General features: G+C 32.5%; 2 long non-coding RNA genes across 5 annotated transcripts; both read right to left on the reverse strand.

Annotated features, from left to right (window-relative positions):
* Positions 1–3,427: 3,427 nt before the first annotated feature.
* Positions 3,428–15,808, reverse strand: LOC134709745 (uncharacterized). 2 transcript variants are annotated; one of them, XR_010106030.1, is made up of 3 exons: positions 15,780–15,808; positions 10,371–10,601; positions 3,428–4,221 (listed from the first exon to the last, which is right to left on the reverse strand). It is a non-coding gene; the product is annotated as an uncharacterized LOC134709745 (long non-coding RNA). The 2 variants fall into 2 exon arrangements; XR_010106029.1 differs by lacking the exon at positions 3,428–4,221 and having other exon boundaries at positions 10,055–10,601.
* Positions 15,809–31,824: 16,016 nt separating this feature from the next.
* Positions 31,825–38,051, reverse strand: LOC134709753 (uncharacterized). Of its 3 annotated transcripts, XR_010106033.1 has the most exons (4): positions 37,340–38,051; positions 36,144–36,212; positions 32,572–32,650; positions 31,825–32,002 (listed from the first exon to the last, which is right to left on the reverse strand). It is a non-coding gene; the product is annotated as an uncharacterized LOC134709753 (long non-coding RNA). The 3 variants fall into 3 exon arrangements; XR_010106031.1 differs by lacking the exons at positions 36,144–36,212; positions 37,340–38,051 and adding an exon at positions 33,001–33,889; XR_010106035.1 differs by lacking the exons at positions 36,144–36,212; positions 37,340–38,051 and adding an exon at positions 32,793–32,987.
* Between the last annotated feature and the right edge of the window lie 34,038 nt (positions 38,052–72,089).

The raw sequence follows: 72,089 nt of genomic DNA on the forward strand, positions 1-72,089 counted from the left end.
ACGTCGGAAATTAGCGTCTTTAGGATTTTAGACGTTTTCATCATTCCAGTCAGCTAAGAGGTATTTTTGAAAAATTAATTCTGTTTTGTCTTTATGTTTGTGCATGTGTTGCTTTGTTTGAATGTAATATATTGTACCTTGTTTTGTGGAGAGGGCTTACATAGGCTATGCCTGTTGCCCAATCCAATTCAATTTATTTGAATAAAATATTGTTTAAACTAAAAACTAACTAGACGTTTTCAGACATTTGGAAAAATTGGCTTCCGTTTTGTAATGTATGGAAGCATTTTATTCTTTTAAGACCCAAATATGTTGTTAAAAAGGAAAGAATCTTGGCATTTTTTACTCTTCGTATATCTAATTTTTGTTTTGATCAATTATAAAAAAAATATGCCTTAACTGCTTTGAAATATGAAATATCAACTTAGACAAAATGACTACCGTTTGAAAAACGACTGTGTAGAGAAGATTTTATTGAATCAGCAATATTTGAACTCACATGAGGCAAATATTTGTACTTTTGTTAGATATTATTATTGTCTTACTATTTTTATTCATTTTCTACTATAATATGCAGTCGAGTCAAATGAAATTTGGTAAAATAACGGCTTTAACGCCACAAAGAAACGACACATTTCGTTGTTCCTGTCACGAATCAAGAAGATCAGAGAATAAGAAATAGGATCACTATACATAAGAGTTAAAACAATTTTTCATAAATGTATCGTTGGATGGGGACATCCGTTTTTTTTCACATAGCTTTCTTTTTTTAATCCTCAAATATACTAGATATTACCTAGGAGATGAACAAGAACTGTAAAAACATAATTCAAAACATATATTGAATTTGTTTTAATATTGGTTCGTGTTTTCTAACATCTTTATTTTGTTTTGCGGATGAAATTTCGAAGATTCTGTTATAAATCCTAGGGGTTGTAGGAACATCGCGCGTGCCCAACGTTTGAAAGTAGACATAGAGCTATCAATACTTCAATACACCCTTATACCCAGAAGCCATGTATAGTTTGCGCTTATTTAAAGGGAGATGGAAAGCTTGGCTTGACTTGGTAGTACATTGTCAACTCTCTAATAATTCCACATTTCATTCTTCCAACATACTGCATATCTATTCTACGACCGGTAACTTGTTAATCTCAACGACGTTGTCTGACTGCACAGCCCTAGCACTATGGGCCATCTTATTCTAAATTGGTATCTATAACATATATAAGTTTCTCACTGAAGGTATCCAAAGAAGGTTACCAGAGATTTTGCGACGATGCAAATATTAAACTTTACAATATAAATAAATATCTTTAACCAATGAATTCAAATAGCAAACGCAATGCAATTAACAAATATATACTTATTAAGCTTCATGTAAATTATTTAACAATAGAATACATTATATATGAAATTTGGAGTTTTACCAAGGGAGCTAATAATTGAATAACAACACTGTCTGCCACACAGCATTTCGGGGACTCTCCCTCTGGTAGCTTTCTTCCCTCTTTTATAGCTGACCATGCAGGGACTTTTATAATTATTGGGGGCATTATGATGACGTATAATTGTTAATTTCTTTGTCATTTAGTCTCTTGCCAATCATAAAACATATTCTTTTAAATATAGCGATGTCGTTATTACGACACAGCTATGTCGTTAAAACGACATAGTGATGTCGTTATTACGACATGATATGTCGAAATTACGACATAGCGATGTCGTTATAACGACATGTTATGTCGAAATTACGACATAGCGATGTCGTTATAACGACATCTTATGTCGAAATTACGACATGCTATGTCGTAATAACGACATAAATTTTTTTTTTGAATGGCCCTTATCGGCTTCCGTAGGGGACATTGTATCGGACATTTTAGTTTTATTTGATATCTCGTATATTAGATTTAATTTATGGGAATTTAATATCAAAATAGAGATACATTTTTGTACTTTTATCTATTATAAAGTTTTTTATGTAGCAAATGGCACTGTATGAAATAAACATCATGAAAAAAAACAGAAAACGTTGCCCTACGTTTAATAGTGTTCGAAGGGGACAAAATGTCGGACATGGCTAATCAACTCGAGTAAAAAGAATTTGTTTTAAAAATTCATGTTTATTGCATGAGGCGAAAGTGTGATCTTTGTACAAAATATTAGTATAGGAATTATTTACTTTCGACATGGGGATTGCTCTGGAATTCTCTTTTTTGGGACAATTTAAAAAAAAATACGGCAACCTTTCGTGCATGGGACACATAATTTGTATCATCTTGATCCCTTTTTCTTATATTTCCGTCTTTTCGAGAGATAAAAATCGACATTACGTCATCGCCCACTGATAAATTGCTTGTTCTAGACAAACTTTTATATCGTTTGGTAAAAAAAATCACATGTTTTTTTACGGTATTCAGAATTTCACAAAACTAAAAGTGTAACGCGGGACAAGGAAATCATGTTGCAAAATAAAGGTTTTATTGAGTTTTGATTAATGAAAATGGTCTGTTACATATACAAAATTGCAATTATCTGAAAGAAGAGTTTAAAAGCTTTAAAATGATATACAACACTTTATAATATCATTGTTTTTGTTTAAAAATTAACAAGATGAATGTGTCTTGTCCGTTATTTCACCAAAGTAACACCAGTAGCGTGCGACGTTTATGCCAGTCAACATTAACAAATACAAATTTCCCTTACAATGTATTTTTGATATAAATTATTAACGAGTTCATTTTTGATTATTGCAAGTCAGAAAAAAACATAATTTAAAAATAAAAAAGGTTGCCTTTTTATACAAACCAAAATCTCATTATGGTGATTATGTTAACAGAGACACTCGTAGAATATCATATGAAGACAAAGGACAAAAGTAACTAACTTTTCTATGCTGTGTTGCAGTTTTTTGTCTGAAAACTCTGTGTTTATGAGAATATAGTTTTTCATTTGAATGTCATTAATCGATGTTCTATTAACTTGTACAAAATATTTTGCCAACTCAATTTAACATTCTAGCAATCAACAGAAAGATCGAATTTACATCTGACATACATCACAAGACAAAAGTTCGATGTTCGTCTCAGATACAACACAATGGAGTCACGAAGTTAAATAGAACAACATTTAGTTCAAAATTTGATTCGTGAATGTTTCCTATCATATAAATTATTTGAATAAGCAAAATTAGCAAAATCAATAAAAGCTCTACCAAACGCATATATCGTATGACTGTCAATCTTTCGTTTTTCTTAAGAATGACAGAATTCGTGAAGTAATTTATTCTATTTGGATAATTCTATTTCTGACAGATGAGGCAGACAAATCAAATTTTAGTGAAGATTTCAACAATCAACAAGTTCAATGAAATAAAGTTATTTCATTTAATTTCCATATAAAAGATTGTCGTTTCTATGTTGTAATTTGAGACAAGAAATATCGGATATTTGTATAATATTGGAGCGCAGAAGTAAAGCTACATAAAAGAACTAACATATCATTTCGCCTAATACTTTGACCATAAGAGTCTATCGAAAACAAAAGTTTACAACAAAAGAGGTGATTTCAGTTTCCAATTGTGAACTTTCCATGTCCCTGTAGCAACATTCCAGCATATACCTCCGACTTGAATATATCTCCGACTTGCTACGATAATCAGAGCTTTAATTTCCTATATCATGATTTCCTTGATGATAGAATGCTGCTCACAGGAAAGCTAGTGTACCAAAAGTTCCAAGTTGTGAGGTTAAAATGATCCATTAGTAAATTTTACGGACACCATCACGAGTTGGTTGGTCGTATGGAATATCCAGTTCACAAATGGTAGAGGATACGTTCAAGATGTCGTAACTACAATTACTATGTTCCTCTCATCCCCCCCGGCCCGAATGTGACATACCGGGTTTGTACTAACATGGACAACTCGACGGGTGCCACACGTGAAGCTGGATCTGCGTGCTCTTTTAGAGCACCTGAGATCATTCCTAGTGTTTTTTTGGGTTCGTGTTGCTCAGTTATTAGTTTTCTATGTTGTGTTCGGGTACTATTGATTGTCTAGATCTGTTTGTCTTTCTTTCTTTTTAACCATGGCGTTGACAGTTTATTTTCAACTTATGAGTTTGAATGTCCTTTTGGTATATCTGTCGCCTCTCTTTCACGTTCTTTTATAAAATAAATTTACTGGTAATCTGCATTTCAATATTTTTCTCCAAAATTCTGAAAGTATTAAGTGAAACGAATCAAAATGTAGTCTAGATAAAATTAAAATTACTTATTTGTTGATAGTTTTAGAATTTTAAAAACAATGAACGTCAAACGATTTTATAAGGAAATGGTTACATGCATTGCTTTTTCAGATAAATATAGTTATCTGTTTGTAGAAGTGGCAACATGTTACAATTCAAACCGGAAAACCGAATGTGACTAAACAGAGTAACAATCATTGTAACATTTTATGTTTCTTCAAGTATATTCACAGTGTACAAGCGGACAGTGACACAAAACGGAAGTTGCTGATCTGTCCGACGGCGATCGGCTCGTTGTTTTTCAAAAAAATATAGAATATCAAAACAAAGTGTCCCATAATGGATTGTTCAGCAGCTCAAGGTAAGTGAATAACTACAATGATGTATTTTTGACCATTTAAAGCTTATTTTATGCTTTTAGCATCAACCGTCTTTTTAAAATAACTCCTGATCATGAAGAGGGGTCAAAATTTTGCGATTTTTCGAGTCATAAATCTTAACAAAACTCCGAAAATTCAAACATTTTCAAGATTTTTAATCGATACATAGTTGAATAATCATATTCCGCATACACACACAAAAGTTTGGTTCATTTTTTTTTTATTATATTGTCACAATTGAATCTTTTCTATTCAAAGTGTACTGTCCGCCTCGTTGCCACCGTATGTTTTCATACTGTCCGATTCGTTGGTCATATTCATGATCGATATCTTAAGCAAAAGTAAGATTGAAACATGCAATTTATCCACATTTAAACTTTATTCAACATTTATTATGGATTTATTCAAAATCCAGAAATTGTTAAGAGAGAATTCATACCCAGATGAAAGATTAAAAAAAAAGTAACTAGGGTTCCCAACCCCGGACCCCCGACCGCCTGGATCCGCAACTGCCTAAGCGATTACAAATACATGTATTAAGTAACGTGAATGTATTCATATTAATTTATTTAATCGATGATTTGTACATATAAGAATTGAATAATAACTCATACAGAATAAATGCAAGTTATGATAAAAAATTTAAAAAGAAAGGCTTCACCGAATACTTCATGTTAAATGTGTGTATATACGTATTCTTACCTCTACTAAGGCAATAGGAAAACAAACTCATGGACCATTAAAGTACACCGTAACTTTTCAATTGATTCTTTTTGACTTGAATTCCAAGCCATGAGATTTGTTTGATTATTGGTGAAATAAGACGCAAACTGGGTGTAAAAAACTATTGTTTTGATTTTCTGTGTCAAACGTTTATAAATATAAAAAAGAAGATTTGGTGTAATTGCCAATGAGACAACTCTAAACAAGAGAACAAATTAAATGACACAGAAATGAACAACTATAGGTCACCGTACGGCCTTCAACAATGAGCAAAGCCCATACCGCATAGTCAGCTATAAAAGGCCTAGAAATAACTTTTGTTGCATGGTTGTATTTTTCATGAAAAGTTATTACCCCTATTTATGTTTTTAAGTGATAAAAATAACAATGTTCCACATGAATGTATGAATAAATATACCATAAAAATCACCTACGTGCCCCATTTTCCTAAAACAAACTAGAGAAACGTATATTAAATTTTCATGTGCATGCATTAACAATGCTTTTTATATGTAATAATCAGTAACATTTTATAAATGTTGATATTTCCTAGGAAATCGGTCATGAATGTGGATAAATTGCATGTTTCAATCTTACTTTTGCTTAAGATATCGATCATGAATATGACCAACGAATCGGACAGTATGAAAACATACGGTGGCAACGAGGCGGACAGTACACTTTGAATAGAAAAGATTCAATTGTGACAATATAATAAAAAAAAATGAACCAAACTTTTGTGTGTGTATGCGGAATATGATTATTCAACTATGTATCGATTAAAAATCTTGAAAATGTTTGAATTTTCGGAGTTTTGTTAAGATTTATGACTCGAAAAATCGCAAAATTTTGACCCCTCTTCATGATCAGGAGTTATTTTAAAAAGACGGTTGATGCTAAAAGCATAAAATAAGCTTTAAATGGTCAAAAATACATCATTGTAGTTATTCACTTACCTTGAGCTGCTGAACAATCCATTATGGGACACTTTGTTTTGATATTCTATATTTTTTTGAAAAACAACGAGCCGATCGCCGTCGGACAGATCAGCAACTTCCGTTTTGTGTCACTGTCCGCTTGTACACTGTGATATTGGATGTACGTGCAAAAATCATGTCTGCCTTCCTTTGTTTAATGATAAACAATTAACTTGGATTCTTTTGTAGTCATTTGCTAATACCAGTTTTGTCTATTTTTGTCTGTTGTGATCAGATGTCACACTTCTACTTGTTAATATGAGGTCCGAAATACCGAAGTCATAAACTGGAAACTAATACACCATACACTAATACATTCAAGTCATGAGCCTGTGATTTGTTGCTGTGCTATGTATTTGTTTGTGTTCCTTTTGTACATAAATTAGTTAGTTTTCTCGTTTCAATTGTTTTTTATTCGTCATTTCGGGGCCTTTTAAAGCTGACTTTGCAGTATGGACTTTGCTCAATTTTTAAGCCTGTAAGGTGACCTACTTTGTATATTTAAAGTCAGTGTGTCTCTTTGGCAATCACACAACAGCTTCATTTTTTTACAAGGAATCGAAAAACTGTCCCAGAAAAAAAGATTACGAAAAACTTTCCCAGAATTTTTTTTACAAAAAGTTGTTCCGATTAGAATTCTTAAATAAAGGGTTATGACCACCCGTGCAACATCGTACATAGTACCCTCACCTATAGTTTATTGCCAGATCACTGTTCATTTCTTGCGTATGGTTTAGGTTCCATCTGCACACAAACTTAAGAAATAATTCCTTCGTGTCATGCTCTATGCTCATGTTAACATGCGTAGTCATTATATTTGTTGATATTTTACACTGAGCGTTAGCGTTAGTGTTAAAATGAACATAGAGCATGACATGAAGAAATTATTTCGATTCTAATATGACAAATACAATATATTTATAGGTCGAAGCGTACGAAAATAACGTAAGAATGTTTGGCTGTTCCCGTGTCCTCCCCGAGGAGTCTGTATATTACATTTCATATTTGATCAGTTTTAAAACTACGAGCAGGGCAAATATAGGTTGTTTGATAAAAATATATAATAAAAGTTTATGTAAGTTGCTAACGCTCAGCTCAGTGTAAAATATCGACAAATATAATGCCTACCCATGTTAAAATGAGCATAGAGCAACGCTCAGTGTAAAATATCGACAAATATAATGCCTACCCATGTTAATATGAGCATGGAGCATGACATGAAGGAATTATTTCTTAAATATTTAAAAGGATAGCGATGGAAATAACGTTAATATAAACAGTAAGTCCGTGGGCATGTGTCTAACATATTTTTGTGCTCATTAGAACACGGCTTTGTTTACAAAGCGTAATAAGAACGTCATATTAGAATTCTAAACAATGCAGATAGGTTTGTGTAATTTACGAATAAAAGTTAAAAAGTTGTTTACCGTAAATTTGTTTTTCTTGTTTGCGTTATATTCAAATCAAACCACTATTAAATTCATAGTAAGAATGCATGGGACGGAATTAAACAGATAAAAGTCATCTAATAATAAAGATTGAATAAAGAAAAACGAACTTAAGGATCTAGAGAGCCTGTGTCGTTCATTTTGGTCTATGTGCTTATTTAACAAAGGAAACTCTAATGTGGAAACTGTATGTCATGTTTGTCTCTTGTGGAGAGTTGTCTCATTGGCATTCATACCACATTTCTTTTTTTTATATCTCCATTATTGTATACGAGAACGGTATGCATGACAAAAATCTCTGCGAGGTGATCTTGTATAACTTATCATCTAATCTGCTTAGTTTTCCTCAATTTCCTTAAGTTGTTGTTCAAAACACAAATGAGGGTATAAAATTAAAAAGTCAATTGTTCATGAACAATTGAATGGTCTTTCCTTTTTTCTTTTATTAATTGCCTTCTTGGTTAAAAAATATATGGTTTCTAAGGACTTTTATGTTCATAAGTGGTTGCTTAGGACAAAAAATCATTCCTAAGGATACATATATTAAAATAAGTTATTAAAAATGTCATATGTACTATTCATAGTATTTAAAGTTAAAAAATTAAGTGATTGCTAAGGACTTATATGTCGTTGCTAGGGACAAAAATGTCATTTCCAGTATTAAAAATTTCCTATTTATATTATTAATAGCCTTCTAAGTTCAGAAATATATGGTTGCTAAGGTTATTTATGTCGTTGCTAGGGACTTGACCTCTGACCTTGACCTAATTTTGTAGATCTTATTATGCTGATCATTTTTGCGATTCAAAGTTTCTTTCTATCTCTAACCACTTTTGAGTTATAAGCAAACAATCATCATTTCGGACCCCAAAAACAGTTTTGGTGCCCTAGTTCTATAACAAATCGTCCAATAATTTTCAACCCAACATAACAAATGTAGATCTCGACAAGACCCACATTTGCTTCGTTACATTTTATCAGCCATCTTTTACGGTTATTGAGTAAATCCGATAACAAGCTAAAGTCAAAATCTAGGTCATGACCTTGACCTTTGACCTTAGGTCAATTTTCATGTTTATGTATATTGATAATCATTGGTGATAATCCTAGGTGGCTACAACTTACAGTTTCTGAGTTTTAGTGGCCAACTGACATTTGTTAATTTTCAAAGGGGCATAACCCTACCAATGAGTCGTTGAATCTTTTCAATCCAAATGTAACGAAGCACCAGGGTCTGTTCCTGATCAAATTCCACCCTTTGTTTTTTCTACCTATTATGGTTATGGAGTTAGAATGATAACAAGGTTTTTGGTGTTAGGGGAGATAACCCATATAAAGGAAATGTTACGGGGTCGTGCCCTCACCACAAGATAGCTTTTGGTCAACCGATACTAGATACCTAATATCATTTCAATATGTCGCGTACTTTTTTTTGGAAATTTCGTTAAAGTTTGGCGGAAAGAATAATAATAATAATCAGAAGAAATACAGTAAGGTCTTTCCTTATAGTAAAAGGAAAGACCTTAATAAATCCTCATTTTAGGGCAATCACTCCTACGAGGAGTTCACTAACCATATTGGCCGAATTTGACTTGCTAGTAGATCTTACATGTACATTGATGATCATTTCTGTGATTTTGAGTGCCTATTTATCTATTATTATTATGTCATATAAGGCAACACATAAAAGATAAAAAGGTTCAAAATCACCATTAAACTCAAATAAGGAGTCGTCAAGAAGATTTTAACCAAATTGTCCTGCTGATTATTTAACTATCTATTATAATTATTAAGATATAACTAACTGCAAAAACGTACAAGTAAGTCATGATCCATTAACTTAAATTTTATATAAAAATATGAAAAATGCAAAAAAAAAAGAAAAAAAAAAAGAAAAAGTGAAAACCAATTGCCTAATTCTCACTACACCACCGAACGAAAAAAAACATTACAGACAACGATCTATGACCAGACTTATTATACAAATGCGCGAATCTGAATAATTGTATGACAATTATTATAAAAATTAACTCCAATGGACAAGTTGTTGACGATAATTATAGATAATAAAAATGACAAACATGCGATTTAAAAACTGTAATCAAACTGAATATTTAGTTTGATTCCACACTGTATAAACTTAAAATTGCGTCATCTAAACGTTATACTGTAAAACGGTTAACTGTAGTTTTGTCTTTAAAGTCGAATAAAACAATTCAATATGATTTAAAAAAAACAAAAAAAAAACATATCATAGATTGAATTGGTTATGCGAATCTTTTCCAGATTTATTTTAGGTTTGGCAGCTGTTGTCATTATTCATTTGTCATTTTTACAAAACATTATCAGCTCAACTTTTAGTTATTATTAGTTTGTGACATGGACATGCCTAATGCTTTAAATGCTTTTCTGAAACGGAAATTCACAATTAGTTTTCAAATTTCCTTTCCTGACTAAAAAAATGTCGATTTAATGCTTTTCTCGATCCGTCTCTGAATACGTGCAGCGCATTAATTGTTTGAAATCAAGCTGTCTGGTAGCTACATCATGTACATTTACAACTGTCATCGTTATGACGAGTAGATATATTACCCGCTGATATAGTATAATACCCTAACATCCAGTTAGATAGTCAAACCACGTTTTTGTTATTGGAATCACTTCAGATCATTTACAGCATATGTTCCGTCTTTTCTATCTTATCTAAGAACTGTCCCTCAGTGTTATACAGTTCATCACTTGTCGTCTTCTTACTGAATATTCAACCGTGATAAATATCCTGCCGTCCGAGAAGTTATCAAGTTGAAATCGGGTGCATGTGGTCTGAAAAAAAGGAAAAGTCTATAAAAGAGGACTTCCACTACAGATTGGACCAAGAAAGTGAGTGTTCAGAGCATATCAGATGAAATAGTCCGTGACTGTCAAAAAGAAGACATATTTGACATGTTTGATACTTTCTAATATTACCGTAAAATGTTTCTTCCTAAAAAATTATATCATGAAGAAGAAAAAAGCATTCTTCCAACTACAGATAATTGACGAAAAAATCATTTTTAAAATACAACAATAAACTTATATCAATTATTTTGTCAAGAACTAAGTCTTCTTCGAAGCCGAGAGAAATATTTGCTGATTCATGATAATTTAAAAAAGTAATGAAATAATGTCTTAAGAAAACAACCAGTGTTTTATGTAACTCGGCATTTATAAAAACACCTAATGACTTGTTCGTAATGATTTCGAACACAACATATTATGATTTGCGCACCATTGGAATCTAGTCGTAGAAAGACGCATCTGACGTAACGAGCTATAAGTTCTTTATAGGTATAGAACCACTAAGAATTAACAAGAAATTAGTGCATATTTTATGCATAGATGTATCTTTGTCAATAGGTACAATTTTTGGGTAGTTTTGGTATCAAATGAAAGCTTAAGGTTTTGGGATTACAGTAGAGAAGAACCCTGGTTGAAAGTGTTTCGAATAATATAAAAGAATATAAAAGTATAATAGGAGGGCACATTTTCCCTGTAGTTTTGATGAGAAGTACCTGTTTTTGTACTTTCAAACTTTTGGGAACCAGTATACGCTTTATTAAATATTCAATTAAAGGTCTTTCACAAAGGATGTAAGCAAAGTTACATTGTAGTTGGAAATGTGTGAATACGCTAACATGTACCATAATTTCACAAATAATGTTTGGAAAAAAGTTAGATACCCCAATATTTGTAGTATGATGCACGATTACCTCACATTCATATGCATTTTTTTAATTGCGATTTTTCAGTGGTAAACGGGAGATAACTCAATTTAACTATGATCAATCTACTCATTTCAAATGATACTAGAACACACCCGCGAAATCGCGGGCATTCAGAGCGTATTTGAAAGGATCTAAAGTGTTGTAGGAAGAATTTTATAAAAGATTTAATGACTTGAGAATTTCAGGAAAGGTATCAAAAGTCATAGGTACTTGGTGACAGGAAAATGTTTTTTTTAACCCTCCTCCTTTATTTCCAAAATTCCCATTTTTTGTTTTCTATTAATTTCATTATGAACATACATTTAGTGTACATGTATAATGAACATTCCAGTCAGGAGCCTGCAGTAATTCAGTGGTTCAGTGATATTTGTTTTTCGTTCATTTTTTGTACATAAATAAGGCTGTTAGTTTTCTCATTTAAATTGTTTTACATTGTCATTTCGGGGTCTTTTATATCAGACTATGCAGTATCGGCTTTTGCTTATTGTTGAAGGCCGTAAGGTGACCTTTAAATGTTAATGTCGGTGTCATTTTGGTCTCTTGTGGAGAGCTGTCTCATTGGTATTCATACCACATCTCCTTTTGTAAAACATTTAGTGACTTGAGAATTTAAGAAAAGGTCAAAAGTCATAGGTATTTTTTTTTTGTTCTCGATTACTTTTAATGACACATGAATAATTTTAGCGCTTATCTGTGTATTATGAACATTCATTAAAGGGGGGTCGGGGCAGAGGCGGATTTAGGGAGCCCGCCCCCCCCCTTTTCTGGAAATTAATTGTTTGCTTATATAAGGAATCACTGAAGCATGACCGGAACGGGCCCCTCTTAAGCAGTCAACGGGCCCCTAGCTGCGTATGAACATTTCTGGATCCGCCACTGCGGAGGGGCCCTGATCCCAATATCCCGGGCTTGAAAACATGAAATCCCGAGGTTCTGAATTTATTATAGAAATTAAATATCTCGACATCCCGAAATTCGAAAAAAGCCGAAATGTTCAATCCTGAAATTTCGATCTTACAAACACCCGTTCCAGACGTCCCGAAAGTGTATTTTCTTTTTACAGTCAATTCTCAGTTTAATAATTGATCCACAGCGGTCATTGATATATTATTCAGACCCTCTCTATTAAATAAACCCTGTGACTGCCGTGGATAGTAAACTTGAATACGATATCAGACAGTAAATACACCTTATTCGTAGTATATGTATTTGTTTCAAAGTAAAAGTAAAAAGAAAAACGCAAACCGGAGGTCTAACTTAAATTTTGTCCAATGTCGGATAAGACAGAAAATACACTGTAGTATCAATGTATGTTTAAAGTATACAGAAAAACGCAAACCGGAAGTATAATCTGACTTAAAATTTCGCCCAATGACGGAAACATATCCGGACGTCTTTTTTCTCGTTTTTCACCCAAAATAACTCAATCTGAATAATCATATGAATGGATGACAAATACGATTATGCACTGTACCCGTAGGACACAGAGGCATGATGATTAATTTATTGTGGAAAGAAGAGAAGCGACACCCAAAATGAGGTCTTCTCGTTTAATATTATAGATTATACGTCCGGTATTTAAGTTTAGTATAATTTTGTTTAAAATGTGTCGCTTTTCTTGAGTTTAAATACTTCTCTTTCAAACACAGAAACAGTGAACGCATAATTATCAAAAAAAATCATTATCATATTAGCCTCGGACACACCTTACCGGATAGCACGAACGGACGACTAACGGATAACTTTTTTTCAATCCGTTAGACGTCCGTCCATATCCGTTGAATGTCCGTTAAGCGTACGTTTTATCCGTCGACGTCCGTTCTGTCCGGTGGAAAACTTTGAACATGGTCAACTTTGAACGGACGTCCAATTGATAAAATGTCTGTTGAACGTCCGTTAGACGTCCGTTGTGTACGGTACTCGTCCGTTTCGTTTCCGTTTTGTATCCGTTACGTGTTCGTTATACATCCGTTGGAGGTCTGGAAGATAAATTCACCAACGGAATTCTACCGGACGTTTAACGGATAAAACGGATGTTGAACGGATGAGAAACGGTCTCATATCGGAAGTATAACGGATAAAACGGATGATGAACTGATCTGAAACGGATTAATGTCAATTGAAAATTTCGCGTCAGAAATGCCAATTATTGGTATGTCAGATTTCTTAAGGTTCATGAATTCTTATTATTCATAATCGATCTTAGAGTATAGGCACTTCTTCACAATCAAACAGCTCTTATTCAGGCCAGACACTGCCCTTTGTCGGAATTTTGAAGACTGAACCAAAAGCAGTTACACAGAAACATTTTGAATATTTATGCGATTTACGTGTATTACTATTGTCGCCTTTGATTTTCCGTATATCTTGTTCATCCGTTTTATCCGGTACGCTTCCGTTATATGTCCGTTTTATACGGTACTCGTCCGTTGGATGTACGTGCGACATTCGTTCTGTCCGGTACGTTTACGTTTCTCGTACGTATATCCGTTGTGTGTCCGTTATGCATCCGTTACACGTCCGTTTTATTCAGTCAGTCACATCAACGGACTCCCAACGGATAACAATTTTTTCAACGGACAACTTTTATTTTCATCCGTTAGGCGTCCGTTCGTGCTATCCGGTAAGGTGTGACCGAGGCTTATTACAAGATAGTACTTGAACATATTCGTAAAAATTGTAAAATAATTTGAGTTTGACAACAGAGGTAAAGAATGTTAAAATGCTGGCTTTTCATATATACTCTTAAAATATATACATATATATCATGCATATTAAAAGAAAAACGAACACAAAACTGTTAACATATTTTACGGACTGCGTTAAACTTAATAAAAAATATATACATAAATTCATATCATGAATCTGCTGTTTGTTGATATGCCAACATACATGCAATATCACAATTATGTTACAACACTACGTAGCGACATATATATCACTTCAAAATTGAAAACCTGCCCAAAGTAAAATATTGTATGGTCTATGCTCATTGATGAAGGCCGTACGGTGACCTATAGTTGTTAATTTCGGTCTCTTGTAGAGAGTTGTCTCATTGGCAATCATACCAAGTCATTTGTTTTATATATACATTATAGGTCAAGGTACAGTCATCAACATGGAGCCTAGGCTCACACCGAACATTAAACTATAAAAGGCCCCAAAAATTACTAGTATAAAACCATTCCAACGGGAAAACCAACGGTCTAATCTGTATTAAAATTGAGAAACGAGAAACACTTTAATATGAACCACATAAACAGAAGAAAAAGAGTGGTAAGGCAAAACCCCTAATTTATTTATGAATAATTCACCAAACAAAGTTGTACATTAATCTGTATGAAAGATTTATGTGTGTCTAATTTTCTTTTCTTTTTATTGATATACAATCCTCTTTTTAAAATGCAATATGTACTACTTTGTGATTAAAAAAGTCGTAAAAGTCAAATACAGCACAAGAGATACAAAAGAAACGGGCTGGTCTACAGGTATTTTCTGCACTCTATCACCTAGGACCTTGACGTGACTACTTGTTGATAAAACTAGACGGTAACGGTAATTACCAGCCCATTCTTTTGTAACCTTTGTTCTATATCTACTACTTATCATTTTAAAGTATGTTGTTCTACGTCCTACATTTATTTAGTAAACGTCCAGTCGGTCACCCGGAAATAGTGTTTTGGGTGAATCTATGAGCCATTCATATACTGTATAATTTAATCAAGTGCTTCTGATAATCATCGTCCAGCAATTCATGAGATCGACTTCAATTGCCGAGTTAAATAATTAGATTTTTAGTACGAATTTTTACCTAAGCAATGAAAATTCATATAGAAGTCAGACTTAAACGATTATCTTCACAAAGAAGTACACTATCTTCTTTGATATTTGAAAAGAAAATACCAAAAATATGTAACGATCTTTATTTATAACTGTACTTAAAACGGGTTCTAGATCATTACCGCAGACTTTTGATATTAGTCCAGAGGGTGGTGTTGGGGGTGGGGTGTGTGGTGATGGTGGTGGTGGTATTGAGGTTACTGACTTTCCTTGCAGGTATAACTGTTTGGACAGCACTTGCCAAATCATACCCTATTCTAATCAGAGAACATTGAAAAACATACCCTGTTCTAGACACATTCCGAAAATGTATACCCTGTTCTAAACACACTTAGAAAATGTATACCTAGTTCTAGACAGAGACCTATATGTTCTAAACTAGTTCAGAAATACATACCCTGTCACCAAATAATTCATTGATGTAAGCATAAAACATACTTGCGTCAATTTCCCGTATCCAAACATTTGTTTTTATCTCGAATTAAAAAAAAACAAACTAATTTCTGACCTTGTTTCCACCAGTATCAGCAGGACATGAAAAAGTGACCCTGTTCTAACCAGCATGACAAGAAAAAAGAGACCCTGTTTTACTGTTCTAACTAGCAGGGCATGAAAGGTGATTCTGTTTTGCGGCACATCGTACCACTAAAAATATAGGAAGTACCCCCCTCCCCCTCCCCCGGAATCTTAGTGCATATGTTTTCAAATTCGGCACTGAAATGTTTTAAGATACCAAAGTGCTTCCTTACACTGTGAATATTAAACAGAAAAATTAAACAGCAATGTCGACGGTTGGATTTTACAACTAGGGTAGAAAAGTGATCGAGTAAAACAAGTTAACTGTTAGTTTTTTTTTAAAATAATTATGAACGTACTTAACGCTGTAGCTTGTCCTATGTTATAAACCAATAGATACCCGATGATATTATATGGTAATGCCCTCTTGAGTTTAACGTGATATATAGACTTAACGTTACAGGTATTTCTAAATCAAAGTACTGAAGTACTGAACATCAGAAAAAAAAATCACATCTTTCAACGTGAAAGTGAGTTTAATGTACTTGTGCGGAAGATAAATAAATGAAAGGCAATTCAATATAACCGTAATAACTACAATATATATATATAATATATATGTATTGTGTACAAGTTGTAATGTTGTACAAATTATTGTCTGTACAGATTTTTTGTACAAGTTATCAGTGTTTTATGAGCTTCTTAACACAAATAGTTGATGCAAGCATTCAGTCTTTTGTTTCGCATATTTCAGTCATATTTTCACAACTACATGATACAGACTAATACTAGGCATTGATACAAAAACATAACAAGACCACAAAAAACTTTTTATGGATATTACTATGGTATAAGGAGAAAAATAAAATTAGATTTAATACCATTAAGATAACCCCAATTCCATTTTGAGGATAAGGATAATAGCACAAAAAGTTAGGTTGAAGTATATAAATTTGAACATCCAACAGGTACATTTAAGAAGACAAACCTGTATCACTTGATGCAAGAAGGTATGTGTCAAAAAACTTATAACGTATACAAAAACCCTGAACAAATTTTAGTTTATACAAACTTACATTTTGTACACACCATACATATATTGTAGTAATACAAATCAATATATATACTCTAGTTCATATCATAATAATATTTGTATATTACACATGGATATATAATTACCATCCATTTGTATATCATTCTATTCTATAAGTTATGGTGGACAATCTTCTATAATAATTAGATTTTTCTTATTGGTTGGATGTGAGTAGGCATTCATATTTTTCCGCAAAACGAGAGAGCCAGGACCAAAAATATAGATTAATTAAAAACCCAAATCAAATTTGCATAATGGAAATTTAGGCGAAAGCATTACATCGGAATGCCTTGAAGGGTCATCCGCCGTAAAAAATGGCAGTGGGTATCTCGAAAAAAATAATCGTGAAAGAATTGGTGACGGTGGTCAAGTAATGTGATTGGATAATGTAAGAGCTAGGATTCAATTGTGAATTAAATCTTATTGAGAAGCAACATGTAAAGACAGTTTTTATTCTAGCTTGGAGGATATTAAAATAGTTTAATTCTATGAGCAGTAAACAGTCTCCGGGACAAGTTTGCAATTCCGCTGAGTGCAAAAGTTGTCACCTTAATTTTTGGAGTTAAGTCAAAATAAAGTTGATAACTTGGTTGGTATTGGTTCCCTGATATTTGCCTAATTTTTTGGGGCTCTAGCACCACTGTTGAAAAAGTTATGCCCCTTTTTCAACAATTCCCCCAGAGGAAAAGTATTTTTCCTGCATAATTATTTCCTTTGAGGAAATTCTATTTCCTTAGAGGAAATTCTTTTTCCTTAGAGGAAATTCTTTTTCCTTAGAGGAAATTCTTTTTCCTTAGAGGAAATTCTTTTTCCTTAGAGGAAATTCTTTTTCCTTACAGGAAATTCATTTTCCTTTGAGGAAATTTGCAGCTTGAAATTTTCCTTTGAGGAAATACTTTTTCCTGTGAGGAAATTTGCAGCTTCAAATATTTTCTTTGAGGAAATACTTTTTCCTGTGAGGAAATTTGTAGCTTCAAATTTTCCTTGGAGGAAATTTTTGACAAACACTTTTCCTTGGAGGAAAATTCAAGACAACAAATTTCCTCTAAAGAAATCCTTGTTCTTCAAATTTCCTCTAGGGAAATTTCTGAACATCAAATTTCCCTTAAGGAAATGTTTTTCCCCTATTTTTCCTCTATCATGTCTATGGAAATTTCATAACAATACAAATAGTATTAGTATATATTTTATCCTAGACTGAATTATTGATACAAAAGATAATTAAAACTTTAATACAAATTTTCATGGTGAGTATTAAACATACAAAAACAAAAGGCTGACTGTTTAGCATGTTTAAGACAATATATTAATAAGCAAAACGCTATGAATATCATACCATTTGTGATGTTAATAATATTGTGCTAATATTTGCATATTAAATAGAATAAACACTTTTCATGTCAAATTAACTTGTCTTCTGTTTCAGCTGCTGTGTATTCGACCCCTACATAACAGTTCAGTGCATAAATAATTCCATCCACAAGACATCTTCCTTCAATTGGTTGAATAAATTTTGGCAACATGTTCTTCAAACATCTTCTTTGTATATTTGATATGATGGAGCCATGTACAACATGATGAACATGAATGGATAAAGCAGGTGTTTATTTCGACAACAAACATGACAAAGATACTATTTTTAGCTCACCTGGCCTAAAAGGCCATGTGAGCTTTTCTCATCACTTGGCGTACGTCGTCGTCGTCTGTCGTCGTTAACAATTTTTCAAACATCTTCTCCTCTGAAACTACTGAATGGATTTGAATGCAACTTAGCATGATTGTTCCTTAGATTATCCTGCACAAAGTGTGTGCTTCGAATTTTGATCCGTCAAAAAACATGGCCGCCGTTACTAAAAAAAGAACATAGGGGTCAAATGCAGTTTTTGGGTTATATCTCAAAAACGAAAGCATTTACAGCAAATCTGACATGGAGGTAAAAATGTTCATTAGGTCAAGATCTATCAGCCCTGAAATTTTCAGATGAATCAAACAAACCATTGGTGGGTTGCTGCCACATACTTCACAGAGGAACAAGTGATCAGTATGCTTTAATTTCTTATTGACAACATATTTGTTGAATTTGGAGGTAGACTTTTTCAACAAATTGTCGGCATTCCTACGGGAACGAACTGTGCGCCTCTCCTTGCCGACCTCTTCTTATTTTCATATGAATCGGAGTTCCTTCAGACACTTGTTAAAAACAAGAAGATCAAAGAAGCCAGGTTATTTAATTTCACTTTCAGATATATTGATGATGTTCTTTCCATTAACAATCCGAACTTTTCTGATTGGATTCCATTAATATACCCACCAGAACTAGAAATTAAAGAGACCACAGACACGGCTTCCTCAGCCTCATTTTTAGACTTATACCTCGAATTTGACATACACAGTCATCTCAGTACCAGAATCTATGACAAACGAGACGATTTTAATTTTGAAATTATCAATTTCCCCCACCATTGGACTTAACAATGTTGAGATGGAGCCTGTTAATACACAAGAAATTCTTATCCAGATCTATAGTTAATATTTACAAAGTGTACTTCAAAGAAAGAGTTTAAAATTCCATGCATGTGGGTTTTTTTAATTACTCAGGTTTATATATAAGATATTTTATAGTCTGAGTTATATAGCATTCAGCGGCAGGATGATGCATCATATTTAGTTTTGTGACCCATCAAAATTGAAATTGATCATGAAGGTAGAGAAGTTATTGTTTCTAGTAATGTGACATGTTCTATTTGCATGTAACTCAGATATTTATCAAAGACAGATACTAAGTACAGATTTAAGCTTTCATCTTTATTATTTTGTTAATCAAGTTAATCTTAAATATAAACTTATTCAAGTTATTGAAATATATATATATATATATATCATAAGTACGTCTGAGTCAGTGACAACCCTACAACAGATGTATCCATCGGATCGCCATCAATGATGGTGATACATGGCTGTGTACATAATGTATATACAACTCGTCTAAACATCAACCCAACAATGTTAGATCTGTAAATTTGCTTTCGCAAATTTTTGGTTCTTCCCTCGCCGGGATTCGAACCCATGCTACTGTGATATCGTGACACCAAATCGCCTGCACTGCAGCCGTCCCGCTAGACCACACGACCACCTGGGCTCTCAAAAAAAGAGCTTTCGGTGGCCATATGTTACCTTTCCACGTCAGTTTTAATCTAGCGGCGTACTACAGTACATGATATATAAGGCATGAAGATGTTATTGTTACAGATCAGCTAAATTATCTATAGTAAAGGATCCTACAAATTAATGTAAGATACAGTCACAGAAAATAATTATATTCATAAGTACGTCTGAGTCAGTGACAACCCTACAACAGATGTATCCATCGGATCGCCATCAATGATGGTGATACATGGCTGTGTACATAATGTATATACAACTCGTCTAAACATCAACCCAACAATGTTAGATCTGTAAATTTGCTTTCGCAAATTTTTGGTTCTTCCCTCGCCGGGATTCGAACCCATGCTACTGTGATATCGTGACACCAAATCGCCTGCACTGCAGCCGTCCCGCTAGACCACACGACCACCTGGGCTCTCAAAAAAAGAGCTTTCGGTGGCCATATGTTACCTTTCCACGTCAGTTTTAATCTAGCGGCGTACTACAGTACATGATATATAAGGCATGAAGATGTTATTGTTACAGATCAGCTAAATTATCTATAGTAAAGGATCCTACAAATTAATGTAAGATACAGTCACAGAAAATAATTATATTCATAAGTACGTCTGAGTCAGTGACAACCCTACAACAGATGTATCCATCGGATCGCCATCAATGATGGTGATACATGGCTGTGTACATAATGTATATACAACTCGTCTAAACATCAACCCAACAATGTTAGATCTGTAAATTTGCTTTCGCAAATTTTTGGTTCTTCCCTCGCCGGGATTCGAACCCATGCTACTGTGATATCGTGACACCAAATCGCCTGCACTGCAGCCGTCCCGCTAGACCACACGACCACCTGGGCTCTCAAAAAAAGAGCTTTCGGTGGCCATATGTTACCTTTCCACGTCAGTTTTAATCTAGCGGCGTACTACAGTACATGATATATAAGGCATGAAGATGTTATTGTTACAGATCAGCTAAATTATCTATAGTAAAGGATCCTACAAATTAATGAAATATACAGTCACAGAAAATAATTATATTCATAAGTACGTCTGAGTCAGTGACAACCCTACAACAGATGTATCCATCGGATCGCCATCAATGATGGTGATACATGGCTGTGTACATAATGTATATACAACTCGTCTAAACATCAACCCAACAATGTTAGATCTGTAAATTTGCTTTCGCAAATTTTTGGTTCTTCCCTCGCCGGGATTCGAACCCATGCTACTGTGATATCGTGACACCAAATCGCCTGCACTGCAGCCGTCCCGCTAGACCACACGACCACCTGGGCTCTCAAAAAAAGAGCTTTCGGTGGCCATATGTTACCTTTCCACGTCAGTTTTAATCTAGCGGCGTACTACAGTACATGATATATAAGGCATGAAGATGTTATTGTTACAGATCAGCTAAATTATCTATAGTAAAGGATCCTACAAATTAATGTAAGATACAGTCACAGAAAATAATTATATTCATAAGTACGTCTGAGTCAGTGACAACCCTACAACAGATGTATCCATCGGATCGCCATCAATGATGGTGATACATGGCTGTGTACATAATGTATATACAACTCGTCTAAACATCAACCCAACAATGTTAGATCTGTAAATTTGCTTTCGCAAATTTTTGGTTCTTCCCTCGCCGGGATTCGAACCCATGCTACTGTGATATCGTGACACCAAATCGCCTGCACTGCAGCCGTCCCGCTAGACCACACGACCACCTGGGCTCTCAAAAAAAGAGCTTTCGGTGGCCATATGTTACCTTTCCACGTCAGTTTTAATCTAGCGGCGTACTACAGTACATGATATATAAGGCATGAAGATGTTATTGTTACAGATCAGCTAAATTATCTATAGTAAAGGATCCTACATTAATTTGTAGGATCCTTTACTATAGATAATTTAGCTGATCTGTAACAATAACATCTTCATGCCTTATATATCATGTACTGTAGTACGCCGCTAGATTAAAACTGACGTGGAAAGGTAACATATGGCCACCGAAAGCTCTTTTTTTGAGAGCCCAGGTGGTCGTGTGGTCTAGCGGGACGGCTGCAGTGCATGCGATTTGGTGTCACGATATCACAGTAGCATGGGTTCGAATCCCGGCGAGGGAAGAACCAAAAATTTGCGAAAGCAAATTTACAGATCTAACATTGTTGGGTTGATGTTTAGACGAGTTGTATATATATATATCTATATCTCTGTTAATTTAAGTTTATTTATATAGCAGTCAGAGAAAGGTCTGCATTTTGAAGAACAGGTTAAGATGAGGGAGCAACCATTTGATTTTATTTGTTTATTTATTTTAATTTAATTTTCTTTTTTGGGGAGGGGGAGGGTATGAAAAATTTATCCTGCATTTTTTTTAGTTGTAATCTGTTTCCTGCATTTTTTTAATATTTTTTGCTCTATTCATTCCAGACATTATCAAGGTATGTCTGAATCGACTGTGACAGAAACATCCAGGATGAACTGGTTAGGAGTATAATAGTTTTGCCATGTTTGTACTAAAAAGTAATTTTACAAACTTGAAGAAAATATGTGAATGCATATCTTTCTGTTTTGGCAAATTCTGGTCTGCTAATTCTTTGTAGCTCAGTGGTTCCCTAGTAAGATGTTGTATTGTGTTTCGCATTTTTGGATATAGATTTTCTTTTTGCGTATGGTTTAATACAGTTTGGGTTTATTTCAGTTTATTTTGATTCTGTAGCTCCAGTTCCTATTGGTAATTGGCGAGCTCTTGACAAAAATTGCATTTGTGAGAATGTTATGAAAAGGAATCATTTATATTACATCTAAATACTTCAAAAGTTTTTTCTATAAACAAATCACCAAGACGTTACATTAAAAGGACAAACTTTTTACTCCTCATCGTGTAATTTTACGGTAGTTTTCTTGTTTTCTTTTCCTTTATTAAACATGTCCTTCAATGGAATTGATTTGTGGCCCAATTTGTATTAAGCGTTTGTACTTGATTATCACTTTTGTTTACGGCCGTAGTTGTCTTGTTCATTTTCAAATTTTAAAAGGTTCAAAATGAAATCATACATGTTTCCTCCCTACATGTTTCTTGGGGGAAACGTCTTTGAAAACTGTGAACTTGAGAACAAGTATAACTAAGTGACAGATGATTTTTAAAAAAAATAGCGATTCTTATATACAATGAATGGTTGTATATGCCTAAGCAATTACATAGATTATCAAAACCAAAATGTATAGTAAACAAATGCCGTAGCAGTTGTAGTTATTTTCGGTAATCATCGAGCCCTTACAGAAACGTTGTTGGTGAGAAAGTAATTGCATGAAATCATTTCAGTTAAATCTGATCACTTCAAAATATTTTTAAGTAAACTAATCACAAAAAACGTTAAATTAAAATGACAACATGTTTTCTCCTTTTAAAAGAGTAGTTTTATGATAGCTATCTTGTTTTCTTTTGCTTTATTAAATATGTCCTTCAACGGAATTGATCTGTGGCCCAATTTGTATTCAGTGTTTGTATTTGATTATCACTTGTTTACGGCCGTAGTTGTTTTGTTCATTTTCAAATTTTAAAAGGTTCAAAATGAAATCTTTTTTTTCTTCTTCTTCTTCGGAAGTCCACCCTATTTACAGGGTCACCGCATTAAAAATATCCTAGTTTTAGATAATTTTTAAAAAATGCGTAGTTATTTATAAAATATTAAAAGATTGATAGGTTTAAATAAGTAACTTAGTTTTAGTAAAACAAAAATGATCAGGATAAAAGGTAAAAACTTGTATTCACACTGTACAGATAATACTACCATAATGATTAAAACACTGATTAATTCAAAATAAAAAAACAAGAATGTGTCCATAGTACACGGATGCCCCACTCGCACTATCATTTTACATGTTCGCTGGACCACGAAATTGGGGTCAATACTTTAATTTGGCATTCAAATTAGAAAGATCATATCATAGTTAACATGTGTACTAAGTTTCAAATTGATTAGACTTCAACTTCATCAAAAACTACCTCGACCAAAAACTTTAACCTGAGCTTCACACTATCTTTTTGTTTGTTCAGTGGACCATAAAATTGGGGTCAATACCTTAATTTGACATTAAAACTAGAAAGATCATATCATAGGGAACATGTGTACTAAGTTTCAAATTGATTGGACTTCAACTTCATCAAAAACTACCTCGACCAAAAACTTTAACCTGAAGCGAGATGAACGGACGAACGAACGAAAGAACGGAAGAACGAACGGAGGCACAGACCAGAAAACATAATGCCCCTTTACTGTCGTAGGTGGGGCATAAAAATGGATTAAACTGAAAATTAATAATTAATTACGGTTTTCGTTTCGTTTTTTACACGAAAACCGTCTAAAATGCTAGAATTGTGAAGATTTTAGTAATTTAGCATGATTATATGGTGCTAGTACCCGATATATGTGCATTTTTATGTTAAAAACAGCCCATATTTATGTAGCAGAGGCATTCTCCTGTCCAAAAAATATCTAAAAGTTTACATTTTAACAACTTTGTAAAACTGCTATTTTTTGGGGCCAAAAAGGGGTCTTACTGGACCTACTCCTTTGACGTTTCAGCCATTTTAGCCTGTATTTTACACTGCAATGTTAAAAGCCTCTCGCTTCGATTTTTAAAATAGCTCAGGAACCTGTATTTTTGCAACAGCAGTTTCGTTCAAATGGTGTATATTGTTGTGTATATTCATTTTCTGCCCCGGCAACCTATCTATCACTTAAATTAAAATTAAAACAGACGATTTAAAAAAAAATCCCTATCATTTTAATGTAATTTCCGTGACCCGTATCCGATTTCTTTAGTATAATATTCAAATAAGCAAAGTGGCGTTGATTTCTGGATATGCAATAGTATGATTTAATTATAATAATGAGATTGGTCAAAACATTGCGTAACCAAAATTGGGGCATTTTTTTTGTGTATTGATTCATTGTTTATCTGACGTCCAGCGACAACTATGTCATTGAATGCTTATTCAAAATATTCTTAACAGGTTAAATGTTTCTGAAACCCTCTCCCTCCCCTTTTATCTATTATTTGAGGCAGTTTGGGGGACTAGTTTGAATGTTCTCTATTCAGTACATGGGACCTGGTGTCTTAGAACGAACGATTATAATAGAAAAGGGATCAATTTATATTGCACATTTTCAAATCAGAAAGAATGGATAGTGTGTTTCTAGGGACTTAGGAACATGCAAGGATAAAAAATGCTGGCATGCTTCTTTATCAATTTCGATTGGCACATGTATACAAGGTTTAATGAAACATCCTTAAGTTCATCCTTGCATTTTTCGTTTTATATTTTTTTCAATATATTATATTTTGATTGCATACTTTTTATAAAAAAAAACAAAGAGCCATGCGCGAGATCTAGAAGAGAAAACACGCGTGCACAATCAGTACAATACTGTTGATAAAGTTGCAGTAGGAACTGATATTTCTCTTTATCTTGTCTAGATTGTGGTGCACATTCGCCTGTACATTGTATTTTTATATATGTTGTTGTTTGCAATTTGATGATAGTATCTAGAAAAATGTAAATAGCTGAGTGACAAGTATAGAATTACTTTTATTTCCATGATGAACCAAACTGAACATATATATACATAAAACTTTAATATTAAACCAGCATAAATTAATGCTCGTGGTTTTATAGTATTGTTCAACTAGGAAAGTTTTCGCTAAAATGGGTTATCGAAAATACAGCTGAATGGATTAATCCTGCGCTAAAATGGGCTCTAATGTCTGCGCTAAAATAATGTCCCATAGTAGCTTTTCGCTAAAATTATCTGCGCCCATCTGTTTTCTTGTTCATAGTTGAGATTAAATTTCTTTTATGAAATTGGCAAATTTGATTAAATTAATTTTATTGTGGTTAATTTTGAATTTGCTTTCAACTGTTGATTCTTTTAACATTTAAAATAATACAGGCGATGAAACAAACGATTCAACTAATAATTTTTTTTTATTTGGAAATTATCAAAAGCGGATAAAAGAATAAGCCTTTGGCACCATTTGCGTGTATGATGGTCTTGTGAAACAATGAAAGTCCGTCGGAAGGGGGCGATAAATATCTGAACCGTGTTAAGAAAGAGCAATATCTCATGCACATAAAAGTCAACCTTTTAGCTTTCGAAAAGAGCAGACTAAGGCTACAAGGATGCACTCGAACCCTCAAAGTAGAAACGGATTAACACAAGGTGTAATAACTTGTTTTCCTATCCACTATAAATAAATATGTTTAAACTAAAAGAAAAAGCAGCAGAAAACATCTTTGCTCCAATGGGATAATAATTTAAATGAATATTATTTTTCCGTTTTAATTTAACTGTACTTAACAAAAATATGTATCGATTTTGCATTTCGGTTCTATACGTAGCACGTCAAGTAACCCGCTCATATAAATTATGCTGTATGATTGAGCTGCACGAAATAAAAAAAAGTACGACGTTATTTACACAATGCATGAAAAATAACGTAAAAAAAACGTTACCAAAACTAACACCAACACCGTACGCGACGTCTGTATATGTTTTTTTTTAGATTTTAATGAAACATCTAATGAGGAACCTCGTTTTGATGTTAACTCTTTATCATCACTGACATAAATACATTTTAACACATATTTTTATCTTTTTAACAAGTGGACTTTTTTAAACTTATTAATTTTAAGTTTATTCCATTTTTATGCCCCACCTACGATAGTAAAGGGGCATTATGTTTTCTGGTCTGTGTCTCCGGCGTTCGTTCGTTCGTCCGTTCGTTCGTTCGTTCGTCCGTTCATCCCGCATCAGGTTAAAGTTTTTGGTCGAGGTAGTTTTTGATGAAGTTGAAGTCCAATCAATTTAAAACTTAGTACACATGTTCCCTATGATATGATCTTTCTAATTTTAATGTCAAATTAAGGTATTGACCCCAATTTCATGGTCCACTGAACAAAGAAAAAGATAGTGTGAAGCTCAGGTTAAAGTTTTTGGTCGAGGTAGTTTTTGATGAAGTTGAAGTCCAATCAATTTAAAACTTAGTACACATGTTCCCTATGATATGATCTTTCTAATTTTAATGTCAAATTAAGGTATTGACCCCAATTTCATGGTCCACCGAACAAAGAAAAAGATAGCGTGAAGCTCAGGTTAAAGTTTTTGGTCGAGGTAGTTTTTGATGAAGTTGAAGTCCAATCAATTTGAAACTTAGTACACATGTTAACTATGATATGATCTTTCTAGTTTGAATGCCAAATCAAGGTATTGGCTCCAATTTCATGGTCCACTGAAAAAAGAAAAAGATAGTGTGAAGCTCAGGTTAAAGTTTTTGGTCGAGGTAGTTTTTGATGAAGTTGAAGTCCAATCAATTTGAAACCGTTAGTACACATGTTAACTATGATATGTGATCTTTCTAGTTTGAATGCCAAATTAAAGTATTGACCCAAATTTCATGGTCCAGCGAATATGTAAAATGATAGTGCGAGTGGGGCATCCGTGTACTATGGACACATTCTTGTTTTTTTTTATTTTGAATTAATCAGTGTTTTAATCATTATGGTAGTATTATCTGTAGTGTGAATACAAGTTTTTACCTTTTATCCTGATCTTTTTGTTTTACTAAAACTAAGTTACTTTTCAATTTTTTAATATTTTATAAATAACTACGCATTTTTTAAAAATTATCTAAAACTAGGATATTTTTAATGCGGTGACCCTGTAAATAGGGTGGACTTCCGAAGAAGAAGAAGAGAAAAAAGATTTCATTTTGAACCTTTTAAAATTTGAAAATGAACAAAACAACTACGTACGGCCGTAAACAAAAGTGATAATCAAATACAAACACTGAATACAAATTGGGCCACAGATCAATTCCGTTGAAGGACATATTTAATAAAGCAAAAGAAAACAAGATAGCTATCATAAAACTACTCTTTTAAAAGGAGAAAACATGTTGTCATTTTAATTTAACGTTTTTTGTGATTAGTTTACTTAAAAATATTTTGAAGTGATCAGATTTAACTGAAATGATTTCATGCAATTACTTTCTCACCAACAACGTTTCTGTAAGGGCTCGATGATTACCGAAAAGAACTACAACTGCTACGGCATTTGTTTACTATAAATTTTGGTTTTGATAATCTATGTAATTGCTAAGGCATATACAACCATTCATTGTATATAAGAATCGCTATTTTTTTTAAAAATCATCTGTCACTTAGTTATACTTGTTCTCAAGTTCACAGTTTTCAAAGACGTTTCCCACAAGAAACATGTAGGGAGGAAACATGTATGATTTCATTTTGAACCTTTTAAAATTTGAAAATGAACAAGACAACTACGGCCGTAAACAAAAGTGATAATCAAGTACAAACGCTTAATACAAATTGGGCCACAAATCAATTCCATTGAAGGACATGTTTAATAAAGGAAAAGAAAACAAGAAAACTACCGTAAAATTACACGATGAGGAGTAAAAAGTTTGTCCTTTTAATGTAACGTCTTGGTGATTTGTTTATAGAAAAAACTTTTGAAGTATTTAGATGTAATATAAATGATTCCTATTCATAACATTCTCACAAATGCAATTTTTGTCAAGAGCTCGCCAATTACCAATAGGAACTGGAGCTACAGAATCAAAATAAACTGAAATAAACCCAAACTGTATTAAACCATACGCAAAGAGAAAATCTATATCAAATAATGCGAAACACAGTACAACATCTTACTGGGAAACCACTGAGCTACAAAGAATTAGCAGACCAGAATTTGCCAAAACAGAAAGATATGCATTCACATATTTTCTTCAAGTTTGTAAAATTACTTTTTATACAAACATGGCAAATTTTCCCAAAGAACTATTATACTCCTAACCAGTTCATCCTGGATGTTTCTGTCACAGTCGATTCAGACATACCTTGTTAATGTCTGGAATGAATAGAGCAAAAAATATAAAAAATGCAGGAAACAGATTACAACTAAAAAAAATGCAGGATAAATTTTTCATACCCTCCCCCTCCCCAAAAAAGAAAATTAAATTAAAATAAATAAACAAATAAAATCAAATGGTTGCTCCCTCATCTTAACCTGTTCTTCAAAATGCAGACCTTTCTCTGACTGCTATATAATTAATAAATTTAAATTAACAGAGATATATAGATATATATATATATATATTTCAATAACTTGAATAAGTTTATATTTAAGATTAACTTGATTAACAAAATAATAAAGATGAAAGCTTAAATCTGTACTTAGTATCTGTCTTTGATAAATATCTGAGTTACATGCTAATAGAACATGTCACATTACTAGAATCAATAACTTCTCTACCTTCATGATAAATTTCAATTTTGATGGGTCACAAAACTAAATATGATGCATCATCCTGCCGCTGAATGCTATATAACTCAGACTATAAAATATCTTATATATAAGCCTGAGTAATTAAAAAAAACCACATGCATGGAATTTTAAACTCTTTCTTTGAAGTACACTTTGTAAATATTAACTATAGATCTGGATAAGAATTTCTTGTGTATTAACAGGCTCCATCTCAACATTGTTAAGTCCAATGGATCTCATTAGATTCCTCTTTACAAGTGATCTCTAAAATTAGTCTCACATGTAATTGTAACACCTTCTGCCTTATGAACTCAATTATTACTATACAATGATTGGTAATATTGCTCTTAATTGTTACCCCTTGTCATCCCAGGACATATTGGAAAGTCATGATCTGAATCATGGCTTTTGTGATTCTACTCCTGTTTTAACGATTTACATTTATCATCGCTCTTTGACTTTTAATTCCACAAAACAATACACACAGTACCCACTTTATTGTAATGTTATTCAATAACAAATATTAGAAAGTTTTCAAAAAGCTGCTCTAATTGGTGTTTTCAATTGTTAATTGAATGATATGAATAGTTAAGATTATTATTTAATAAATAAATTTGGTGTTTTTACTGTCTTCTGATTGGTTAAAATTATTAGTTTTATTTTCAATGTTGTCAATTTTAATGGCGACACGCCCACTTTTTTTTTTCATACGCCAACATGTGTGTACGCTTGTTATTGTTAATATAAATAATATAAAAAGTTCTTTGAGCCTTGTTTTTGATAGAAATTTATTTATAATGAATGGCAATGATTTATTTTGATTTTATTGAACCATAAAACTAATTTTTGACTCTTCACATTTTACATAATCCGCTTCACGGATTATTCAATGTGAAGAGTCAAAAATTAGTTTTATGGTTCAATAAAATCAAAATAAATAATAGCCATTCATTAATAGTTTTGTCTTTCTAGGTGAATGTGATGGCTCTATGTCTTTGTATAAGAGAGTCCGTGAAAATGATGAGGGCCAATGGAGTTGATGATGGTCATATCATTAATATAAACAGGTGAAATCTTTAGGTTAAGTGTAGTTTTAAATCAAATATTAGGTTGATATAAGAATTATTTCATAAACAAATAGATACTTTAATGTTTCTTTATCATATATTATATTGTTATTAACTGGCTGTTTCTGTATTGGCTTCCGCTCGAGACCTGTAGGGTCAAGGGGCAATACAGCTGACCGAGAATTTATACCAGTGCAAATACAGAAACAGCCAGTTCTTAAACACTTTTATTAAATAATCCAACTTTTTCAATACAGACTTGTTCTGAATGCTGTATTACATACATCAAATGTGAATATAAGGCCAATATTTCCAATACGGACTGGCAATGATGTGAATATAAGGCCATTATTTCCAATATGGGCTTGCAATAATGTGATTATAGGGTCAATATTTCCAATACGGACTGGCAATGATGTGATTATAGGGCCAATATTTCCAATATTGGCAATAAATACTTTTTCAGTATTGGACCGGGCTGAAAAGCAATATAGATCACATGATTTATATGACCAGGAAGACGTCACCAGTTTGACACATGCTGTTTTGGTAGTTTTAGGGCTGTTTTAGGTGTAATACCACCATTGATTTTTCCCTATTAGTCTTTGTTTAATTGGCACTTTTAAAAAAATTGTACAGTATTTACCTTTATTTCAACTAAAGAAATACTTTGCATGTATAAAGTGTAATCCTTTCCAGTGATACAGTGAAAATTTCACACTACATTTCATTGCATATAAGGAAGTACCCAACACCGGAAGTAAACAACCCAATTTTTACACTATTATTTACTGGTTACCTGCTTTGGTAACTATGTAACCTTAACGTTCCAAAATATTTTATAAGACCATCAAATAAAAAAAGAATGATGCTTTCAGACTTCCAATATACATATTTACGACTCAGAAAAATTTAAGTGCATTGAAATGCAGGGTTAATTTTCTACAACTGTCAAATTCAAGGGAATATTTTTTTAGGCCTACTTTCGTATGCAACCGGATGCGACGTACCATGATTTGGTGGTATTACACCTAAAGAACACCTAAATGTCAAATAAACTTAATGTAATTTTTTTCCCTCCAATTGCAAGTTATTTCAAGCATAACTGTCAAGTTTTGTCTCAGTCAGAGCTATAGTTTCAGAGAAAATCACTATAATGTAAGGCCATATCCTACGGCAATTTCAGTCAAATTTCTTCACACTTATTTCAGTGTATCATTATAAAATGCAGTGTTGACTAATATCTGATCATAAACTCATGATCTATGCATTCAAACAATTAAATAGAATACAAAAGACAACTTTAAGATGATAAACAATTTTATTGCACCTTTTAGAGTTCATTTGAAGGTCTGTTTTAGTCTGTTTTGGTCCATTTTTCCTCCATCCTTCCTTTATCATCAAAACTTGATATCTTTTGTCTAAAAAATAAAATAAATGTGATTATTTTCCCACAAAAATGAAATAAATGTAATGTTAAATCAATAATTAAAGTGTTTTAGCTGATAGAACTGTCTCTATAAATGTTAACAGTCTACACGGAAGTTTCAATAAGGCCTTATGTGTAACTTGAGTTTTTGGTCTGTTCCCCTAGCTAGTGTGACAAATAACGGTTCCCTTTCAGTCAATCATTTATTGTTACTGGTATCAAAGTCTTTTTATTTACTCATAACAGTATATTTTTAATAGATTTACACAAAAAAGTCCTCTTTCTTGTATTTTATATTAGAAAATGGGGAGAAAGAGTAATAGAAAAATACCTCAAAATGTTTTTAAAAAGGGTTATGTCCCTTGGAATGCTGGTACAAAAAATATATTGGTAAGAATTATAAAGTTTAAGTATGTGAAACTGGATTCTGATGTGTATAAATCCAGGGCAAATAAGTGTTTAGATGATTTATTGTCTGTGCAAAATGAAGACGGCACGATGGCAAATTGTAAACTTTTGCGGCCAAAACAACAAAAAAACATGACAATAGTTGATACTTACTCTAATGCTGAAGTGTCATCTGCTGACCACTTCACATATAAAAAATTTCAACAAAATGCTCTTCAGAACATGGTGTACACTGAAATAAAAAATTCACATGTTGTATAAACAAAACTGTAAGGGTAATTTAAAATTTAACACAATAATCTAAATACAGCTTTGTCTGTCCACCCATTTTACTTAGAAAACACCCGTAAACCCCCATTTCAAGGCAATTTTACCTCAAACGTGCTTTCAGTGTCTAAATCCATTCCGAAAAGTCCATGTTTACAATGTATGAACTGGTTTATTAATAACTTTTAAAAATGAAAGTACAATAAGGTCAATAGAGCACATGTAGTTTCCCTAAATAGGTGTAATACCACCATTGATTTTTCCCTATTAGTCTTTGTTAAATTGGAACTTTTAAAAAAATTGTACAGTATTTACCTTTATTTCAACTAAAGAAATACTTTGCATGTACATGTATAAAGTTTAATCCTTTCCAGTGATACAGTGAAAATTTCACACTACATTTCATTGCATATAAGATAGTACCCAACACCGGAAGTAAACAACCCAATTTTTACACTATTATTTACTGGTTACCTGCTTTGGTAACTATGTAACCTTAACGTTCCAAAATATTTTATAAGACCATCAAATAAAAAAAGAATGATGCTTTCAGACTTCCAATATACATATTTAAGACTCAGAAAAATTTAAGTGCATTGAAATGCAGGGTTAATTTTCTACAACTGTCAAATTCAAGGGAATATTTTTTTAGGCCTACTTTCATATGCAACCGGATGGGACGTACCATGATTTGGTGGTATTACACCTAAAATCATATAATTTAATAAACAGTAATAATATGGGATTGCTAGATGATATGATGCACATGCATTTATTCTCTTTGCATTCATTATTGAAAGAAGCCAAATTTTTATTGAATATTTAATGTTCAGTGGCAAATATAGTCGTGTGTTTATCCGTCTACTGTTTGAAACAGCAGGAATATACAAGATTAAGTTATACAAGCTGAAGATGCATACAGATAATTTTCTGAAAAATAAGCTAATGAAAATATGAAACTTTAATTGTTTTGGTCTAACTGGAACGATGCATTGGTGCTTTAAGTAGACGCTGTTTGATTGTCATTCATGAAAATGAGTTTACTTTATCATTCCTACAGTCAGGGGTACTACTTGTACAAGTGTATTTTATTTACTTGAAGAAGTAAAAAAAATATACACATATAAGTAAATTTGTAGGATACTTATACAAGTGAATTTTATTTACTTGTATAGGTAAAAAAAATTGGCTTAGTTACATTGTACATGTTGTATGTCCCTTAGGCATTCAGAATTTTTTTACTTGTATAAGTAAAAAATCATCCTTTCTTCTTTTCTTGAATTCTTTGCTCTAATAGAATTTTAAATTGTGTACCCTTTGCAGATGTCTTTACTAATCATTTAAGTGTAATTTCATGGACACTGAGAGACCCATTTGTCTGTTATCTTCTTAACACTGCTCATTTACAAGCCCCAAAGGAGCAATTTTTGATTGCCTTGCGCTAATATACAAGATCTTTGCTCAATCAGTTTCATTGATGAATTAATGAGATGAAACATTGAAGTTTAATGAAAATTTGAGCAAACCTGGGAAAAATCATTAAAGGCATGATTTTACATCTCAAAAATTGGGGATTTTTGTGGGATTGTAGGAAAAATTTACTTATGCAAGTAATTTTTTCAAAAAATTAAGGGGAGATTATTCAAACATTATTTATTTACTTATATGTGTATATTTTTTTTCACTTCTTCAAGTAAATAAAATACACTTGTACAAGTAGTACCCCTGACTGTCCTATATTTAAAGTTTATCTGGACATCGTTGTGGCAAAGCACACTTTTATTCAGCTACTAAACATGCAGTGACTGCATTAACTGAAGGCATTAGATGGGAACTTAGAGAAATAAACAGTCATTTCAAAATAACAGTAAGTTTAGCAGTATTAACAAAACTTTGGTCTTATAAAAATGTTCACTATAAAGTTATTAAGAAAAATATCTTCTACAGGTCACAGTGGTTTCCAAAATGACTGACTTTTTTAGCTCACCTGGCCCAAAGGGCCAAGTGAGCTTTTCCTATCACTTAGCTTCTGTTGTCCTGTGTCGTACGGCGTCATCGTCATCGTTGTCCGGTGTCGTTAACTTTTACAAAAATCTCCTCCTCTGAAACTACTGGGCCAAATTTAAACAAACTTGACCACAATCATCATTGGGGTATTTAGTTTAAAAATTGTGTCCGGTGACCCGCCAAAATAACCAAGATGGCCGCCATGGCTAAAAATGTATATTTTGGCTTATAACTCTGAAACCAAAGCATTTAGAGCAAATCTGTTTGTGGGGTAAATTTGTTTATAAGGTCAAGATCTATCTGCCCTGAAATTTTTAGATGAATCAGACAATGTGTTTTTGGGTTGCTGCCCCTGAATTGGTAATTTAAAGGAAATTTTGTTCGTTTTCGGTTGTTATCTTGAAAATTATTATAGATAGAGATAAACTGTAAACAGCAATTATGTTCAGCAAAGTAAGATCTACAAAGAAGTCTGCGTAATCAAAATGGTCAGTTGACCCCTTAAGCAGGTAGTCATTTTTTACCAAATTTTCATAAAATCTTCTCCTATGAAACTACTGGACCAAATTTAACGAAACTTAGCCAAAATCATTATTAGGGTATCTAGTTTAAAAATTGTGTGCTGTGACCTGGCCAACCAACCAAGATGGCCGTAATGGCTAAAAATAGAACATAGGGGTAAAATGTAGGTTTTGGCTTATAACTCTGAAACCAAAGCATTTAAAGCAAATCTTACAAAGGGATTAACTTGTGTATATAAAGTAAATATCTATCTGCCCTGAAATATTCAGATGAATTGGATAACTGGTTGTTGGGTTGCTGACCCCCAATTGGTAATTTTTAAAGAAATTTAGCCATTTTTGGTTATTATCTTGAATACTATTATAGATAGAGATAAATTGTAAACAGCAATAATGTTCAGCAAATTAAGATCTTCTAATAAGTCAACATTACAAAAAATGGTCAGTTGACCCCTTAAGGAGTTATTGCCCTTTATAGTAATTTTTTAACAATTTTCATTAATTTGGTAAATTTTGGTAAGTTTTTACAAAGTGTTTTCCTCTGTAACTAAAGGGCCAAGTTCATTACAGATAGAGAAAATTGTAAGTTGGAAGAATGATCAGTAAAGTATGATCTACAAACACATCACCATCACCAAAACACAATTTTGTCATGAATCCATCTGTTTCCTTTGTTAAATATATGCACATAGACCAAGGTGAGCGACACAGGCTCTAAAGAGCCTCTAGTTTTTCTTAATTTCTCCATAATCCATCAGAGAATATGAATGTAGGTTGTTACATTTTACACAATAGTGTTCTTTGATAGTACTCCATTTTGTTTACAGCAATTTTGTAGAATTTTTTTCTATTTCTTTTTCCAGAAAAACACACATTTGAGTTCATTTCACATTAATAATCCAATAAGCACATTGTGTAGAAAAGTATTACCAATTAAGTTTCCTCTTCAGTATAGACCTGCAGGATCTGTTGATGATCATAAAAACCAAGATATCTGACCTATAAATACACAAAAAAAATTTTTTTTATTATATTATTCAGTTATTTTATTGTTGTTTTTAATTTTGTTTATGTCACAAGTATAATGTTACTTATATGACAAATAAAAGATTATTATTCTATTATAAATGGAGAAAAAATAAATAAGCTTATTTTATCACGTTTTGAGGAACATTTTGAGAAACTTTCATTTGATATTCTTACTTGTCATGCTTATGAGTTCTCTTATTTCAGTGCTTTGTGTCCAAGATTTAATATTCGTTGTTTAGTGCCTTGTAGTGATATTTAAAGTTGAGCCACTTGCAATAGTTGTTATAGAATGTTCATATGTTGTGTTTTAATATTTGAACCACTATCCTATATTATGGTCAGGTTGAGTGCTCACAGACATGAGGCCTAAATTAATATATTGTTTGTTTCCCTAATCCCTACTCTGACAAGCCAGGTGTGGGTGGGTAGGTAGGTAAATTATTCTATTTTTCCCAAAAGCCTGAATATTATCAGATGATCGGGCATTTAGCCCGAAAATCAGAAATGAATAAAATAATATTTGGCTTAGTTTTGACAATAAAATTTTATGAGTAGGGCCATTTTTGCAGGGTCGGTCGGGATTGGGGAAACAAACAATATTTTATATGAGGCCTGATTTTTTTTATTAATTGTTATTGACTTTGAACATGTTGAACTTAATTGGATTGTTTAAATCTTTACATGTTGAGATCTTTAATGGCTGACCTATAAAGGAAGTGTTTTCTCATTATTGAAGGCAGGCCCATGATTGGCCTTTAATTTCTTGCATCCGCTACATTGAACTCTGGTGGATAAGTCATTCATTTACCATACCACATTTTCTTATTTTTATATGAGTCATCCTTCAAAGGCAATTACTTTTATTACTGTAATTCAGAAATTATCTAAACTTTTTAGTAATGCGAATAATGTGACTGGGTGAGTCAGAGTATCGCAAAAAGAAGAAATCATATTTTGATAACAGAAACATATATATATAATTATATATATCATGTAACTATATAGATCTTTATGCAGATTTTTTCTGTAATCACAAAAAGTTGTCCATTCCCTGAAAAGTCTGAATTTACAGTATATATATATAGAAGTGGTCTTACCATTTAGGCCTTGTTGTATTTTGTTTATCTTGTTTTGCCGCTCATTTCTACTGTAACTGTTTATATTTTTCATTATTTTTCTATATTTCTTGTCCTATAAAACATAAAAAGGGTAAAAACTATTATTAAATATCAGTTTGTGTTTTTCTTTATATGCAGTTATATTTAAAAAGAATGGAATATTTGTGCTATTTCATTTCACAAACTTTTTGCCAGTCATGACTTTCACCCTGGTCAATAGTTTAAAAAACAAACTTTCCCATACTTTTTCTTTGTGTTCGTACTTATTTTTCATTGGACGACAAAGACATGATTCAACTATTCTTCTATGATTTGTTTCACTTGACTACGTTAAACTCTGAAATATTGTTTACAGTATAATCTGTATGTGTCTCACTCGTCAAAATTTCAAATTAATATATAAATAACCAATAAAAATGCTACGCATGGCTCAGCTTGATACAAACGTACAGGATGAACCCAGAACAGTTGGGGCAAGTATGGACACAACAATCAAGCTCGATACAACTCTGAATTTTAAATTTGGATTGTGATTCAATAGTTGACGCAGCATAGGATTCTGACACAGAATGAATGTGGTCCAAGTACTTAAAAATTTTAAATTGACAATTAACCTCTAAAATGGTCAAATATTCAAAATCTCAATACGTGGTTAGATGCAGCATATCAACATGATCAAAGAACCCCAATAATTCTTGATGAAATCAAATAAAGTTAAATTTTAGACCCTTTAGAACTCAATGTGGACCAATTTGATAACAGGCCAAAATATCAAAAATCTTAATGAATGGTTAGATTCAGCATATCGAAGAGCCCCATATATTCAATTTTTGTTTAAATCAAACAAAGTAAAATTTTGGACCCTGATTTGGGCCAACTTGAAATTTGGGCCAATAAAAAATCTAAGTAAATATTCAGATTCAGCATATTAAAGAACACCAAGAATTTAAATATTGTTAAAATCAAAATAAGTTTAATTTTGAACCCTTTGGACCTTCAGGTAGAACAATTTAAACAGGACATAAAAACTAGAAATCTAAATACACAGTTAGATTTGGCATATCAAAGAACTCCAATAATTAAATTTTCTATAAAATCAAACAAAGTTTAATATTGGCCCCTTTTGGCCGTTAATTCATATTATTCTTAAACTCTGAACAAAAACTCTGGTCACAAACCTTGTGTTTGAATTTCATAGATTTCTATTAACTTGTACTAAAGTAATTAAGCAAAAACTAAATGTCCTTGGACAACGACGACTACATGATAAAATTGAGAATGGAAATAGGGAATGTGTCAAAGAGACAACAACCCGACCATAGATTTGAGGGTTTGACCCCTTTTCTGTTACGGAGCAATGCATTTGAATGGGAGATATACTATAGTTGGAACCCCTCTTTACTCTTGGTTGGTACCCCTCTTTACTCTTGGTTGGGACCCCCCTTTTAAAATGGCTGGATCTGCCCCTGAGAAGCATTATAGAAAAATCTATATGCTTTGACTCAAAATAAGGATAAATTTTATTTTTAAAGGGCAGGCACGGATCCAGAGGGGGGTTCCAGGGATTGGAACCCCCCCTTTTTTTTTTAAATATTATTAATGCATTTGAATGGGGACATGTAATTGCCCCCCCCCCCTTTTCCCCTTTTGTCCTGGGTTAAAATCCCACCCCACCACTTTTTTAAATGACTGAAGGGTCTATAATTAAGTTTGACAACATCAGACATACTACTTTATCAAAAAAAATTGCCACATTTCATCCAATTAAATTTCATCCCTTACTTTCTATTTCATCCATAATATTTAAAGAAATAAATTTGGGAGGAGTATGATTTTAATTTGCAAGTTATACACTATCCAAACTAGAGACCTATTATAGAGTAGATATACTTGACTAATTTAAATCAAACTTGGGGTGACTGGGAACAAAGATTTAAGGGAATAGATGACAGTTTACCTACAATGACATAGTTTCATAGCAATAGAATACATTAAAGACTACATGGTCATTCTTATGTTTAAACTTTGGGTGTTCATTTTTTAATGTTTAAAGCTAACAATTTCAACTTCATACATGTATCAAGATTTGATCCTACATTATTTATAAAATATTGAAGAAAATAGCTTTTTAAACTTGGATCCTTCCCCAAAAATGAAAAGTTCTGGATCCGCCCGTCAACCTTTCACTCAGGTCATTGGTGAAGAGTTGTCACACAAAATAAATGATACCAAATGTTCATATGAATATGTTTTAGCTAGTGTAGGTGTATAAGTCAGTAAGGAGGCAACCATGGTGAAACATGTGATTAATCTTGCTATGTAAACTTGTGCAATAAATAAAAATTACCAATCTATTAAAAAATCCGTGAGCCCAATCTCATCCAGTGAAATAGATTATTGTCTGTTTTCGAAGTTATATGGAAGTAAGTTAGTAGTCCAGATAATTATGACACATTGCAAGGCATTTTTTCTAAGGAGAAGTGTAGAATGGGGGAATGGAACCAAAAAATTGATCGGATCCGATATGTTCTTCCCAGCATGGTAACGGAGCACCTATTAATTTGTAGGTAATTAATTTATTATTAGTGTCGGTGGTCTCGTGTCCGTCAATTATGCAGTATACGGCTCCATTTGTTAAAAAGTCATGGTCACTGAGGAGAGTGGACTCAACAACTGCATGATAGATACTTATATGTATATAATGTTTGTTCTTTTGTTGTTATTTTTGTATGATGTATTGTGTTCATTTATATATGCCTTCAACCCCATTGGGGTATAAATGTGCATTTATTCAATAAACTAAAAAAAGTAAATCAGAGTGAATATTCCATGCACATTAAAGTAAAATTAGCAGAGAAGAGACAATTATCAACTTGTGTATTATTCATTATCTCGCAGTTATTTACGGTAAATCAGCTATATGTATATAATATATATCCCAAAACAGGTGTTCGGTTCTAGTACTATATAATGGCTATATAGTATATGACTTTTAAATAACAATTATATCTGTATTCTGTGGCGGGTCGAAGGGAATGGAATCCGGGGTTGGACTCCCCTAGCTTTTTGTGAGCAATCAATGATTTGATGATAATCTCGGGAATCCTCTCAAGTTCCTATATACAAGGTGATAGGACGTTCCGTTGGAATGGGTTACCTTTTCACGCTTAATTAATGAAGGTTCATGTGGACCCTATGATTAAATGGCCGTATTTTCACCTCAATATTTACTCTGAGTACAGGCAAACCTGTGCATCTGGAAAAGTTTTAAGGCATAGCGTGATAAGGTAACCTATTCCAACGGAACGTTTTATCACCTTGTATATAGGAACCTTAAAAATATGTGAATAGGTCGGGAAAAACTCTCTTTTGACACTTCAGTAGGTATTGCACTGTTGCATTACACACCAATCAAAACGCAAACAATATGGGAAAAGATAACATTGTATAAACCTACACAATATATGAATAAGGTGTACACTTTTGAAATCTAAATTATATGAAAAGGTTGGGGTAACAGAAACCCAGCGGCAACGACACCCCTCATTTAATGGAGACATGTAGTTGGAACCCCCTTTATCATGGCTGGATCCGCCCATGATTTTACATGTAAATCAAGCCTCGAGTATTTGTGGGAGCGTCTATAAAACACCACATAGGTCGCCTTGGTGCACTAAGCTCATGAAACTGCACTAAGCCCATGATGGGATGGTGCGGTGAAAGTAAAAAACATACCATCGGACGTAGTTTTTCATGAAGATAATATATCTGATTTTTTTAGTCATTAAAAATTGTAGTGAAGTCGTAATTTGATTGTTTCTGTCATCAAAGGTTTTGTCCGACGGCACGTGCCAGGTAATAAAATCACTGAACCATGAAGAAATAAAAAAAACCCAAAACATAACAATTACATGGCTTATACACAGGGGCGTAGCTAGAAGAAAACGATGTGCAAGCAACTACCGCCGAGCGGAGCGGTGCGAAAAATTTTTGGGACCATTTAATGCAGAAAAATGTTTTTTTTTTCGTTTTTCGGTCATATGACGGTTTATAGAGGAGCTACATGTAGATAGGACTTATAAACAATTTATGAACGTAAAACTAATAATACTTGAATCTTCTGAAAAGAGTAAATCATCATGATTAATTTAATACATAAACAACACATTTTGAAATTACAGAATTTACTCAACATTGACCAAATATAAAAAAGAAGATGTGGTATGATTGCCAATGAGACAACCATCCACAAAAGACCAAAATGACACAAACATTTACAACTATATGCCACCGTACGGCCTTCAACAATGAGCAAAGCCAATACCGCATAGTCAGCTATAAAAGGCCCCGATAAAACAAAGTAAAACAATTCAAACGAGAAAACTAACGGCCTTACTTGAACGGAAAACAAATATGTAACACATACACAAACGACAACCACTGAAGTACAGGCTCCTGACTTGGGGCAGCCACAAACATAAATACTGTGGCGGGGTTAAACATGTTAGCGGGATCCCAACCCTCCCCCTAACATGGGACAGTGGTAGAACAGTACAACATAAGAACGAACTATAAAAATCAGTTACTTTTTATACGACCGCAAAATTTGAAAAAAATTTCGTCGTATATTGCTATCACGTTGGCGTCGTCGTCTGCGTCGTCGTCGTCGTCGTCGTCCGAATACTTTTAGTTTTCGCACTCTAACTTTAGTAAAAGTAAAATTTTAACACAAGGTTTATGACCATAAAAGGAAGGTTGGTATTGATTTTGGGAGTTTTGGTCCCGACAGTTTCGGAAAAAGGGGCCCAAAGGGTCCAAAATTAAACTTTGTTTGATTTCATCAAAATTGAATAATTGGGGTTCTTTGATATGCCGAATCTAACTGTGTATGTAGATTCTTAACTTTTGGTCCCGTTTTCAAATTGGTCTACATTAAGGTCCAAAGGGTCCAAAATTAAACTTAGTTTGATTTTGACAAAAAATGAATTGGTTGGGTTCTTTGATATGCTGAATCTAAAAAGGTACTTAGATTCTTGATTATTGGCCCAGTTTACAAGTTGGTCCAAATCGGGTTCCAAAATTAAACTTTGTTTGATTTCATCAAAAATTGAATAAATGGGGTTCTTTGATATGCCAAATCTAACTGTGTATGTAGATTCTTCATTTTTGGTCCTGTTTTCAAATTGGTCTACATTAAAGTCCAAAGGGTCCAAAATTTGATTTTAACAAAAGTTGAAATCTTGGGGTTTTTTGATATGCTGAATCCAAACATGTACTTAGATTTTTGATTATGGGCCCAGTTTTTAAGTTGGTCCAAATCAGGATCTAAAATTATTATATTAAGTATTGTGCAATAGCAAGTCTTTTCAATAATCTTTGTCCATAATCAACTTAAATCTTTGTTATATACAATATACAATGTAAACGAGTCTAAATTGAAAATTCACTTTTTACTACCAACTGATAAATTAGAATAATCTTTACCATTCAGTGATAACAAGCAGTTTTTTTACATCTTAATATTTTATGATGTATTTAAATGAGTAGTTATTGTTGCAAACTCCATTAGAAATTTTAATTGAGATTAGTTTTGGAATAAGGGAAAGGGGGATGTGATTAAAAAAAATTGGGTTCAATTTTTCTCATTTGAAATTTCATAAATAAAAAAAAAAATCCTTCAAACATTTTTTTGAGAGGATTAATATTCAACAGCATAGTGAATTGCTCTAAGAGAAAACAAAAATTTTAAGTTTATTAGAACACATTCATTCTGTGTCAGAAACCTATGCTGTGTCAACTATTTAATCACAATCCAAATTTAGAGCTGAATCCAGCTTGAATGTTGTGTCCATACTTGCCCCAACCGTTCAGGGTTAAACATCTGCGGTCGTATAAAGCTACGCCCTGCGGAGCATCTGGTTTTTTCTTCTAAAACAAACCAGGTTAAGATTACATCTTCTGTAAAATTGTGTTATTTAATTAAAAAAAACCTGCTCTATGGGTCTAAGCAGAAACGATCTTCTCCAAGACTTTAAACTACAGACTTAATACACTGATAGATCTGCATGGTAGCACTCGTGAGGTGTTATATACCAGCGTACGTGTTCTCCGTCGAGCGACTTCCCTATTGAAATTGTCAAAATACATGCCATTTGTATGTCTCAGACAATGTTGAGAATTATTCGTTGGTTATATTTCCTACAACACGAGGAAGTAGATACGACACAAAGAAGCTATTTTCTGATAATACCAGACACTCTCGAATTCCAAAATAAATTAGCCGGAGGAATACTGAAAAATAGGTTTACCGTTCAGTCACAGAATTGCTTTCGACATTTAGATGTGGTGTTGCTACACATAGGATTTAAACAGGGAGATATGAAAATATTGATTACAGAGTGTGCCATATAGACGTTTTTATTGAAGATGAAGCGCATAGTTTTATGAAGATGTCCTCTTTATAGCGATTTTAAAAACCATTTATGTTATGTTGCTGAAACTTTTAATAATAATTTTAATGATTTAGATGATAACCAAAAGTTAAGTTTTTATTCTCAGAAGAATGCTTGTTTGTATGGAAAGGTTTCATTCGCCACTAGCTCTTTTTTAACGATGCACAATTGATGCATATAAAATTATTTGTTTTAATATTAAAGTTATGACAGTGCACATACCAAATAGAAAAATGTCCAATTACTAATTAGCATTTAATTGTTATGTTCTCCCATATAGAATTAAACTAAATTAGTACTATATAATGATCATGTCTCTAAAACATTTCCGTTCTGTACATAACATATTGTTGTCATTCCATCTCTGGAAAGTGGTGGATAGTTGTCTCATTGGGAATCATACCATAACTATCTATTTATATGAAATATAAATTGTATATATAATAATTACCTCTTGCAGAATTTCAAGCGGTCTTTCATATTTGTTGAAAATGAGTTGCATTGAACCCCAAGGACACCAAATTTTAACTCTTATAAATGAAATAAGTCTGAAGTGTGTTATAATGTGTGTCTATTCGTGCAAATATTGAAACGGTAAATGGGGAAGAATAAAAAGAAAGAAGTAGACTTCAATATACTCCGCTTTGAGTAAATGCCAATTTTTATTGTTTTTACTATTATTTCCGCGAATCTTTTATTTCGAAAAGCGCAAACACTTCTTCCAAATATCTTTTTTTTTCAAAAGCATCGAAGAAAAGATCAACAGACCCTTTTATCATTTCTAATTAGGAACAAAGAAAATAATTTACTAGTTAAAAGATAATCCTTCAGAATTGATTGGCTCAATTAAAAAGGTAATCAGACATTACACAAGTAGAGCGCGTGTCACGTTAAAAATGTTCTTTTTATATCATCAAGATTCAAGATTCAAGATTTTATTCATAACCTCAGACACATACTTGTGTACAAGAGGACAATATATACAAACATAATAAGATAATACATAGCGAGACAGGACAAACGAAACACAAATACATAGTATATTTTTAAAAGACAATTGGTATAATCAGAGACATATAATAAAATTATATGTCTCTGGTATAATTAGATAGTATTTTATGATTTTCTTCACAAAAATTGATAAATTCCTTTGAACTTGTACGTTACAAATAGACAACAAGCCAGTGAACTTGTTCTTGCTTGGATTCATTACATAGTTATTTGGTATAAACTTTGATCTAAGAGCAGAAACATCAGCATTTTACAGGTAAACAATATATGAAACTCATCCCATATTCCCTCATTACATAATGTACTTATTCTATTTTCCCTCGCGATCCCCGCCCACCTACCCGTCTCAATAGGTAACTTCAAATTCGAGCATCAAAGTTTAGATATGTAATATCCGTCCTTGGGTAATAATCGCAATAGATACGGTTCCAAACCAAACTCGAGTTTGAAAAAAGAATAGAATTCACCCCTAGATGCATTATGTATCTGCGAGAACCAATGCTGATAGTACTGATATGTTAATCGCTGTTTAACCATACTTTTTAACCAATCAATATTTTCAACTAATTGATCATTCCATATAAAAGTAAGACCTGTATCATCAAATATAGATTTCACATATTGAATCCATTTTAATTTGGTAGGATTATTTTCATGTAGCTTAATCATAAGTCTTAGAAGAATATTTGACAGTTTGCTCTCTGTTTTAATAGTTCTGCACCAAAATGATGCCATCATTTGGGACACTTACTAAAGACTAAAGATAAACGAGAGAAAATCAATTCACGCAATTACACACAGAAAGGTAATTATATTTCAATTATTTGATTTAGAGTAACATCTTAAAACCGTTTGTACCATATTTGTCTATAATATTAACGTAGCAAAATCAGGAATATTTAATCTGACACAATATTAAAATATTTTTTCAGGCCGCGTCCCCCGCAGCCAATTTGAAAATACCAGCAGATTGGGTAGGAGTAACACGAACCTGCAAGGCCCTTAAAGATAAGGTTACTTTCTTTGTATTCTTTAATGCAACTATCTTTTTTTGTTTTAAAGATCTCTACAATTTTTCAAGTTGAATTTCCTTTCTTCGTAAATAACAAGTGGATTGATCACTTGGACACACACGTGGTACTATTTTCTGTTTTTTAAGGATACTGTTTCGGATTTTCGCTCCTTCTCCGACTTACACTCATATGCGGCTTAGCTTAGCGAAAGGTAGTGCGACGTAATCAGTCAAACAAACTTTATTAGATTAACTCTCTAAGGAACGATCGTTTCCATTGGTCAATTCAAACCTTCCATTGGTCAATTCAAACCTTCGACCTCACACCTTCGAAAATAGTACACACATACTATAACTTTGAATGGACTGATTAATATTCACGTATCTGGTCAAGGTCGTTTAAAGCTTCCATCGACGTATTCTCATACATGATCCCAATCACAATTCTAGCTTTTATAAATGTGCATGTGACATTCATTGGTTTTATAGTTTTCTGCAATTAGCAGCAAATAGTTTAAACTTTAAAATCTTAACAGTTTTCACATCTAAATAATCAATTTAAATGTCTCCTCCAAACTCAATTCACATATTTTTTTCATTTACTCACCCCCACCCCCCTCCCGGCCCCAAGTTGCTTATCCTGCATTTTCTTTTACTCAATTGACTCGATGAATTAACGTTGTACTTGAAAATGAAACCGTACTTTACTACAAACACTTTTCATATTCTTTTCTAAGTGTTATGTATTCGACATAGGATAGTGATTTTTTTTCTGATTCCGTTTACTTGAAGAAAAAAAAAATCCCGAAATTGTAAGTAAATTCATAACATGTAACCAACCATGCTTTGTTAAGAAAAAACGGAGATGGCCAATCATGGCACAGGGGATAATTAAATGCAGTTTATAAACTATAAATGTTCATCCATTTAAAATCGAAAACAGTACATTTATATTTAAAAAAAGAAGATGTGGCATGATTGCCAATGAGACATCTCTCCACAAGAAACCAAAATGACACAGAAATTAACAACTATAGGTCACCGTACGGCTTTCAATAATGAGCAAAACATTTCAATTTATTACAACAACCTGCCTTCACTGAATTCATTCAGGTGCACCAATGATACGATTAAAGTTATTTTGTTTCTATCTTTGGGGGACAATTTCCTCCGTTTATCGTACGCTTATAGCTACATTTTTGTACTGTGTGTATGTTTTATAGCATGAAAATAATAAAAGAGGAATGTCAGTGCAACCCTTGATTAATTATTGTAAAGAATCAGTATTATGATATACTTATTATAAGTGACTACGACTTTGTTAGGATTATAACCTGTCGTCAGTATGCAAGAAATTAAAAGTGGTTCATATATTCATCCGTATAAAATCGGCACATGTATTTTATGTTATCCTTATATATCTCATCATGCCGGGTACAAGATAATTGAGGTCCTACATGCAAATAACTTAGAATATTACTTAAAACAAAATATCAGTATAATATCCACCCCACTATTTGATGTTAACAAAACATTTATTTATTTATTTTGACTAAAGGTTCGTAAACTATACAAATCATTGTTTTTACGTTCGTAGTAACATAGTAAGTTCCATTGTCGGTCACCTATGTCAATTCACGTGCACACGACTACATTGTTGTTGTATTTAAATCTTTTGGCCAATGAAAAGAGACGTAACAAGTTGTGTGTTTGTGATACGCCAGAATGTTATCAATGAACTATCAAACGCTAAAGTCGACTGCATTTCAGTATAGTTACTTGCATTAGTATATTTGAATAATTATGTCCCTTGACTAGAAAAAAGCGGATTTTGTAAATGTAAGTAATTCTTATATATAATTATTGGTTGAAATAATTGTATTTTATGTAATATTCAGAGAATCTTCGACTTCTTATTCTTCCAATAGAGATGGACTATTTTTGAGTGTGTATTATGACTCTTGCTCGCTCGTAAAAGCAAGAGTCTTATTTTACACTGACAGTCAGAATTTGGGTAAATCACATTTACTGAATTACAATTAGTGGCGTTGTCCGTACCATTTACTAGCCTCTAGATACACAGGAACCGGAACCTAAACAAGTCAGCAAATAACTGAAGATCTGAGCATAGTGGAGTGATCCAGCGCTCAGTCACAGACTATGTAAGACTATGTAAGATATATTTGGAGAATCCTTACAGTTTTAGAGGCAAAAATATAGATTAACTGTTATGTTTTTTAAGTCTTCCTACTTGTAGTATTGTATAATTTTGGACCATACAATACATGTCAAATGTACATGTATTGCCAAAATTATTAAGTTGACTTGTGTAACCATATCCATGTAAAATTTTAGGTATTTGAATTAGACATTTGTTCAGGCATACATGAGTACTTGAGCAAATACAATCAGTTAACTGTCACTACAAGCACCCATGAGATCTGAAATTGAGCAAATATGATCACTTACATTTATGAGTAAAATTTGAGCTAGATCTACTCAATTGAGTTAGATATATCAATTTTGAGACTAATCTAAATGGTTATTTGAGCACACATGTGGCTATTTACACTAGTAATGAGAGCGATATTGGGATTCTGCATGAGTAAACTTAGCAAATCTTTATAGAGACAAACCTATGAGCGCTATACCCTGCATATGAGTGCAAGAGATATTTTAAAAGTTTTCTGGAACCCCAGATTAAAAGTTGAACTGCAACATTGCAAAGGGTTAGTGTATTATTTTATTTGATCAAAATGTTAAAATTGAGAATGGAAATGGGGAATGTGTCAAAAAGACAACAACCTGACCAAAGAAAAAAAAACAACAGCAGAAGGCCACCAACAGGTCTTCAAAGTAGCGAGAAATTCCCGCAACCGGAGGCGTCCTTCAGCTGGCCCCTAATCAAATGTATACTAGTTCAGTGATAATGAACGCCATACTAATTTCCAAATTGTACTCAAGAAACCAAATTAAAATAATGCGAGACTTACAAAGACCAGAGGCTCCTGACTTGGGACAGGCGCAAAAATGCGGCGGGGTTATGTTTGTGAGATCTCAACCCTCCCCCTTTACCTCTTGCCAATGTAGAAAAGTAAACGCATAACAATAGGCACAGTAAAATTCAGTTCAAGAGAAGTCCGAGTCTGATGTCAGAAGATGTAACCATAGAAAATAAACAAAATGACAATAATACATAAATAACAACAGACTACTAGCAGTTAACTGACATGACAGCTCCAGTCCAGACTTCAATAAAACTGACTGAAAGATTATGATTTCATCGTATGAATATCAAGCACAATCCTTCCTGTTAGGGGTTTAGTATCATACCAATGATACCATCATAACATATATGAGAAGAACATAAGTTACCATCATAACATATATGAGAAGAACATATATTAAGTTACAAAAAATGTAAGTCAATGTCATAACCAGTGTCATGCCAACAACTGTTTTTTTGAATAAATGTGTTTAGTTCCAATCCAACCTGATAAGTGAATCAATATGAACGCCAAAATATGCAATCTTTAATGACCTGATGACAGTATCGTTACTATATCCCTTCTTAATAAGTCTATTCAAAGGTTTTGTTAGTTTCTGAGGTGAATACTGACACCTTTGTGCTATCTATAGATATTTTCATGTATAAATTGATAATTATTTTAACCAATTTATACATTTTTTTAAATTTGTTTTTGACAATTTTTTGTTCATTTAAAAATATAGGGACAACAGAGTTGGTGTATGTGGGTTCGATTCCCACCCTAGGCATTCATTTATATTGGCTGGTGCAAAGCCGGCAGTTTAGCTTTAATAGTGGCCCCACACTGGCTCTGTTGTTCATATGTCACTTAAAAAAATCAGGTGGCCTTCTTCAGGTCTTGCCATCTCTATTTTTCTTTTTGTAAATCATACACAACAAAACTATTGAATAATTGTGAAAATTATACCACAGATAACTATGGTAAAACTTTAATTGTTGTTGGCATAATTAAACTTGGAAGCGATGGCTGCCATCCAAGATCCAAAAAGTTTTTATATTGATGAATTATATATCAGATTTGGATTCTTTTGGTCACAAAACATTTTGAATGGTACACTGTAGGTGGTGGCCAAATCTTTATTCTTAAAGGCTTAAAGCTTTCGGGTCTGAAAATTGCCCAAAATCATCATATTTTGACAAAATTTGGAACATAAAATGTACTTTTATGAAAAGAACTGATTTATTGAGCGTTAATACTTAAGAAATATACCCATTTGAGAAACCAAATTGTGAACTTTTTGGAGCTTTATGTTAAAGTTTATATTTTAGGCCATTTTGGACAGGAAGTGAAACTTGTCCTTTGAATCAGTGGTTTCACACTAATAACCATACTAAATACTAAGTATCTGTTAGAAGATAGCTCTTTCACAGTACATTGTTAAACTTAAAGATAAATTTATACCAACAATGACCAATATTAATGATGGAATGAGATTATACATGTATATATTAGTAGTATATATACTGTCAGTGGCGGATTCAGAGGGGGGGGGGGGGGGGGGGGGCGTACAATGTACATGTATAGCTGCAGATTCTTATTTTTTTTTTTTAAATATAATGGATAAATGATCGACTGTGTTGCAGTAAAACCAAGATAACTCAGTGAAGCTATTTCTGAACATTAAAAAAGTTTTTGTTGACTGCAACACAAATCTAGAATAAGGGATAGTAATATTGCTGTGTTAACATCCACTGCATTAGTGATTGATCCAAAAGCTAAATGTTCCAGAAAGTAGAAGACCTGGCCATGGATACTATATGAACAAACATTGTTAATAAATGTCATTTGTAGAGCAGGATCTGCTTACCCATCCAGAGCACCTGAGATCACCCCAAGTTTTTGGTGGGTTTCTTGTTGCTCAGTCTTTAGTTTTCTATGTTGTTTTTTGTGTACTTTTATTTGTCTGCATGTCTTTTTTAGTGTTATCATGGAATTGTAAGTTTCGGTTTATGAAATTGCTTTTCATCTAGTATCTTTAATTTATCTCCAATATTACAATTTGTCTGTTTTGGTATGATTGTCTTAAACCTCTTTATCATAGTTCAGTGAGCATTGGTGAGTGACTATATATCTACTCGAAGAATTGTTTGCTATGTTGATTTTCTATTATAAGTTATATGCTAACTATTTTTGTATGTGTGCAACTATATGGTCATAATGCCAATCTAACAGTTCTCATTTGACAACATAATCATTGATAATTCACAAAGTTAAGTATCCTAGTTCAAGTCAGTATCTCTGATATAATATACACATATATATATATATATACAACTCGTCTTAACATCAACCCAACAATGTTAGACCTGTAAATTTGCTTTCGCAAATTTTTGGTTCTTCCCTCGCCAGGATTCGAACCCATGCTATCGTGACACCAAATCGCCTGCACTGCAGCCGTCCCGCTAGACCACACGACCACCTGGGCTCTCAAATAAGAGCTTTCGCTGGCCATGTGTTACCTTTCCACGTCAGTTTTAATCTAGCGGCGTACTACAGTACATGATATATAAGGCATGAAGATGTTATTGTTACAGATCAGCTAAATCAGCTATAGTAAAGGATCCTACAAATTAATGTAAGATACAGTCACAGAGAATAATTATATTCATAAGTACGTCTGAGTCAGTGACAACCCTGAAACAGATGTATCCATCGGATCGCCATCAATGATGGTGATACATGGCTGTGTACATAATGTATATACAACTCGTCTAAACATCAACCCAACAATGTTAGATCTGTAAATTTGCTTTTGTAAATTTTTGGTTCTTCCCTCGCCGGGATTCGAACCCATGCTACTGTGATATCGTGACACCAAATCGATTATATTGTACTATATTGTAAGGTGAACATATCTGTCCAGCAAGTATAATATAAACACCTGTCATTTATCAATAATTCAACACAACTTGAGGTCCTCTGATGTTCAGTACTTCAGTACTTTGATTTGATATGGGACAAGCTCTGACGTCCCACAGACCCAGCTTGTCTGGCTAAACAGCCGTCGGACGTCAGAGTTATCTTGGACTACAGAATATCAATAGGCAATGATATATGTTTTATCTTCCTGTAGAGAGCAAACATTTCTTTTTGTGCTTGTTCAAAAATCCTTTTTCTAGCAGTACAAAAATTACCGTTATAATTAAAAATTATTCCTAAATAATTGTAAGAATCTACAACTTCTATAGCATTACCATATATATGAAAATCAAAGTTGTCTTGTACCTTTTTTTTTACTAAACACAATAATTTTTGTTTTATCTATATTTACTTGGAGTTTCCATATGTTACAATATTGTTCAAAAACATCGAGTGCATGTTGTAGTTCTTCCTTACTATCAGAGATAATAACAGTGTCATCTGCGTACAAAATTACAAAGATTTTAACTAATACTTGTAACAACTCTTCACAGTTCTGAATCTTTAAAATCATTTTCCACAAAAAAGTTTTCTAAATCATTCAAAAACACTGAAAACAAAAACGGTGATAAATTTTCACCCTGCCTAACACCAACACCACAGTTGAAGAAAGTTGAACTTTGGTTACCATGTCGAACACATGTCTTTATATTTTGATACATATTATAAATAACTGTAAAAAAATTCCCAGTAATGTGAGATTTTTGCCATAACCCTGTTCTCCAAATAGTGTCAAAATTAATGCTCTCTTAAAATCCACAAATGTGCAAAATAATTTTTTGCCCATTGAAAAAAATATAGTTAAAATTGAATGCAGCACAAAAATATTATCGGTAGTTGAAAATCCTTTTCTAAATCCAGCCTGAGATTCTGATATAAGTTCAACTTCATCTGAGAAACTATTAAATCTCTCATTTATTATTGATGAAAAAGTCTTTCCTAAACAAGAGTTTAATGTTACACCTCTATAATTTGCAGGGTCTGCTTTTGAACCTTTATTCTTAAAAATAGGAATCATAATACCAAGAGACCATAACTCTGGAACTATTCTTGTATCTAATACTAAATTAAAAAGTTTAACATACATTGGCATAAAATCATATACAGTACATTTTATATATTCATTAATTATTTTGTCACATCCACTAGCTTTATCATTTTTAAAGTTTTTTACACTTTTTAAAATCTCATCTTCGGTTACAGTACCATTTAATAAGTTATGCAATTCATCTGCTAAATTATGTACATCAGAATTAACTTCTGGTTCCTCAGTATTTGAGTCACATCTATTCATATCTTTGAAATAGTCATAGAGAGCTTCAATCGAAATTTCAGGGTCTACGCCTTTTTTATTTTATTTGACCCAATACTATTTAAAATATTCCAAAACTTTTTACTATCTGATTTTTTGGTCTGGCGTTATTTATTTCCAATAATTCTTTGGTACAGTTCATTTGCTTTAGAAATTTCAATTTTATAGCTTTTGCTTGCATTTTTCATATGTTTTCGGTTATCAGCTTTTTTTATAAAACTGTACCTTTTCCGCGCTTTGTGAAAAATTTGTCTACTATCAAAACATTGCTTGTTAAACCAAGGTTTATTGTCGCTTTTTGGTTTGCGATTTTTAAACGGCTTGTATTTACCAAAAGTTTTTGTAGCAACTGATTGAAAAAAAGTTAATAATTCTCTCTACAACTTTGTTCATCTCATTTTGATGAATCCCTTGTTGTACCTCTAAATTATCTAATTCTAACAGTAGTTGTTCTAACTGACAATCATGATCACTTTTAACATTATCTAAAAATTCTGAACACTTTTCCTTTCTCCACTTGACATATTTTTCACTACAAAATTGTGAGAGTTCGTCATTACTAGTATGAATGAAAAATTTGAAGATGCAAAAAAGGATGTGTCAGATGTCAAAGGTGCATGCGCAGGAATTCGAGAAGATGCTGATGTCGCGAACGATGCTATATTTCGCTTACAAAAAGATCTCGATGAACTATATACAAGACACATTGACTTACAGACGAGATCAATGCGAGAAAATTTAATTTTTACCGGAATACCTATGCATGATAAGTTTGAAGAGTCTGAGACCACTGAAAAAATTATTGAGAAATTTATGACTGAACAACTAAAATTAGGTCGAATAGCTGAATACGATCGCGCCCACCGTTTTGGTAAAGAATATGTCGAACGGTACCCCGATGGATCAGTGAAACTCATGACTAAGCCAATAGTTTGCAGATTCCGAAATTTTAAAGAAAGAGAATTTGTAAGAAAAGCAGCTGGGGAATTGAGGGACACTCACTTCGGTATCAGTGAGCAATTTCCTAAAGAAGTTAACGATAAGCGCAAAGAACTTTGGCCACACTTTCAAGAAGCCCGTAGACAACGGAAAAAGGCATTTTTCAAACGGGACCGCCTATTCATCGAAGGAGTTGAATATTGCCCACCCAAGAAAGATGAAGAGAAGAGAGATGATGATGTACCTCGACGACAGTACAACAAACAAGGTGCCCGACCAAAAAAGTTAAACGACCCCGGACGACGACAAAGGCGCATTTCACCGCATTAGGATAACCGTGGAGGAATAGAACACGAAACTGTTATATCAGACGAATTATTTGACACTTGTGACTTTCAATCAAATTGTAATAGTTTTTCTGTAGATAAACCCTCTAGCAATTGTATTAAACTATTATCCTTAAATGTTTGTGGTATAAAAAATCGATTACTATACCCTGAATTTAAATCACTGCTGAACACCTATGATATTGTCTGTTTTACAGAAACTAAATTAGATGATTGTGATGTTATAAACTGTGACGAATTTATTTTTAGTTTTAAAAATAGACATAAAATTACAAGCCATAGGTCTGGTGGTATTGCTCTAGGCTACCGGAAGTGCTTGGATAAATGTATTAAAACTTTTGATACCGAATGCAAATTTGTGTATTGGTTTTCTGTTGACAAAAAAGTTTTTGATCTTGATGAAAATATTGTATTTGGCATTGTTTACATACCACCTGTTAATTATAGTATAACTAATCGCCGTATTTGAATATAAAAAATAAGACAACGCGTGACCGAACGACGCATGGATTAAACGAGTGCGCAGCACGAGTTTAATCCATAGCGGCGTTCGGTCACAAGTTGTCTTATTTTTTATATTCAAATACGGCGATTAGTTATATTTTTTATTACATTGTCAAATTGCTTTTATTTATGAAATTAATTTAGAAAATGTAAGGAACTATATGGTTTTCCTACGCATGTTTTGTTTCGACGTTATCGACGTCTTGACAACGCCTATTGTTGTATGACGTCAGAGAGTGAAATAACCACGTTTATTTCACATGTGAAATTATCGAATTTATCTAACTGGGAAATCAATGTAATTCATTGCAACCAATGTAATAATACAAATTACACATCAGAAGAAGCGTTTAACGAGATTGATGTTGAATTTCAAAGATTTTCTCAAAATAGTAAATATATTGTACTACTTGGTGACTTTAATAGTCGCACTGCTAATTTGTCCGATTTTTATAATGAAAGTTCTGACGATGAGTTTATCGTTCAACATTTTACTGATCAATTTGATTATACTGATGTACATATACTAGATAATTTGAATATACCTAGAGAAAGAAACTCTCCAGATAATGTAGTTAATAGCTTTGGTAGAAAATTGTTAGACTTTTGTAAATCTAACAAAGTATTTATACTTAATGGAAGAGTAGGTCAAGATGTTAATGCAAAACCTACAAGTAGAAACAATAGTGTTATTGATTATATTATATGTACCTCACATTTTTTACAATTTGTAAGAAATTTTGAAATTGGTGAGTTTTCCAAACTTTTTTCTGATGTGCACTCACCCTTATCATTACATATAGATTGTCAATCATTGATTAAAAGTAATGAAATTGAAAACCTTCCTGTACAGCAAAATATGATTGGAAAATGGAAAATGGAAAAAATAAATGAATATAGAAAAAATATTGATACAAATAAAGTTGATTGTGTTATAAGCAAGTTGAATACTTATAATGATAAAGAAAATATGTCAAAAAATGATATGAATAATTTGGTACATGAAGTTTCTGATATATTGATTGATTCTGCAAAACTTACTTTTGGTACAAATGTGTATGCTAAAACTATGTTGCGTAATTCTAAGAAACAAAACAATAAACAATGGTATGATAAAGATTGTAACAAAGCAAAGAAAGAATTAAGAAAATCACAACGACTGTATAAAAAGTATGGGTCAAATATTTTTAAAGAAAGATTACGACAGAGTGAGATATATTATAAGAAAGTGATGGATGGAAATATTAAGAAATTAAATGAAGATATTAGTGAGAACATGAAAAAATTAAAAAATACAAATCCAAAAGAATTTTGGAAATTATTTAATAAGGGACGTCAAAGGGAAAAAAGTAATATATCTATTGGAACATTATTTGATTTTTTTAAAGATTTGAATAAGAACAAGTTTGAAGATGAATTTATTATTGAAAACGATGTGAGCTCACCTTGTGACGATGACACACTTAATTGTGTAATTTCACGAGAAGAAATTTTAAAAGCTGTTAAAAAGTCGAAGAATAATAAATCGCCTGGAGCAGATCAAATCATTAATGAATACATTGCTTCATCTCTAGACAGTATGATTGATATTTACACACAATTGTTTAATCTTATTTTTGATACGGGTATATTGCCGGAAGCCTGGCTTATTGGTAATGTGATACCAATATTTAAGAACAAGGGGTGTAAATTAGATCCAAAAAATTATAGACCGATAACTTTATTGTCGTGTTTGGGGAAAATATTTACATCTATTCTTAACGACAGGTTGGGAGTTTTCGTTGATGAACTGAATATATTAAATGAAAACCAAGCCGGCTTCCGACATGGGTACTCTACAACAGATCATATTTTTTCTTTATATGCACTTTTTGAACTTCTCAGTGTTAAAAAGAAAAAGCTCTTTTGCGCTTTTGTAGATTTTGAAAAGGCGTTTGATTTTGTACACCGAAATTCTTTATTATATAAACTCCTTATGAATAATGTAAAAGGAAAGTTTCTTAGAGTTGTTAAAAATATGTATGATGATGTTAAGTCACGTATTGTACATAATAATAATTTATCTGACATGTTTGCTAGTGAAATTGGTGTTAGGCAAGGGGAAAATCTTTCTCCTTTGTTATTTTCTCTATATTTGAACGATTTACAGCAATATTTAGAAAATGTTAACATAACTGGTGTACAATCTTTAACTTTAGATATGGAAAATGAACTTAATATATACCTAAAACTGTTTGTATTATTATATGCTGATGATACTATTTTACTTGCTGAATCAAGTTCAGATTTACAGTTACTTTTAAATAATTTTTCACAATATTGTAATAATTGGAAATTAAGAATCAATGTTAGTAAAACCAAAGTGATGGTTTTTACAAGAGGAAGAATACCCAATAATTTTAAATTTTGTATTGAAAAAGAAGAAATAGAGATAGTTAAACATTATAAATACCTTGGTGTTATTTTTTCTAGAAATGCATCTTTTTTCGAAACTAGAAAATATTTACGAGACCAAGCAACTAAGGCTATGTATAGTGTTATCAAGAAGAGCAGATTGAATCACTTATCGATTAAATGCCAACTAGAAATGTTTGATAAAGCTGTTGTACCAATTATTCTATACGGGGCTGAAATTTGGGGATACGAAAATTTTGTGTACTTGAGCGAGTTCATTTGAAATTCTGTAAGCACATTTTAAAACTTAAAAACTCGACTCCAAATTTTATGATTTATGGAGAACTTGGGAGATACCCCATTTCTTTATATGCAAAATTACGAATGATAAATTTTTGGTGTCGCCTTCTTGATAATACAAATGAAGATAAATTGTCCTGTATATTATATAAATTACTATACATCAATTATAACAATTATGGTATTGGAAATAAATGGATTTTATGTATTAAGAAAATTTTTGATGAATGTGGCATGTCAAATATATGGCATTGCCAAGATTATTTTAACAAAAAATGGATAAAGTTAAGTATTGAGCAAAAGCTAAAAGACTAATTTCAACAAGAGTGGTGTGCAGATTTACACCAATCTTCAAAAGGTTTATGTTATAGAATTTTCAAGACTGAATTTAAATTTGAAAAGTATTTGTCGACCTTGTCTTTTAATTTTTTATATACTTTGTGTAAATTTAGATGCGGAAATCATCGTTTGCCAGTGGAGACAGGAAGGTGGCAAACTATTCCGAGATCCGAAAGGTCTTGTAATCTCTGTAGCTCTAAAGATATTGGCGATGAATTTCACTACATTATGTCATGCAATTGTTTTAACATAGAAAGAGAAAAATATTTACCACACTATTGTAATAAAAATGCAAACATTATTAAATTTAAAAATGTATTCTCATCTGAAAATGTTGTAGAACTAGAAAAATTGTGTAGATTTATACGATATATATCATTGAAAGTCTGTCCTCCTGGTTAGAGGAACTGTAATATTATTATAATGTTATTATTTTCACACATGCGAAACAAAGATATGTATTATATTTGAACTGTTATTATCTCTGTAGCTATGTACTAGTTTATGAGAATAAAATCATTCAGTATATAAAAATCACTGGAGCTTGAATAACTACATGTAATTGACAATTAACATCCGAGACCAATGGATCAAATTCCATAATATCGAACTCTTTAACAACTGTAAATAAATTAGATGACAATAATAAATAGTCAATAACACTTGTATCATTACAAGTTTTTTTTACCAATACCTTTATCTTTACCTACTCTTGAGTTTGCTATATTCATGTTATTTCTTTTACATACATTTAAAAGTTTGTGTCCATAATTATTTGGTGCACAATTACAACTTGTAACTCTGTGTAATGGAATACTGTTTCTAGGTAAATTTTCGTAGTCAAACATATACGAAAGTATATCCTCGTCTGAGTTAAATTCAAAAATATCAACCGGATTCTCGTCCGGTATAATATAGTCTGGTAAACTACCAGTTTTGGCATTAAAATCACCAAAAATAATACAATTTAGACTGTCTATGTTTTTTATATTAAGCATCTCATTTTCTACCTCATCGAATGATTCACTTGTTGAATATTTCAAATTCGTTGGTGGAATATAAACACAACCTAGTAGACTATCAGTTTTCTGGTTTATAATAAGTTTTGAAATCTTAACCCACTGTACTAATTCACAATCTGTATTTATAAAGTTTAAATAACCTTTTAACTTATTTCTATACCAAACTACAATCCCCCTAATTTTCTTTTACATTTTTTTTCTAATTTTAGAATGATACATATAGTCATCAGGTATATTTAATATATCAATGTCAGACAGTTTTGTTTCTGTAAACAAACAAATATCATAATTTTTTATCATCTCTATAAATTCAGGACACAACAGTTTTTGTTTTATACCACATACGTTAAGAAAACAAATTTTTATTTCAGAAAAAATAGGATCCGCATTGTTATTTCGATTTTCACTTGTGCTGATATCTCTTTCTGTTCCTCTTGCACACATCCCTATGCACCAGGAAAAGGAGGAGGTGGTCTTTGCTCCATTGGTCGCTGGTTTTGGAACGGTGGTCTAGGTGGCATTTGTGGTGGTGGATGCGGGAAGAATCTCTTGTTGTCGATAAACAGTTTATCATCACGTAAATGTGCAACGTGTCCTTTTTCTTCTTCTTCTTTCAGTACAGAGTCGGACTCTTCTTGAGTGTATAAATGACTCTTGCTCGTGAAATCGTGAGGCCTTCCCTCCTCACTTAATAAAAAACTATTTGCAGGAAAATTATTTACAAATAAACCTATGTACATCTGGGGTCAAAGGAGTTCTAGATGTGTGAAGCTCCTGTCAAGGCCTCTGGCAGGATGGTAAGGCTGGCCTTGAACTCTTCTAGTGTAGCTGCTGTTGTGGCCTTTTCTGGTAGAGTGTTCCATTCCCTGGTTGATCTTGGGAAGAAGGAGTACCTGTATTGATCTTTTAGAGTGCGCTGTTGGTGTATGCGCTGGCCTCCTCTGGTCCTTGAATCTCCGGGTTTGTAGTAATTTGAGGGGTCAATATCCACCAATCTATTGTGGATCTTGTACGCCATGGTGAGTCGGTCTTTGCAGCGGCGATCTTTTAGAGGCTCCCATTTTAGTCTCTCCATTAAGGAGCTGACACAACCTGGGGATACGTCTTGGTATTCATTGTACACGAACCTAGCTGCCCTTCTCTGTACTTGTTATAAGTCTTTTTCAATGTTATGTTGGTAAGGGTCCCATACAGTGGCGGCGTATTCCAGGGTTGGTCTGACCATGGTGATGTAGGCGTTAGCTTTGACTTCTGGTTTATACCGTCCTAGGTTCCTTCTCAGAAAGCCTAGTGTCCTTGATGCTTTGCCTACCGTCTGGTTGATATGTGTCTTCCACTGTAGGTCATGGTTTATGGTGACTCCCAGGTATTTCCCATGCTCGACTGCATCTAGTATGTGGCCATGTAGTTGGTAGTTTCTTATTAGTGGGTTTCTTTTGTTGGTGATCCGTATCACGATGCACTTGTCAGGATGGAAATTCATCTGCCATCGTGATTCCCACTCTTGTAGTTTGTTACGGTCGTCTTGGAGTGTCTCGCTATCCTTTACATTCTTTATTTTTCTATAAACTAGGCAATCGTCTGCAAATAACCTTGCCTCAAAAAATGTTGATTGTGGCAGGTCATTAATGTAAGCCAGAAATAGAAGGGGTCCGATGACTGTTCCCTGAGATGACGTCTAGGGGGCCAGACGTATGCCCTTCAAGCAATACAGATTGTGTTCTCTTGTTTAGGAAGTCTTGTATCCATTTGAGTGTTACTCCGTTATACTAGTAGTCCATTTTTTGGAGGAGTCTCTTGTGTGGCACTTTGTCAAAGGCTTTGGAGATATCAAGCAGGATGATGTCTGTCTGTTCTCCTTGGTCTAAATTCTTGTCAATTTCGTCTAGTGTTATCAGGAGGTGTGTTTCACAAGATCTGTTAGATCTGAAGCCGTGTTGATGGTCACAAAGGATCTGGTGGCGGTCAAAGAGATCCATAATAGAGCTGTGAACAATATGTTCCAATAGTTTGCAGCAGATTGATGTTAATGAGACTGGCCAATAGTTAGAAGCTTTGTGTTTTTCTCCTTTTTTTAAGACTGGGACAATGTTGGCAGCTCGCCAGTCGTCAGGAATAATTCCAGTGTCCAAAGATTTCTGGTAAAGTATGGTCAGATATGATGATATGTGTTCAGCTGCTTCTTAGAGTATATAGGCTGGAATTTCATCAGGCCCAGTGGCTTTGAATGGTCTTAGTCTACGGAGTAACTTGTACACTCCCGCCTGGCTGACTCTGATGTTGTCCATAGTTGGGAATGGACTTGTTCCTATATGTGGCATGTAATGTATGTCTTCCGTAGTTTGGTGTAGACAGATTGAAACTGCTGGTTTAAGATTGAAGCTTTAGTTGATGTATCGCTGTGGAGAAGTCCATCTTTGTCTTTGAGTGTAACAATGCCTTTGGATTCTTGTTTCCTGCTCTTAATGTAGGACCAAAATCGTTTCGGTTGCTCCTTGTGGTCTGTGCTTATGATGTCTTCCATGTATTTTCCATGGGCAATCCTAGATTCTTTCTGTAGCTTTGTCTTGAGAAATTTGTAGCGTTTCCAATCTTTAGTGTTTTTAGTTCTTTTAGCTTTGGTGTATGCACGTTGTTTGCTGTTGGTAATTTTACGTAGCTGTGTGTTCATCCAAGGGTGACTGTATCTCTCCTTGGTCTGATTAGTTGGTACGTATGTGGTCATTGCTTTCATGATGATGCTCTTGAATTTATTCCACATTGCGTTGATATCACTGAAATTGGTGGTTTGAAATTCAGAGAAGTTATCAGTAAGGCTTTTGTTAATTCCCTCCATATTGGCTTTTTGTCTTGCATCCTTCATGATCGGCACCAATTCGCGTCTTCTCTGAATAACTTCCGCTGGGAATTATGCATGGACACGAAACTGAGTGTCCCTTTCTTTAAATTTTTCTCTTACAGCCGCCATCACCATTTCGCGGTCCTTTCTTTTTTCAAATTTGGCAACGATTCCCCTCGGACCTCTTTTTCGGCGCGGTTTTAGTCTATGTACCACATGAAACGGAATACTGTTTTCGATTCCAAGTTCATTTGTTAAAAATGTTTGAAGTTTTTCTTCCGTATTTTCAGGTTGTTTGGTATCAGAAACATCGGGAATCCCGCGAAATATCAAATTGTCCCACATCGATCGAGTTTGTATATCAACTATCCTGTCCCTAATTAATTCGTAATTTTCATTTTGAAGTTTATCATTTCCTCTTTTTATAAAATCTACATTCTGTTCAATGACCGATTATCGTATTGGTGATTCCTGTATAGATGTATTGTGTTTGTTAATTTGTTGTCGCATATCTGTTACGTTTCTGTCTAAATGTTCAAACCGTTGTTCCATAGCATTCATTTTCACAACAATCTCATCGAGTATGTCTAGTTTCTGAAGTTTTTGTGAACAGTCTATCATAAAATTTTCAAATTTACTATACATCGAGAATTCAGTTGGTTGAGATTGTGGCGAGCTAAAGCTGAGATGAGTTTGAAGAGGTTGGTTCGCTATAAGAAAATCTGCAGGAGTTGTTGGGGGAGCCATAGGATAAGATTGATACGGGGTTCCGATTGAAGTATGACCGTATGTGTTTAAATGGTTTAAACTACTCGGGTTACCATATAATATGTTGTGAGATATACTTATTAAAGTGATCTGCTACTGGTGTATATGGGGTATATGGTGTATTGCGGTTAACACTTTGTACTTTGTTAACATTGGCGTCCATTTTTGTTGTTTTTGATTGTGACGGTGTCTTACTTGAACTTCGTTTCCTTTTTTTCTCATTCGGTACTTTTTTCTGTACTTTTCCTTTTCCCTTTTTTGATCAAGGACATAATGTTCGACATGATATATCACAAAAATCCAATATACACAAAAACTTAAGAACAAACTATTTACTTAATGGATGTGAAGTCAGCAAGTTTTATGTTTATTCCTTTGAAGAAGCCAAGGATAAGTTGAGTGAATGTGAACAACAGTTTGATAGTATCTTTATTCACACTTTCACCAAGGATCTCAGGAATCTAGACCCAGAATCATGCGTCAAATTATGCAAATTTTTAGTTGATAACATTAAAGACAAACATGCAAACACCAAAATTGTTATTTCACTACCTTTTTTAACAGTCAAAGATATATCACTAAATGAAAAGATAAAAACCTACATTATCCTTATTCAATATTCCTTTATGAATGTTCATTTAGTGTCAATATGTGAGAATCAAGGTTTTTGTATTCGGGGGACCCAATCAGGAAATTTTTCTCACAAGATGGAATCCATTTGTCAAATGAAGGTTTAAAATATTTTGCTGCCAATATTAAATCATCTGTTGGCAAGTGTCTAAAATTAGACCTCAGGCAGGTAACAAAAAAGGTTGATTCAGGTTCTAGAAATGGTTATAGACCAACACATAGAGATACATATAGAGACAACCGACATCAATATCAGAACAATGCCAGACACAATGAAAGAGCTGATACATTCCAAACTGGTACTCCTGGCCCTTATGGCTATCACCCCGGTTATGTGTACCCCTATTTTCAACCCCCATATTAGTCTTAAATATAGAGATATGTATCATATATACATGTACATGTATGCAGATAAACGCATGTTTCATTTTTATGTAACTATATAAAATATTTGAACTGTCATTTTACACAAACATTTGTACAAGTATTTTACATATAATCTGGCACTCCAAGTGTCCAGCACATACAAATGACATACATTTTGTAGTTTGTCTTTAAAGAAAGAAAATTCAAGAGTGTTTCAGAGATTTTTATATTTGTCTGTTTTATAGTAAATTACAATTTTACAATATGTAGTTTAAATCAGGTCTTACAATTATTTTGCATGTATGCACATGTACACATTATTATTAGTTTAATGATAAACTTTTACCATGTATGTATATTACCATCATTACAAAATCTAAAATAAACATTCTGTAACTGAAACATACTGTACAACACGTACAGGCAGCATTCCAACAAGGAAAATAATTGATATCTTGACAAAGTGATATCCCAATTTTGTATTATCTTTTTTAATTTAGCACATTATAATAAAATAGATCTTTAAATTAAAGACCCACATTTTTATATGTAAAATAGTTTTAAAATGTTCAGTTACAGAAACAAATTTGAGTTATCTCCCATTGTATGCATGTAATACAATTTTGTTAGTGTACATGTTGCAAGTTAACATAATATTACCTTTTGTACTTTTTATTTCTATAAATATGAACAGGGTAGGGTTAACCTTAAAATTTAGCCTTTATATTGATCACATTATGTCATATAAAAGAAGTTTACACTTAGCTTGTTGGAATATCAACGGTTTTAAACACAAGGGATACAACAAATACAGTGATCCTAGGTTCATCAAAGAATTGAGCAATAAAGATATAATTTGTTTACAGGAAACACACTGCTCCTTTGAGGATTCACTATCTTTACCAGGATTTAAATCTGTTAATTTGATACGACCGAAATCAAAACGCACAAACAAAAGATCAGGAGGGTTATCTATTTTAGTTAAAAATGAAATTAAATCAGGGGTAAAATTTCTTCAGCATTCAAATAATGACTACATATATTCAAGAAAACATAAATAAAGTGGTTGAACAGGTGAACGCTATTATTCTAGAATCAGCAGAAAAGGTATTGGGATCTCATTACAAGGGGGGAAACAAACACTTCAATAAAAAGGTACACAAGCCATGGTTTAACAAGGAATGCTGGAAAACAAGAAAATGTTTCCGTATCGCAAAAAGAAGGTATAAATCCATTAAGACGGAAAATAATCGAAAACAAATGAAAAACTCAGAGAGAGATTATAAGAGACAACTAGATAGATCCATAAAAAAACATAAAAAAGAAATCAGACAGAAGATGAACACATTAAAAAACAGCAACGCAAAGGAATTTTGGAAGATCTTGAATACAAACAGGGGGGTAAAAACAGCTAATATTTCTGTTGATGTTCTTTACGAATTTTTTAAAAGTCTTAATTCTTCAACTTCTGAAGATGAAAACATACCTATTTCAGAAGAATTGCAAGAATTGAATGAAATTATTAACAGTTGTATTACTGAGGTAGAAATTTTTACATGTATAAAAAAATTAAAAAATGGAAAAGCATGTGGTGATGATTTAATTATAAATGAATATATAAAGTCTACATGTAATATTTTTATGCCTGTTTATGTTAAGCTTTTTAATGTTATATTTAGTTCGGGAAATTTACCAGAATCCTGGCTTATTGGAAATATTATACCTTTTTACAAGAATAAAGGAGATCAGTGTGATCCACAAAATTATAGACCCATCACTATTTTAAGCTGCTTGGGTAAACTTTTTACTTCAGTACTCAATCTTAGAGTAAGCTCTTTTTTAGAAAATTTCTTATTGCTTAAGGAAAACCAGTTTGGATTTAGGAAAAAATATTCTACTACCGATAGCATTTTTGTACTTCATCTATTATTTGAACTGTTAAAACAGAAAAAGAAAAAACTTTATTGTGCCTTTATTGATTTTGCAAAGGCCTTTGATACTGTTTGGCATGCAGGACTTTGGTCAAAATTACTTAAATACTCTGTGAATGGTAAAATGTTTAATACTATCACAAATATGTACAGTAACATAAAATCTAGAATTTTTTATAGTAATGAATATTCTGAATTTTTCCCATGTAATGTTGGTGTTAGGCAAGGGGAAAATTTATCTCCTATACTTTTTTCTTTATATGTAAATGATCTAGAAGATTTTCTAATAGAAAAGAACATAGATGGTTTGAAATCTCTATCAGATGAATTAGAAACTGAACTAGATTGTTATCTTAAACTTTTTATTATATTATATGCAGACGATACAGTCTTGTTATCAGAGTCTCAGGTTGACTTACAAAAGCAACTGGATACTTTATCTGAATACTGTAAATTGTGGAAACTGAAAGTGAATGTACAAAAAAGTAAAATTGTAATTTTTTCTAAAGGTAGACTACCTAATAATGTTAAGTTTAATTATGAAGATATTGTACTAGAAATTGTTAATGAGTTTACTTATCTAGGTGTCTTATTCAGTAGAACAGGAAGTTTTTTAAAGGCTAAAAAAGCACAAGCAAATAAAGCAATGTGTGCTATGTACGACGTTATCAAAAAAGGCAGATTGCACAATCTTTCTATTGAATGTCAAATTGAATTATTTGATAAGATTGTTAAACCTATTTTGATTTATGGGAGTGAAGTCTGGGGTTTTGGTAATAATTCTGTTATAGAAAGGGTTCATATGAAATTCTGCAAACTTTTGCTTAAGGTTAAAAATTCTACACCTAATTTCATGATATACGGAGAATTGGGCAGATATCCTTTGGAGATTGATATAAAACTCCGTATAATTAACTACTGGACTAAATTGTTGTCTGGAAAACAAGAAAAACTTCCTGCAATACTATACAAGTACTCATTGTATAAATATAAAAATGATATTACATGGTTGAAACATGTTAAATCCATTCTTGATGAATCTGGTTTATCATTTGTGTGGGATACCCAATATTTTGTAAACGATACATGGCTTTATACTATTGTTAAACAAAATCTTGTTGATCAATTTAAACAGAAATGGCACACTAACGTGCAAGAATCGCCAAAAGCTATAAACTACCGTATGTATAAAGAAAACTGTCAATTTGAATATTATTTTAAACATTTAGATGATAGAAATATTATTACATTATGTAGATTGAGAACAGGAAGTCATAGATTTCCTATTGAGACTGGTAGATGGCAAAACGTTGCAAGAGAAAATAGAAAATGCTTACTTTGTAATTCTGGTGACATCGGAGATGAATTTCATTATATTTTTATGTGTTCTGTATTCAATGATGATCGTAAACAGTTTTTGAGAAAAAAATATAGAAATCAACCAAATGCATTGAAATTTAATGAACTGATGAATAGTAAAAATCTTTCTGATCTTAATAACTTGTGCAAATATATAAGAATTGTAAATATTCATTTAGGCTCTCCGGGGTAATTCATGTACTTGATATCATTTAGTTTAATATGTATATCGTAATATATGATATGTACCTCCTCTTGCTTTCGTATAATTTTTGTATGTCTGTACATATACACTATGTAATTATTGTGTGTATCTCTATACCATTGTAATTTGGTTTGTTGAGAAATAAAGATATATATATATGGTTAAAGTTGAGTAGCTCTCTTTTTAATCTCCCAGAAGATATATATTTATGTTTTATTTACGACCCCCCTGAAAATTCATCTTACACCCATTCTTTAAATGAGGATATATTTGATCTTATAGAAAAAGACATTGCAATGTACTCAACATTGGGAAAAATTGTTTTAGCAGGAGACTTAAATGCCAGAACTGGGTCTGGGGAACTTGACTTTATAGATAATGATTCCCAAGATAATCTTATCCCTTTATATGATAATTATAACCCTGATTATGATATATCAGTCCGTCATAGTAAAGACGTGCATTTATCTACCCGAGGGAAATTATTAAACGATATATGTGTGCAGACAGGGCTTAGAATTCTTAATGGAAGAACCAGAGGGGATTTCATTGGGCAATTAACTTGCCATAATCCTCGGGGGAGCAGTGTAGTTGACTACTTTATAGTATCAGAGGAACTATTAGATAAAGTTTCTTTTTTTTAAAGTTCATGACTTTTTAGCTGATCTTTCTGATCACAGTCAGGTGTCTATTATGTTAAATATAGATATGAAAGTTCCTGTCCTAGATATTCAGAGTGAACACTCTCAGATAACCCCCCTAAATATATTTGGAATGATGAGTCTGTATTAAAATTTCAAACAGCTCTGACCTCTAATGTTATGCAAGAAAAAATATAAAAATTTATGTCTGACGACTCTGATTCTCAAAATATGACTTTAAAACTAAATGATATTATCTGTGAGGCAGCTGATAAATCTTTAAAACAAATTTTACCAAAAACCTCTAACTCTGTAAAGTCAAATACTAAAACTATAAAGAAACAACCAAAGTGGTTTGATTTTTCTTTAATTAAAATGCGTAAACAATTAAGGAAAAGTTATTTAAAAAATATAATAATGACCCCATAGTGAGAGGGAACTTCTTCAGTTTTTTAAAACTTTATAGAAAAACTAGGAAAAATAAATATAAACAGTTCCGTAAAGATCTTGTTGTACAACTAGACAACATGAGAGATAACAATCCATCCCAATATTGGGCCTTACTACAGTCTCTCAGTAATGAATCCTCTACGAAAGGAGATACATCTAATATTTCAAACTCTGATTGGTAACACTATTTTAAAAAGCTTAATTCAAATTCCTTACCTGTAAATAAAGAACTAATTGATTCACTTAATAAACTAGAAAAGCATAACATTTTCACAGAATTGGATTATAAAATTACAGAAAAAGAGATAAATGAAGCAGTTAAATCACTAAAAAACAATAAATCAAGCAGCTTTGACTCAATAATAAATGAGATGCTCAAGTGCAGCCAATCATTTCTGCTTAAATGTTTTGTAAAGATAATTAATAAAGTATTAACTTCAGGAAAATTTCCTGATATATGGGCTAAAGGATTTATAGTCCCATTACATAAAAGTGGATCTAAAGATGATCCCTCAAATTTTAGGGGCATCACGATAGGTAGTGTTGTAGAAAAAACTCCTTTTAAAGATACTTAATAACAGATTAGAAAAGTTTATAACTAAAAGAAATATAGTTGGTCCAGATCAGATAGGATTTTGTAAAGGAAAAAGAACTAGTGACCACATGTTTGTACTTACTTAAAACCTTAATTGATAAATACACTAAGCAGGGACATAAACGCCTCTCTACCTGTTTTGTTGATTTTAAAAAGGCCTTTGACAAGGTTTGGCATTTAGCATTATTTTTTAAATTGAGAAAGCTCGGATTGAGCGATTTATTTTATAATGTAATTAAAGATATGTATAAAAACACATCTCTATGTGTAAAAACTAATAGTAACACACTAACTGAAAATTTCCCATCAGATATTGGTGTTCGTCATAGGGATAATCTGAGCCCTACATTGTTTAAACTTTTCATAAATGATTTACCTGAAATATTTGATTCTGGCTGTTGCCCAGTTTTACTAAACAACAGAAGCCTTAACTGTTTAATGTATGCAGATGACCTCATTATGATTTCTGAAACTTCATCTGGATTACAAAATTGTTTAGTTAATTTAATGGATTATTGTAGTAAATGGGGACTAGAAATTAACATGAAAAAAACAAAAGTATTAATTTTTAATAACACAGGAAGAATTTCAAAGGAAAAATTCACATTTATAAATGGTCAGCTTATTAATAATGAGAACAAATATAATTATCTTGGCATGATATTCACTGTATCTGGCAGATTTACAGATGCTAAGTTTAATCTTTATAATAAAGCATTAAAAGCCTTTTTTAAATTAAAAAGATATTTCACCCATTTTAAACCTAATATTAAAACACTTTTACATCTTTTTGACCACATGCTGAAGCCGATTTTGTTATATGGCTCAGAAATTTGGGGTCAATTCTCTCCAAATAAGTTACAATCAAAAGGAGACAACTATTTTTTCCAAATGTGCAAAGATCTAATTATTGAAAAATTACATATTAAATTTTGTAAATATTCTCTACAGGTACCTAGAAGATCAACAAACCTAGCAGTGATGGGAGAGTTGGGGCGCTACCCCCTATCTCTTGAGGTTATTCTTAATATGGCTAAATTTTGGCTCAGACTCACAGAACAAAATAACTCTCTCTTTAAAGAAGCATTCGAAGAGTCTAAAATTTTATCTAAAACATATAAAGACAATTGGTTGGAAAGCATTTATTCATTATTTAAATATCTTAATTTAACCCCAGAATATTTGTTAAATCACAAATCTCATATAAAGTCAATTATCATTAAAAAAAACTCCGAATTAAATATGATGAAATTTGGCTTAACCAATTAAATAATGACAAACCTGGCATGGTGCAAGGAAATAAATTAAGGACCTACAGACTATTTAAAAATAATATAGGCCTTGAAAAATATTTATTGTTAAATAATTGTAAAACATTAAATGAGTTAACCAAATTTAGAATTAGTGCCCATGAACTTGAAATAGAAAAGGGAAGACATAAGGGAATACCCCCAGATAAAAGATTTTGTAAATTATGTAATAATGACATTGTTGAGGATGAAATTCATTTTCTTCTTCAATGTCCATCACTTAAAACTGAAAGGTCCAGTTTTATTTCAGATTTATCCTCTAAATTTACTTATTTTAAAACTTTAAATGACCAATCTAAATTTGTATGGTTGATGTCAAATGAAGATCCATTTGTTAATAACATAATGATTAAATTAATAGATAGTTTAATAAAATCTAGAAGAGTTAAATTAAGCATAAACACATGAGTAGTCCAGCTCTTCTTCTAATTATAAAACGGTACTGATTGTGTTTACTCACTCATTATCTTTGAGAATATATACTGTATTTGTTGTCTCCCTTCTCTTATATAATATTGTTTTAATTTTATTGTCATGTATTGTAATTTCAATGAAAAAAATCAACACAATTATTTGTACACTTTAATTTAAACTGTAATTGTACTGCTCCTCGGGGCGTCTTGATTGACAAATAAAAATTGTTGTTGTTGTTATTCCACAAAACATATAACTAATAACTTTTTTGTGGGAGCTCCGAAGCCCTGTCTGTCCTGTCCGCCATTTTATTTCCATCGAACCAACGTTAAACAATTTTTTTTCAATATAATGATTTTCTTTTGTCTCTTCACGATGACCGAAAAAAGTATCTTGCACGTTATTTTTATCATCTTGTCTGAAACACTCTGAATAATGAGCTTCATGGCGAAAACAAGGCATGTGAAATACTAATATCATACACTTCTTTTTTATACGTTGTATGGACAAACCCATAAATCCCTCAACAAAAATTGCTTGATTCATGTCATATCAGGGACATTTAATACATATTATATGTCTCTGGACATATCAAATACATTACAGCGCGGAAAGGTAACTATAATTTAAGGGAGCTACCATTTGATTTTTATGGGGGGGGGGGGGGAATTTTAAAAAACATAGGCAGGACAGGAGTTGAGACACTTGCCAAAAAAAAAGAGTCAGGACTCCAATTTAGATAAAAAAAAAAAAAGTCAGGCTAAACTAAAAAAAAAAGGCAGGACCGAACAGAGTGAAAAATAAAAAGGCAGGACAGAGATTACACCTAAAAAAAATACACGACAAAATTTTTCATCCTAGTCCCCCCCCCCCCCCCCCATAAAAATCAAAAGGCAGCTCCCTAATATCAGACTAAATTTTTGTTACATTTTTCAATAAATTTATAAATCTTAATTAGGCATGTGTGAGTTCCATTTCATGAGACCTTGACACAGATTTCTATAAAATAAATTAAAAAATTATAAGTACAGTTTTTCAATTCTTTCCGACATCTGAGACTACTATAACGAAGTGAAGGTTAAATCATTGTCTAATATTTATCCTGTTGAATTAGTAAAAAAATAGACAATTTAAAAAATATATATTCATAATATTAGGATATAATAGGAAAAACAGGCTGTAGTTCTCAGATATCAAGGATTCTGTTTTAAATATAAAAAAACTTGCATGCTAGTTTGCTATATATATATATATTGTTCCCTTTGATTTATTTGTCTTTTGATGTGAACATTTGTACAAGGTGTAAAGTATTGTCTTTTTAACTACAATGTGTATTTTACTTTTGTAAGAATCATTTTCAAGAAGCTTGTTTAATTTATTTTGATAAGCATGAAATAAGAATAAGTGACTGTTGCATAAAAATGTACAGGAATGTTTCATTTTTTCATTTCAGGATATAAAAGTTCACCTGACGACCAAAAGGAACTGCACACCAACATGATCAAGAGCCTTTATCATTCAATGGACTGACAATTTCTGTTTTGTAGAGAATAAAAATCATCAAAATCTATAACTGTATTTTTTGTTTGCATTTAGTGAGCTTATAAATAAATTATTGAA

The sequence above is a fragment of the Mytilus trossulus genome, chromosome 1 (genome assembly GCF_036588685.1).
Source record: "Mytilus trossulus isolate FHL-02 chromosome 1, PNRI_Mtr1.1.1.hap1, whole genome shotgun sequence".
Taxonomy (NCBI): domain Eukaryota; kingdom Metazoa; phylum Mollusca; class Bivalvia; order Mytilida; family Mytilidae; genus Mytilus; species Mytilus trossulus.